This window comes from Lepus europaeus, chromosome 20, assembly GCF_033115175.1.
Source record: "Lepus europaeus isolate LE1 chromosome 20, mLepTim1.pri, whole genome shotgun sequence".
NCBI lineage: Eukaryota > Metazoa > Chordata > Mammalia > Lagomorpha > Leporidae > Lepus > Lepus europaeus.
In genome coordinates, this window is record NC_084846.1 from 68,688,618 (window position 1) to 68,756,325 (window position 67,708).

The window sequence follows — 67,708 nt, forward strand, 5'->3', positions numbered from 1 at the left end:
CAGTCTGTTTTGATTATAACTGCCCTGTGGTATGTCTTGAAATCTGATATTGTGATGCCCCCCAGCTTTGTTTTTGTTGTATAAGATTGCTTTAGCTATTTGAGGTCTCCTGTATTTCCATATGAATTTCAATATCATTTTTTATATCTGAGAATCATGTCATAGGTATTTTGATTGGTATAATATTGAATCGATAAATTGCTTCTAATAGTATGGAAAGTTTGATTATATTGATTCTTCCAATCCATGAACGTGGAAGATTTTTCCATTTTTTTGGTATCTTCTTCTATTTCTTTCCTTAATGGTTTGTAATTCTCATCATGACAATCTTTGATATCCTTGGTTAAATTTATTTTAAGGTATTTGACTTTTTTGTAACTCTTATGAATGTTAATGATCTTAGAAGTTCTTTATCAGCTGTGGCATTGTCCATGTATACAAAGGCTGTTGATTTTTGTGTGTTGATTTTATATCCTACTACATTACCAAATTCTTTGATGAATTCCATTAGTCTATTAGTGGAGGCTTTTGGATCCCCCTACATATAGAATTATGTCATCTACAAAAACAAAAGGATAGTTTGACTTCCTCCTTCCAATATTTTTGAATTTGCTGAGACTTGCTTTATGCCATAGCATGTTATCTACCCTAGAGAAAATTCCATGCACTGCTCAGAAGAGTGTGTATTCTGTAGCTGTAGGATGGAAAGTTCTGAAGGTATCTGTTGGGTCCATTTGGTCTACAGTGTCAATTAACTCTACTGTTTCTTTGCTGATTATTTTGTATGGTTGATCTGCCCATTGCTGAAAGTGGAATATTGAAGTCCCCCATTACTATTCTATTTGAGTCTATGTCTCATTTAGATCCATTAATAGTTCTTGTATATATCCAGGTGCCCTGTAATTAGGTGCATATACATTTATAATAGTTACATCTTCCTGTTGAATTGATCACTTAATCATTACATAGTGCCCTTCTTTGTCTTTTTTAATAGCTTTTGTGTTAAAGTCTGTTTTGTCTGATATTAGGATGGCTACACCAGCTCTTTTTTATTTCTGTTAGCTTGGAGTATCTTATTCCATCCTTTTACTTCCAGTCTGCGAGTATCTTTCTTGGTGAGATAGATGTGTTTTTGTTGTTGTTGTTGTTGTTTTTGTTGTTGTTTTTTTGTTTTTTTTTTTTTTTGACAGGCAGAGTGGACAGTGAGAGAGAGAGACAGAGAGAAAGGTCTTCCTTTTTGCCGTTGGTTCACTCTCCAATGGCCGCTGTGGCTGGCGCATCTCGCTGATCTGAAGCCAGGAGCCAGGTGCTTCTCCTGGTCTCCCATGCGGGTGCAGGGCCCAAGGACTTGGGCCATCCTCCACTGCCTTCCCAGGCCATAGCAGAGAGCTGGCCTGGAAGAGGGGCAACCAGGACAGAATCCGGCGCCCCAACCGGGACTAGAACCCGGTGTGCCAGTGCTGCAAGGTGGAGGATTAGCCTGTTAAGCCATAGCGCCGGCCAGATAGATGGGTTTTTAGTAGGCAGCAAATAGATGTGTTTTGTTTTTGAATCCATTTAGCCAGTCTGTATCTTTTAATTGGAGAGTTGAGGCCATTTACATTCAAGGTGACTATTGGTAAGTAACAACTTTGTCCTGCTTTATATATATATATATATATTCCTATTTTTTACTTTGGATTTCCTTTGTACTGTTATTGGGAGATTTTCTACCTTCACCTTCTTTTTAGTGATGACCATATTTCTGTGTTCTTGTGTGCAGCATATCCTTAAGCATCTTTTGCAGGGCTGGATGAGTGTTGACAAATTCTTTCAATTACTGTTTGTTATGGAAGATCTTTTTTTTTTTTTTTTGACAGGCAGAGTGGACAGTGAGAGAGAGAGAGAAAGGTCTTCCTTTACTGTTGGTTCACCGTCCAATGGCCACTGCAGCCAGTGCGCTGCAGCCAACACACTGCACTGATCTGAAGCCAGGAACCAGGTGCTTCTCTTGGTCTCCCATACGGGTGCAGGACTCAAGCACTTGGGCCATCCTCCACTGCACTCCCAGTCCACAGCAGAGAGCTGGCCTGGAAGAGGGGCAACCGGGACAGAATCCAGTGCCCTGACTGGGACTAGAACCTGGTGTGCTGGCGCCGCAGGTGGAGGATTAGCCTATTGAGCCATGGTGCCGGCCAGAAGGTCTTTATTTAACCTTCATTCATAAATGAGAGCTTTGCAGTGTATAGTATTCTGGGTCAATAGTTTTTTCCTCATAAGACTTGGAATATATCTTGCTGTTCTCCCTGGCCTGTAGGATTTCTGATGAGAAGTCCACTGTGAGTCTAATTGAAACACTCTGAAAGTAACTTGGAATTTCTCTCAAGTACATTTTGGAATTTTTTTCTTTATGTTTTACTGTGGAGAGTTTGACTACAATCTTCATGGTGAAGATCTTTTCTGGTCATGCCTATTAGAAGTTCTATGTGCTTCCTGTCCTTGGACGTCCCTGTCTTTCTCCAAATTATGGAAGTTTTCTGTAATTATTTCACTAAGAAGGCCTTCTAAGCCTTTGTTTCTATCCACACCTTCAGAAACTCCTAAGACCCGTATGTTGGGTCATTTGACATAATCCTATAGATCCCCAACAGTGTGTTTTAGTTTCTAATTTCTTCTTGTTGTTTTTGGTCTGACCCTAAAATTTCCTGTAATTTGCTCTAAGTTTGATGTTTTTTCTTTTACTTCACTATGATGTTAAGGCTTTCCACTGCATTTCTTATTTGTTCTACTGAATTCTTCATTTACAAGATTTCATTTTGATTTATCTTTAAGATCTCAATTTCATGGGAGAAACTTTCTTTCATGTCATGTATGGATTTCATTAGATCATGGATTTGCTTCTGATTACTTCTAAGTAATCCTACAATCAATTTTTTATCATTAATTTTTTTAACTTTTATTTAATGAATATAAATTTCCAATGTACAGCTTATGGATTACAATGGCCAGCAAAGTAATGAAAGTCAACAGGGTGCCTTCTCTCAGGTGGTTCACACCTCCCTTAGGATGTACCCCATGTGAAGAGATAGATAGGTCTGGGCCTCTTAACTTATTATCAAGCTACTTAATTGTAGCTTAGACAGCACCTTTCTTAGCTCCTCTAATAATGACTCTGTCCTTTGTTCTAGACCCTGTCTAGCACACTTGGGCCTCATTCCTTCGTAATCATAACCTCTACTCTACCACCAATGGCTCTACTCCCAACCTGTGTGTACTGATGGTCCTCTTCCCCACTTAATGCTGTATAATTGTTCAGACCTGGTGAATGTCACTCTTAGGATCATTGGTTACTATCCTCACCCTGTCTTTTATGACCTTGTCTAAATATGATCAGAGTCTGCGAACTTGGAAGGCTTCCATAACCTTGGCAACTCATGATGAGAGCCTAGGGTGGTTACTGGCGCCATAAACTAGAGTGTCAATTTGTTGGGTCAACAACAGGAGTCACTGTGCACTTGCTCCTCATGTGGGATCCCTGTCCTTAATGTGCTGTACATTGTGATTTAATGCTATAACTAGTACTCAAACAGTATGTTTCACTTTGTGTTTCTATGTGGGTGCAAACTGTTAAAATCTTTACTTAATATATACTAAATTGATCTTCTGTATATAAAGAAAATTGAAAATGAATCTTGATGTGAATGGAAGGGGAGAGGGAGCGGGAGAGGGGAGGGTTGCGGGTGGGAGGGAAGTTATGGGAGGGGAAAGCCATTGTAATCCATAAGCTGTACATTGGAAATTTATATTCATTAAATAAAAGTTAAAAAAAAAGACAGCACCTGTAGGATTTTACAAGTATTTAACCCTTTAGGCCTCTGGGGCTTTCTCTTTAAGTTAACTCTCATGTCTAGTAACACAAGATCATTAGACTTTTTAATTCTCAAACATTTATATTAATAGCATTTTCCATTATAGAAACTTAAAATTTAGTACCACGTCATATACTGACAGTACTTCTAATATAATCCAAATAGACTGATTAGTTGGTGTCTCTATAAGATGAGAGACATAGGTCCTTCGATTTTTTTCAGTTGGGCCCAAACTGGAAAAACCAAAGTCCAAGATTTACTGGAAATTTTAGAGTCCAGATTGTTTGAAACTTTGATTTTTTGAATGCCTGTCAAGAATGCCAAGAAGGCTCAAAATCCAAAATATCTGGTTGAAATAAGATTCCTTAAAATCATGACATATTACAGACCAAATTTGATCGTTGTTACAAGGTGATTATTCAAATATTTGAAAATAAGCACATATTTAAATAACCTATATCTCTTAATAAAAATTCAGCTATTTTTGAACAATTAGAATTTAACAGACATCAAGAGAACATAATAGATTACTTAACACATTGCTTTCAGTTCATCTAAAAGATCTAGAAAATCTGCAGCAAACCAGACCAAAAGCTAGCAGGAGAAGAGAAATAATTAAAATCAGAGAAGAAATCAACAGGATTGAATCCAAAAAAAAATTACAAAAAATCAGCCAAACGAGGAGCTGGTTTTTTGAAAAAATAAACAAAATTGACATGCCATTGACCCAATTAACTAAAAAAAGAAAAGACCCAAATCAATAAAATCAGAGATGAAAAAGGAAACATAACAACAGACACCACAGAAATAAAAAGAATCATCAGAAATTACTGAAAGGACTTGTATGCCAACAAACAGGGAAATCTATCAGAAATGGATAGATTCCTGGACACATACAACCTACCTAAATTGAACCAGGAAGACACAGAAAACCTAAACAGACCCATAACTGAGACAGAAATTGAAACAGTAATAATGGCCCTCCCAACAAAGAAAAGCCCAGGACCAGGTGGATTCACTGCTGAATTCTACCACACATTTAAAAAAGAATTAACTCCAATTCTCCTCAAACTATTCAGAGCAATCAAAAAAGAGGGAATCCTCCCAAGTTGTTTCTATGAAGCCAGCATCACCTTAATTCCTAAGCCAGAAAAAGATGCAGCATTGAAAGAGAATTACAGACCAATATCCCTGATGAACATAGATGCAAAAACCCTCAATAAAATTCTCGCCAATAAAATGCAACAACACATCAGAAAGATCATCCACCCAGACCAAGTGGGATTTATCCCTGGTATAGAGGGATGGTTCAACGTCCGCAAAACAATCAACGTAATACACTACATTAACAGGCTGCAGAAGAAAAACCATATGATTCTCTCAATAGATGCGGAGAAAGCATTTGATAAAATACAGCACCCTTTCATGATGAAAACCCTAAGCAAACTGGGTATAGAAAGAACATTCCTCAATACAATCAAAGCACTTTATGAAAAACCCACGGCCAGTATTCTATTGAATGGGGAAAAGTTAGAAGCATTTCCACTGAGATCTGGTACCAGACAGGGATGCCCACTCTCACCACTGCTATTCAATATAGTTCTGGAAGTCTTAGCAAGAGCTATTAGGCAAAAAAAAAAAAAGAAATTAAAGGGATACAAATTGGGAAGGAAGAACTATCCCTCTTTGCAGACGATATGATCCTTTATTTAGGGGACCAAAAGAACTCTACTAAGAGACTATTGGAACTCATAGAAGAGTTTGGCAAAGTAGCAGGACATAAAATCAATGCACAAAAATCAACAGCCTTTGTATACGCAGCCAATGACACGGCTGAGGAAGAACTTCTAAGATCAATCCCATTCACAATAGCTACAAAAACAATCAAATACCTTGGAATAAACTTAACCAAGGACATTAAAGATCTCTACGATGAAAACTACAAAACCTTAAAGAAAGAAATAGAAGAGGATATCAAAAAATGGAAAAATCTTCCATGCTCATGGATTGGAAGAATCAACATCATCAAAATGTCCATTCTCCCAAAAGCAATTTATAGATTCAACGCGATACCAATCAAAATACCAAAGGCATTCTTCTCAGGTCTGGAAAAAATGATGCTGAAATTCATATGGAGACACAGAAGACCTCGAATAGCCAAAGCAATCTTGTACGACAAAAACAAAGCCGGAGGCATCACAATACCAGATTTCAGGACATACTACAGGGCAGTTATTATCAAAAGAGCATGGTACTGGTACAGAAACAGATGGATAGACCAATGGAACAGAATAGAAACACCAGAAATCAATCCAAACATCTACAGCCAACTCATATTTGATCAAAGATCCAAAACTAATCCCTGGAATAAGGACAGTCTATTCAATAAATGGTGCTGGGAAAACTGGATTTCCACGTGCAGAAGCATGAAGCAAGACCCCTACCTTTCACCTTACACAAAAATTTGCTCAACATGGATTAAAGACTTAAATCTACGACCCGAAACCATCAAATTATTAGAGAGCATTGGAGAAACCCTGCAAGATAGAGGTACAGGCAAAGACTTCTTGGAAAAGACCCCAGGAGCACAGGCAGTCAAAACCAAAATTAACATTTGGGATTGCATCAAATTGAGAAGTTTCTGTACTGCAAAAGAAACAGTCCGGAGAGTGAAGAGGCAACCGACAAAATGGGAAAAAGTATTTGCAAACTACGCAACAGATAAAGGGTTGATTACCAGAATCTACAAAGAAATCAAGAAACTCCACAACATCAAAACAAACAATCCACTTAAGAGATGGGCCGAGGACCTCAACAGACATTTTTCAAAAGAGGAAATCCAAATGGCCAACAGACACATGAAAAAATGTTCAAGATCACTAGCAATCAGGGAAATGCAAATCAAAACCACAGTAGGTTTCACCTCACCCCGGTGAGAATGGCTCACATTCAGAAATCTACCAACAATAGATGCTGGAGAGGATATGGGGAAAAAGGGACACTAACCCACTGTTGGTGGGAATGCAAACTGGTTAAGCCACTATGGAAGTCAGTCTGGAGATTCCTCAGAAACCTGAACATAACCCTACCATTCAACCCAGCCATCCTACTCCTTGGAATTTACCCAAAGGAAATTAAATTGGTCATGTCGTTTCAAAATGTCTCTCAATTCATATTTATCAGATGGGTTTCTCAAAATTAGATTCAGGTGATGTATTTGGGAAAAGACCACAAAGCTAAGAGACTATTCTCATTGCACCATATCAAGACTCTTTGTAAGAATGGATTCAAATATATTTATTTCATACTTTGGGTTATAAGACAATATGTTTTAGCTAATTTTATCAAATTGTTCCAAATTTAACAAGTCTTAAGAAGAAATTTAAGAAGTCTTTCTATTGGGTCCTGTGTCCTTTTGATATGTCTCCATTATTGTTTGTTGCTGTTTTGAGCACTTCTTAATTTCTGGTACACAAGATGTTCTAGGTTCATGTGGTATATTTCCTGCTCCAGTCCCAATTTTTTTGCTCCTCAGTTCCTTGGGTACTTTTATTGAATAATTTCATTAGAAACTTTATGTTCTGAGGGACTGCTGGGTTCATTAGTACCATGTTACTTTTGCATCTGGGCTTTCTAGCTACAAACAAGGATATATACATATATGCCAAGTAATGTATGTATACATATCTTAAAGGATATATACATATATGCCAAGTCTTCTATGTATACATTTACTTACTTATAACCATCTTTACTCGTAAGAAGCTGTATCTGTACTAAGTTAAATATAAATGCATTGGAGGTCTCTAGTTTCTCTACTGCATAGATCATTCTAACTGTTCCCTTCACTTCTTTGTTATAATTTTCCACCCCAACATTGAGAAATCTGGTTCCTAGCTGTCTCACATCCATGTATTCAGTTATTCAATTTCACTATATGTATAGTGGTTTCAGAATCATTAACTCATACCCCCATATAAATAACTTTATCAGCTAGGGAACAGTATTATACATATAAGCATTTTTTAATCATGGAAATTCCAGTCATTTCAAAAGTTATGTAAGTCAGCAACTTCTCCCCCTACCCTATTTGGTGAGTTTGTTTCATACATTGGCAATAGAGTTAGATTCTTTTGTTTTATTATGCATTCCACCCTGGAATTTCCCAAGCTCCTAGTCATTTATTTATTTTTTTTAAACTTTTATTTAATGAATATAAATTTCCAGTGTACAGCTTATGGATTACAATGGCTTCCCCCCCCCCATAACTTCCCTCCCACCCACAACCCTCCCCTCTCCCGCTCCCTCTCCCCTTCCATTTGCATCAAGATTCACTTTCAATTCTCTTTATATACAAAAGATCAATTTAGTATAAAGATTTCAACAGTTTGCACCCACATAGAAACACAAAGTGAAACTTGTGTACATTAAGGTTCAGTCTTTATGCTGTAAAGTTCTCTGAGTTTTCAAAAACACATTTTATTAGGTATCTAACATTACAGTGTCCTATGGAATAGTTCTTCCACCTTAAAAAGCTTCTATGCTCTTATTTCAAATTTCTTACCCCTTTTGAAATCCTGGCAACCATTATTCTGTTTACAGAAAGTCTATATTGGATATTATGCAATATATAGCTATTCAGATTGATTTTTCTCACATATTAATATGCATCTAAGATTTATTCATATTGTTGTGTGAATCAATGCATCATTCTTTTTTTCCTGCTGAAGAACATGCTATTGTAGGGCTTTCTCACAGTTTGCTACCAATTCAGCTATTAAAAGATAGCTTAGTTGCGTATAGCTATCATGAACAGTTTCTGATAGCACTTTTGTATGCTGGTTTTGTGTGGACTTGTGTTTCCAAATAAGGTGGCTCAGTACCAAAGAGAGCAGTTGTTGACCCAGGTAGTAAGACAGTGTTTTGCTCTAAAATAAGCCATCAAACTGTATCACACAGTAGCTGTACCATTTTGCATTCTCAGAGGCAATGAATCAGTGTTACCATTGGCAGGTAGCCTAACCAGTGACTGATGTTTTGTGGGTTTTTTAAGGCATTTGAATAGGTATAGCGGTACTTAAGTTTTGCTTTAGTTTAATTTCCCAGATGACAAACGATGCCGAGTATCTCTTCATGTGCTTAGTTGCTATCTTATGTTCTCTTCGATGTAAGCTGTTCAGACCCCTCCCTAAATTTTAACTTGATTGTTTTATTATCATTGCAATGTCAGAGATCTCTTTATATTCTGGATATACGTCCTGTATTAAATATGTGTTTTTCAAATATTTTCAGTCTGCATCCTGTCTATCCATTTTCTTAGCAGTATCTTTCATAATATCTTTCTTTTCAATTGTTATAAAATATGACAACTGTTTTTTTCTTCCAATTGTGTTTTTGACATTGTTTTTAAAAATCCATTATAAAACCCAAGATCAGTGTTGATTTGATTTTCTGTGTTTTCTTATAGGAATTTTATAGTTTCCCATTTTGTATTTATGTTGATTTTCCCTTTTGAGAGGATTTTTGTGAGTGGTGTATTGTGTATGTCTAAGGTCATTAATCTGCATATGGAGTTTTAACTGTTAATGCAGCATTTGTTGAGAATGCTACTCTTGCTCCATTGAACTGTTTTTGTTCCTTTGTTTCTTCATACATTTTTAATCATTGAAGTAGAACATTCTAAAATCTCTTGAAGCAAGAATAACAGACATAGTATAGTTTTCTTATTTAAAAAAGTAGTTGTTTGATTCAACAGTGGGTTGGGCATTGAGTAAAAGAACATCCAACCTCTAAATAGTAGTTTTTTATTGTGTTGTCACTACCCCTTTCTTGACAACTTTCTTACCTGGCAGACACTAAACAAGGTACTGAAGAAAAAGTATAGAGCAAAATAACTCAAATTCTTCACAGAGAGAGTCTGTCTTGAAAAGCAGGAGATTGATAACCAATTACCAAACAGTATGGCAAGTTTTATAGAAGAAATAATGGGTGAAGGGAAACACAGAAAAGGTGCATTTTCTCAATATAGAGGACATAGAAAGGGTTTTCTGAAGGGACACTCAAATATTAACTTTATGTTGATTCAGAGTAATCCAGGAGGAAGCTGGAAGTGGGATGGATGGACTAGAAATGTTGGAGAGGGAAAGAAAGCATCCTCTCAAATCTCACAAAGCTCAAAGATCTTGGTTCTTAACCAAATGTGAAAAGGGAGCATAAAACTAAATGTGGGCCGGCGCCGTGGCTCACTAGGCTAATCCTCCGCCTGCGGCACCAGCACCCCGGGTTCTAGTCCCGGTTTGGGCGCCAGATTCTGTCCCAATTGCTCCTCTTCCAGTCCAGCTCTCTGCTGTGGTCCAGGAGTGCAGTGGAGGCTGGCCCAGGTCCTTGGGCCCTGCACCTGCATGGCAGACCAGGAGAAAGCACCTGGCTCCTGGCTTCGGACGATGCAACGCGCCGGCCATAGCAGCCACTTGCGGGGTGAACCAACAGAAAAAGGAAGACCTTTCTCTCTCTCTCTCTCTCTCTCTCTCTCACTCTCTCTCTCTCCCCCTATCTTTGTCAAAAAAAAACTAAATGTGTCATTTTAGAGGAAAAGTAAGAAAGTTGGGTAAGAATCTGATTGTGAAACACCCACCAGGCCATTGGAACAACTATTGAAGTGACTATGTTGAAAGAATGAAAATACCAATTTTTAATTTTGGAATACTCTTAATCCTGCATAGTAGGAAGGACATGGAAATAAAGAATCACATCCAAGAGCTATGTGGGAATCCAGGTAAGAGAAGACAGTAGTCTGATATTGAAGGTAAGAGTTGAAATTCAAATAGTAATAGCAGGATAAATCAATAGGACTTGCTAACTCAATGTAAATAGAGAAAGAAAAAAGGAGGAGGCAAGATGACTTGAAGCTCTCTTAAATACAGATGATTTTTAAAATAATGTCATCGCTAAATTAGCAAACAGCAAAATAAGCACTTATTTGGGCATAAGATCACAGGATAAGTCCTGGGCACATCAGTTTGGTGTGCCTGAGAAGTATCACAGGGGATATTTTCTATACTTAGATGGTCCTAGATTTTAGGAGAGTTTTTTTTTGTTAAATATATAGACTTTTGAGTTACCAATAATGTAATTGAAATTAAAGTAGCTTAGATTGTTTTTTGTTTGTTTGTTTGTTTTCTTTTTGACAGGCAGAGTGGATAGTGAGAGAGAGAGACAGAGAAAGGTCTTCCTTTTTGCCGTTGGTTCACCCTCCAATGGCCGCTGTGGCTGGCGCATCTCGCTGATCCGAAGCCAGGAGCCAGGTGCTTCTCCTGGTCTCCCATGCGGGTGCAGGGCCCAAGGACTTGGGCCATCCTCCACTGCCTTCCCAGGCCATAGCAGAGAGCTGGCCTGGAAGAGGGGCAACCAGGACAGAATCCGGCGCCCCAACCGGGACTAGAACCCGGTGTGCTGGCGCCGCAAGGCGGAGGATTTAAAGTAGCTTAGATTGTTAAGGACGGGGTAGAAAATGAAAAGAAGGTGGCTTAGGAGAGAATTGTTGGTAGTACTAGCATTGAATGGGGAGTAGAAAAAGAGCCATGCCAAAAGAGCTACCAAGGACAGCCAAGGAAGCAGGAGAGTAAATGGTTATAATGTTATGTTCAGAAAGCAAGAGAAAACAGCGTTAAGAAGCATGAGGTGTTCATAAATGTTAAATTATGTTGAGAGATAAAATTAGATGTGGCATTTAAAAATGTCCATTGGTTTTATTTTTAGTCACTTTGCTTTTAGTCACTTTGGTGAAATAAATTTCAGCCAATTTGTGTTGTCAGTCCAGACTGCCCTAAATTGCATTAACAAGTGAGTAAGAATGTATATATTTTGAGTGACATTTTTGTGTGCAACAAAGAGATGCTGTGCTGAAATGAATGAGCTGGTTGCACTGTTGCTAGCTGCATTTTATGGAAGTTATCGTGCACAAGAAATGGCAGAGACAGTCATCCTGGAATCATTCTAAATTGGCCAATGAGAATGACCTGGAGGGATGATATGACACGAACAGTCTGGGAAATCAGAAAAACTGAAAAGCAGACCGAAAGGAGTGTGCACCTGCTACAAGTCTGTCCTCATCTTTGTGTTGTCCTTCGTCTTTTCTCCTGCTCTCCTGTCTGGAATGCAGATGTGGCCATGCTGAGCCACCCTGAGCAGAATTTAATTCTTACTGATAAACCTGCCTTTTCTAAATACTTAATATAAATTCAACTCTGCAAGGAAGTGTGTATTTGGTCACAGAAAATTGGTTGAGCTTTTCCTCTGATAGTTTCTATTTAATATTTGCGGTGGCATTAGAACATATTTGCACATCACAAAAGGTGAGATCTTGAGGTTGAAAGTTTGAGGAAGTTAGCAAAAGTTTGAGATAGTTGAAAAGTTTGGAGAATCAAGTAGGAAAAATAATGGACTTATTATTACTGTGAAATAATGGCATTATAAGTACCATTGAGGGCGTAATTGAAGCTGGCAGAAAGGAATGTTTAATGTTATCAGTTGAATAGTAATGGCTTTGAATTTTTTAGCTGTTTAACCCTTCATTAAAAAAAAAAAAACTTCAGAAACCATAAATGTCCTGATCAGTAAATTATCAACAGAGAATGCCCATGTGAGCAGCGCCCAAGTCAAAAAACAGAACACAGCCAGCCCCTTTGAGCTTATTGCCTCTTTCCTGTATTGTCATCTAGCAGCACTCTAAGATTTTTAAAATCTCATTGAATGGCACAATACAGTATATACTTTCCTGTGTCTGACTGCTAGGAGATTTATGTTCTGTGTGTACAGCTATATCTGTTAATTTTCTTTAATGTTTGAGATTTCATTATTTGAATACACCACAATTTATTCATCTGTTCTACTATAGAGTGATATCAGGTTTATTTCCATTTGAGCTATTAAAGTAATTATTGTGAATTATGAAAGGTAGTCATTATGATATCCTTACATGAGTTCATTAGTGTATATGTAGGAAAATTCCTATTGCATTAGAGTTCATAGTATAAATGTATCTTACACTTCATAGATATGTCACATAGATATGTCAAACTGTGCCAATGTGCTAGTACTTATTTGGTTATATCCTCACCAAGTTCCTTGAGCATTCCTATATTTCTTCATATCCAGATGAATCCTTGGAAGGATCAATCTTTTAAATTTAGATATTTTGAGTTTACTAAAATGTCATCATGGTTTTTTATTTGTATTTGTTACTGTTAAAATGTTTAAGCATCTCTCCATATTTATTAACCTTTTAGATATTCTCTTTTGTGAACAGAATGTAAAGTATTTTCCCACTTTAAAAAATAATATTCCTTTTCTTATTGATCTGTGGAAATTATGTTCCAGACATGAATGTTTTGCTGGTTATATATAATCCAATTTTGTATTCCACACACTACCTTTCATTTTCACTTAGTTAACTGTTTCTTTAGGTAAATAAGACTTCCTAATTTTTAATATAGATTCCAATTTATCATTTTTTTCTTTTCTGGATGGTGTTTTCTTGTAGCCTGTTTAAGCACTCTTTCCCTTGACCAAAATCAATAGTATTTTCTCTTATAATTTAGAAACTTTAATGTTCTAAAGTTATACTTTACATCATAATCAACCTTGGTTTTTTTTCTGTGTAATGTAAGATACGCATATTTTCCTCTGTGCTCATGTGGACATCCAATGACCGGCTATCATTTAGAGAAAAGATTTTCCTTTGACTATTTACCTCAAATGTCATCTTTGCAATGTAGAAAAGTTCATATATGTACAGGAAGAATTCCAGATTTTCTATTTTAATATCTTTTACTCATCTTTAACCTCATATCTTCATACTGAATCTTGATATTTAGCAGATCAAGTTTTCATAATTACTGCAGAGTGTATGTTGAAATCTAAGCCTCGAAGTGATGATAGTTGGAACTTTGGGAAGTTGGGAAGCTTATGGGATTAGTGTCCTTGTGAAGGACACCCTAGAGACACCCCCCACCCCCACCCCGTCCCTTCCTCTGTGTGAGAAGATGGCATCTGCAAGTCAGGGAGGAACCTCACCAGACAGGAGCCTGCCAGTACCATGTTCTTGGACTCCCCAGCATCTAGTGCTGTGCAAAGTAGATTTCTTTTGTTTCTGAAGCCAACTATGTTGCTGTGCTGCAGCAACCCAGATGGATCAGCACCATGTCTCTTCCTTTTATATCCATTGCCATTCTTACTTTCAAAGATTTCCAGAATAAATCTAGAATTGCTTGTCAATTACTATGAAAATCCTTTTGAGATTTTGACTAGGTTGCAAAGATACATATATTCATTTGTTTTCCAGTCAATAATGATGGGGATAGCCTTATTTTATTTAAATTTCCTTTTATTTCTCCCAACATGTTTAGGGTTTTCCATAAAGAGATTTGTCATTTTTCATTACATGTATTCATGGGTGTTTAATTCTCTTGTAAGTTGTATCTTTTTTTAAACTACTTTAACATCAGCCTTTGTTGCTAGGATATGGAAATCAAGCTGATTGATATACTGACCTCATGTCCAACAATTTTTCAAAATGTACTTATAAATTTTAACAAGTTGTCTTTAGGCCTTGCATTTTCTACATATATAATCCTGTCAACTACAAATATTGACAGCCACACTTCCATCTTTTTGATCTTCAATGGCATGGGTTAACATTTCTTGGTACAATGCTAAATGATGATAAAAATTGTGGGCATCTTTATCTAACTCCCAAAGTCAGAGACACACATTTTGCCTTAAATGTGATATTTGACATTGGTACTTAACAGATATACCTCATGATATTGAGAAAGTTCTCTATTCTTTTTGTGCTAGACAGTTTTGTTATGATAATTATAAGTGGATGTTTAGTTTTGTTATATTTTCATTGATTTGTCAAGTGGCTCACTAAATAAGATTCAGGATTTGATGTGCTAGCATTGGAAGTTCAAAGTAAAAATGATGGTTACCAGAGACTGTGGAGAGTATGAGGGAAAGAGGGAAGAGGAAGAGTTGATTGACAAGTACTAAGTTAATTCTCAATAAGATAAACAAGTTCTAGTATTCCATTGCACAATACAGTGACTATATATAATAGCAACATACTGTATTTTTAAGGTTACAAAAAAGATTTTCAGATTTCATCATAGAGAATAAATATTGACTGACATAGATACATTCACCCTAAAGTGAACATTACACGTTGTATACATGTGCTGAAACATGACATAGTATCCTATAAATACGTGTGATTTTATTATCAACTAAAAGTTATAAATAAATAAGTTTGAAAGTAATTCTGGGCTGGTGCAGCGGCTCAATAGGCTAATCCTCCACCTGCGGTGCTGGCACACCGGGTTCTAGTCCTGGTCGGGGCCCCGGATTCTGTCCTGGTTGCCCCTCTTCCAGGCCAGCTCTCTGCTGTGGCCCAGGAGTGCAGTGGAGGATGGCCCAAGTCCTTGGGCCCTGCACCCGCATGGGAGACCAGGAGAAACACCTGGCTCCTGGCTTCGGATCAGCGTGGTGCGCTGGCCGCAGTACACTGGCTGCAGCAGCCATTGGAGGGTGAACCAACAGTAAAGGAAGACCTTTCTCTCTGTCTCTCTCTCTCTCTCAGTGTCCACTCTACCTGTCAAAAAAAAAAAAGAAAAGAAAAAAGGAATTTTATGAGTATATTTGAGTGCCGGCCCTGTGGCTTAGTCAGTAAAACTACTGCCTGCAGTGCTGGCATCTCATATGGGCACCAGTTTGAGTCCCAGCTGCTCCACTTCCAATCCAGCTCTCTGCTATGGCCTAGTTTAAACTAGACGGTGTAAGTCCTTGGGCCCCTGCACCCGGTGAGAGACCTGGCAGAGGCTCCTGACTCCTGGCTTTGGATCAGCCCAGCTCCAGCCATTGTGGCCATTTAGGGAGTAAACCAGCAGATGGAAGGCTTCTCTCTCTCTCTCTCCCTCTCTCTCTCCTCTCTCTGTCTCTGCCTTTATGTAACTCTGCCTTTCAAATAAATAAATATTTTTTTTAAAAAAAAAGAGTATATTTGGTTAGGTAACTAAAATTTGCATTTTAAAATGGCCTACATTCAATGAAATCCAAATATTCAGGAATATGGGAATGTGTCTGCAGTTTTGTGAAACTAATACATGTGAAGATGTCATAAAAGAAACTGGAATGACATTTGTGAAATAGCTAACCAATTCATGTCTTCATATTAGTTAAGTAAAGGACTGAAAGGGTTAAATGTTTTGGTAAGGGCAGGGTGTCTAAATTTACTATTTCCAATGTGCAATGGTGTTTGGAAATGACAAAGTTTATGATGAGAAGATGAAAGAATGTGGCTGAAGTATGTATGTTGTATATAAAAATCTCATACCTTAGATCCCAGAATTTGGAAAATATCATCCAACTGAAAGCAGAAGCAAATAAGGGGTGAAGACAGGTCATAGGTTAGAGATTAAGCAAAAAACCTTTAATAAATTAAGGGGAGAGTCTATAAATAAATAAGAAGATAAGCATGTCCTCATTTGAATATGTGAGATTCAAGTGCACACTTCAAAATGGAGAAATCAGATCTGGAAGTTCCCATGTTTTGTTATTTGGGGTGCAAGAACAATAGTGGTCTCCATAGATGAGAAGAGTTTGTAGGGATGTGTTTAGTCTGGAGAGAACTAGACTTCTATTGAAAGAGAGAGTGAAGAGTGCAGAGCTTGTTGACCTTGCAAGACAGAAGTCTCAGACACAGTGGAGAGAATCAATGGAGAATACCTGAAACAGCATAGGAATGATGTTCCTTGGAATAGAGGAGGCTGTTGCAGATCTTGCATGGGAAACAAGTGTATCCATCAACCAATAATTCAAATGGTTGAAGGATTGTAGAATGAATTCCAGGTGCAATGTTCCATCTAATCCCATATTTCTGTCGTTCTCCCCTGTTCCATCTCACCTTTGAACTTCATTGCTGGAGAGCGGCAAGATGGCGGAATAGGCAGGGAGCACACTATTAGTCCGGGGGGAGAGAAAGTTTAATATAAGTGGAGATACTGCAGGGTCAAGCAAGAGTAGGGGATGAAACAGCAGAGGAAACTCTTCTGGAACTAGTGATTCACAGTGGACCTGTGTGGAGAGCGTGGGAGCCCAAGTTCGGGACACCAGTGGCAGACTCAACACACCAGCACTGGAACGCGAGGTGAGCCGAACCTCAATAGCCCGAGATACCAGCGGGCAAGCGGAAAGAGGAGGCTAGAGGGAACGAGGCTTGAAACTCCGTGGGGAAAAGTTCACCAGGCTAACTAGAAGAGAGATAGGAAAAAAATTAAAAAGTGACCGATACAGACACAAGTTTCTCTCTCTCCGCTCACCTCTCAAAGGCGAGCAAGACAGAGCAGGCGCCATTTTGGACATACGTCATAAGCAGGGCGACCTCAGGTCTGCACCAGCCCTGAGCCTAGCAGAAAAACCTGACTCTGTGGGGAGGGGTGAAATAACAGGAGATTAGCATCTAACTTGGCAACCCAGTGGGAGACTGCAGGAGAATTGGAGCCCACACTGAGGGCAGCAGAGATTCCCTGTGTGGTCCTTGGGAAAGAGCTTCTGATCTCTGGCTCCTGTGGGTATATCATTTGCCTGCTAACTACCTCCAATTATGTTCAGCTGTGCGGAATTACTTCCCTTTTAAATCAAAAAAAGAAAGAGAGATTTACCACACCTAACCTGGGAGTGTCATCTTTGACACACCCTCAACCCTGAGGAACCAAACACAGCTCTCAGTCCACACTCATCCAAAGCCTCTAAGGCTCCACTGAAAGCAGACAGTCCACTTAATATAGAGCCATAGTGTAACAAGAAAAAACACCACAGTGAAGAAACCAAATATCTCCAACATGCCAAACAACAAACGCAAAAACCAAGCTAACAAGAACAAGGAAGACACTATGACGCCCCCAAATGAAAAAGACACCCCAATTCAAGATTATGAAGATGATGAGATCGAAGAAATGCAAGAAGCGGATCTCAAAAAATTGATAAGAACATTAAGAAGTTCTCAAAAACAAATTCTTGAACTACAGAAATCCTTCATGGACAAGATAGAAAATCTCTCTCGTGAAAGTGAAATATTAAGGAGGAATCAAAATGAAATGAAACAACTAGTGGAACAAGAAACTCTGATAGTGATGAGAAATCATAATGAAATGAAGAATTCAATAGATCAAATGACAAACACATTAGAGAGCCTTAAAAACAGAATGAGCGAAGCAGAAGAGAGAATATCAGACTTAGAAGACAGAGAACAGGAAAGGAAACAGGCAAACCAAAGAAAAGAAGAAGAAATTAGAAATCTAAAAAATATTGTTGGGAATCTACAGGATACTATTAAAAAACCCAACATTCGGGTTCTAGGAGTTCCTGAAGGCATGGAGAGGGAGAAAGGATTAGAAGGCATTTTCAGTGAGATACTAGCAGAAAATTTCCCAGATTTGGAGAAGGACAGAGGCATCTTAGTACAGGAAGCTTATAGAACCCCTAATAAACATGACCAAAAGAGATCCTCACCACGACATGTTGTAATCAAACTCACCACAGTGAAACATAAAGAAAAGATCCTAAAATGTGCAAGAGAGAAACGTCAGATTACTCTTAGAGGATCTCCAATTAGACTCACAGCAGACTTCTCATCAGAAACCCTACAAGCTAGAAGGGAATGGCGAGACATAGCCCAGGTACTAAGAGAGAAAAACTGCCAGCCCAGAATACTATATCCTGCAAAGCTCTCATTTGTGAATGAAGGTGAAATTAAGACTTTTCATAGCAAACAGAAACTGAAAGAATTTGTTGCCACTCAACCTGCCCTGCAGAAGATGCTTAAAGATGTCTTACACACAGAAACACAGAAACATGGTCACCAATATGAAAGAAGGTAAAGGAAGGAAACCTCACAGCAAAAGATCACAGGAAGCTCAATTTCTCTTTGACATAGAATTAAACTCTGATGCTCTGTTAAAGCAATGTGTTAAAGTAATCTATTATGTTCTCTTGTTGTCTGTTAAATTCTAATTGTTCAAAAACAGCTGAATTTTTATTAAGAGCTATGGGTTATTTAAATATGTGCTTATTTTCAAAAATTTGAATAATCACCTTGTAACAATGATCAAATTTGGTCTATGTTATGTCATGATTTGAAGAAATCTTATTTCAACCAGATATTTTGGATTTTGAGCCTTCTTGGCATTCTTGACAGGCATTCAAAAAATCAAAGTTTCAAACAATCTGGTCTCTAAAATTTCCAGTAAATCCTGGACTTTGGTTTTTCCAGTTTGGGCCCAACTGAAAAAATCGAAGGACCTATGTCTCTCATCTTATAGAGACACCAACTAATCAGTCTATTTGGATGATATTAGAAGGACTGTCAAGATGTGATGTGGTACCAGACTTTAAGTTTCTATAATGGAAAATGCTATTAATACAAATGTTTGAGAATTAAAAAGTCTAATGATCTTGTGTTACTAGACATGATAGTTATCTTAATGAGAAAGCCCCAGAGGCCTAAAGGGTTAAATACTTGTAAAATCCTACAGGTGCTTTCAAAAATACTGTGAAGAAAGCAAGTGCCTCTTGTTGGTTGATAAGTTTATAATTTTAAACATGGCGACTTAAAGTCTTTTGTCATCCACAGTTATATATGATGTGCTGCTCATAAAACTAAAGTGTTGTTGGTTCTGTGTTTAGCTGTCCTCCTATAGGTTCCTATGGACTTTTTCCAGCCACTTTTATTGTATTCAGTATTTTGGGATGGCTCTGTAAACAGATGAAGCCAATAATGTATTAACAGTACCAACTGAGAGAAAGTATGGTTAACTGAGGTTACTAAAAAGAAAAAGCAATTCAAATCAATTGGTAATCTACAAAAAGAGTTAAAGATTTTAAAAGCTATTATTAAAATTGCTATATTGGTCTATTATGCTATATTATATGAGTGTACATATTGTATGTCCACATGGGGAAATTTTATTAAGAGTTTTATTTTAAATGGCTTATAGATAAGATTGTCCATAAATTTAAGCTGCTAAAATCAATCAAAGATACATTTTAATTTGTGTGACCTGAATCTGTGTATCATATGTTTTAAACGTGTTGGTAGAAAGAAACTAAAAACATTTTAGATGGTTGTGCTTAAGTTTACTGGCTAAACAAACTATACCATGTTAGATATTTAAGAGGTGTTTTCAAATACATGATTCTTAAAATTTATAGAAGGCATTGGACCTTCTGGTAAATGTTTTCTTAAGTTGTTATCTAGTGGTTGAAACGGTTTGCTAAGAATTCATGTGATATTGCTATTGTCAGCAAGCGATCTAGGACTTGCTCCCTCATTTCTCTATTCTAAGCCCAACTTGTTCTTTCATTTCTCTATTCTCTTCAAGGTAGGAAACTAATTCTATTACGAAGGAATCTCTAGGATGCACAATTTAATCTTTAGACCTTATAAAAGAGATGGCTAACATTTTTCTGTAATAGCAGAGCCAAAGTAAGAACTTAAATAATAATCTCATAGCTAGATTCACTTCGCCATCAGCGAAGTATACAGTAAGTAGAAAAAACCTCCCTTTCAGACCAAAGGGAAAGAAAGTTTTAAAGTGAGAATATAATTTTCCTCATGGGCATTGTCTACCTTAGAAAAACTACTACAGAACATGCCTGTGACTATAGACTTGTAGTTCAGGCCACCGAAGATTAGAGATGGGACACGGGCACTCCCTTGACTTGCATCCTCTGGTCTGCTTTAACACAAACCAGGAGGAAAAGAAAGCTCGGCATCAGAAGCAATGGGTGGCAGGCCTATTAATGGCTGATCTGTACAGTGATCTGCCCTCAAGCAGACCCAACAGGCCAGTCCACTGCAGTGGCTTTCAATGTGGTAAGCCTGGGCTTCAGCAGAAGTCAGCTTGTGAAGAGCCCTGGCAGCTCTGCCAAGAGTTGGATCACTGGAAATGGACCTGCCCTGGAGTCGAAGGATGCCCAGGTCAGAGCCACAGATCTTATTGGCTCTAAGCTGAAAAGCCCTTCACTCAGCCCAACTTCCAAAGTGACCACTGCAGCTGAGGGGATGGCCAAGTAGGGTCAGCAACATTGCAGGCAGAACTGTAAATTTCTTGTTAGAAATGCCACCTGCCTTTACCTGGCCAGCTCTCTCCCAGGCCAGCCAAGTAATGAAAGTCAACAGAGTGCCTTCCCCTAGGAGGTTCACACCTCCCTTAGGATATACCCCATGTGAAGAGATAGATAGGTCTGGGCCTCTGAATTTACAAGGCCTAAAGCCCAACAGATTATTATCAAGCCCCTTCTGTCAGGTTCTATTTGCCTCTCAATCAGAAAACGTAATTGTAGCTTAGACAGCACCTTTCTTAGCTCCTCTAATAATGACTCTGTCCTTTGTTCTAGGCCCTGTCTAGTGTACTTGGGCCTCATTCCTTTGTAATCATAACCTCTACTCTACCACCAATGGCTCTACTCCCAACCTGTGTGTACTGATGGTCCTCTTCCCCACTTAATGCTGTATAATTGTTCAAACCTGGTAAATGCCACTCTTAGGATCATTGGTTACTATCCTCACCCTGTCTTTTATGACCTTGTCTAAATATGATCAGAGTCGGCAAACTTGGAAGGCTTCCATAGCCTTGGCAACTCATGACGACAGCCTAGGATGGTTACTGGCGCCATAAACTAGAGTGTCAATTTGTTGGGTCAACAACAGGAGCCACTGTGCAGTTGCTCCTCATGCGGGATCTCTGTCCTTAATGTGCTGTACATTGTGATTTAATGCTATAACTAGTACTCAAACAGTATGTTTCACTTTGTGTTTCTATGTGGGTGCAAACTGTTGAAATCTTTATACTAAATTGATCTTCTGTATATAAAGAGAATTGAAAATGAATCTTGATGCAAATGGAAGGGGAGAGGGAGCGGGAGAGGGGAGGGTTGCGGGTGGGAGGGATGTTATGGGAGGGGGAAGCCATTGTAATCCATAAGCTGTACACTGGAAATTTATATTCATTAAATAAAAGTTAAAAAAAAAAAGAACTTCATTGCTGCAGCACATTGTGCTCATTCACACACTCACACACACGCACACACACACACACACTGCTAAATGCAAAGTAGAAAGCACAATTTTCACAATCAAGCCTCCAAATATTGAACAAATACCAGGAAATTTGGAAGACTCTCTTTCTCTTTCTTCTTCTTAACTTGCAATACATTTTTTTAAAGTCTAGTTTCCTATACTCATGTTTCCTTAATATTAAGAATTTGTGCTCCTTCTTAGCAATCACCAGGACTAATTGATCATTCAGCCCAGCCTAAGAGGCTACTTCCACAGGACTCTGGGTCTCTCCAAGGAGACTCTGATCTGACTCCTACTCTCTGAATTTAAAACACTCTGACTTGGGATCAAATTTTTCCTTTGTACAACCTCAAATAACCTCATAACTAAATTCTGACCATTTAAAGGAGTCTTAAATGGTCTTTTCCTCATTCTTTGCAAGGTACTCCATCAGGATCTTTATCTTACTCTGAATCTGAGGGTTTCATATCCCTCTTTAACCAGGGTGCTACCATTTATCATCCAATGATGGATTTGTACCACTCATACAGATGGTAAGAAAACTGACCTGACTAGGACCATTTCAGTGGGGTCCCCATATTGTTAAGCAACCCAGAATTTTCATGACACCATCTTGAATCTTGGGATTCTCAGAAGTGAGGGAATATGCTATGTTCTAGGAATCTGAGACATTGAACCCTCCCTGCTATGCCCACCCTCAGTCCAGTGAAACTTTTTACCACACAAAATCATTTAACAGTCATTCAGTAACACATCTGGCTTAGTTTACTTGAGGGTGGGTGGGTGGCTGGGACCTCCACACAGCCTGGAGCCATAACAAGGCCCCTTGCCAGTGCAACTGAGCCAGAACACAGCTAAACCACACCCAAGGGGAATTCTTGGCTCGCCTGCACCTCCTTGTCCGTATCTCATAAGTGGTCTTGAGGCCCAAGTGCATTTTTCGTTGCAAGAAATATCCTCAGCTGTGCACTCAAGAGATGAATTCAGACTCAGGAAACGCAGTGAAAGCAAGATCAGGTGCTTGATGAGCAGGCACACCTGGAGCAGTCACTGCAGGAAACTTATATCCTAGCATGCTGGTCCCTCCCCCAGCTACTCAATGGCTGTACATTATCCGTGTACAATCTTCCCCTGGGGTCACCTAAGTTACAAAGTTACCTTCCTCCTTCCCCATCTGCACTTGAATTTCCTCTTGTGAGTTGCCTACTCCATAACATCCTGATTGCCTAGGAAGTTTTGCTACATCTGCAACTCATCTGACAGTAATTTTCCATTCTGTGTTGAAAATGGACCACCAGACATTTTCTTACATTCTTATTTTGTCTTATTATTTTGAACTAATTCTAGGTTTTTTACTCACATATCAGTTCTTACTTCCTCCAATTTCCCATGGTTTGTCTCTGAAGAATCTCAGAATGTTCCCAAACAATCCTCCTAAAAAGATCACATAGGTTTAATGAAAGTTTCCTTTTAATTCCATTTGAATTTCATTAAATCTCGGGTTTTCAAGACAAAAGTAGGGATAAATGAAGATAAAAAATATTAGTATTTATTGAGTACTTACTGTATACCTGACTCTGTGATAAGGCAGTTGCATGTATTACCTCACTTGTTTCCACCAAAGTCTGGAACAGAAGTTATTTATAGGAAACCTGATGAGATCTATGAGGTTAAGTCACTGGCTTAAGGATTTAGACATAATAAATACTGAGAAGAAACTTGAACTAGGTCTGGAGTACTCAAAAGTTACTTTTACTTGGGAAACATGAATACATAAAAATGTAGGCCCAGTTAAATGTTTATAAATCGATTTGTTTCTTGAAAGACTGTTAAAGCATTATTACTTACTTTCACTGAAATTATAAATATAAGCATAGAACCATGCACAATCTTGGAAATTATAAACCCTACCAAAAATTGCTGCTTCTCTTGCATCTTCATTTTCTTCCTTCAAATAATTATCTGTTGCATAAAAAACAGACATTGGTAGTATTTATTCATGTCTGATGAAACCCATGGAATTTTTAATGTAAAAGCACATATCAAAATTAATAAATATCACAGATCTGGAGCTCTAACTGCAGCAAGATTCTGAACCAGAAGAAATGTTTCTGAGCTGGTAGATTCAGCTGTAATATCCTCTGCTTTTCTCGTTCAGAGGTTCCTAGCTGAAGAACTTTTATTAGGAGATGAACACCAAAATATTCATATTAACGTTTTTGCTAATGAAGAAAACAGCAGACACCACTTATAATTGATCATGAGAGAAAACAACATGAATGTAAGGGTCCTAAGCTTTGTGGAGCACATCTGGGCAGAAAACATGAAGTCTCTCTTTGCATTCCTGGAGGTGGCTCAAGCCAGACATTTCAGTTTGAAATGACAGAGCCTGACCCCAGGAATAATTTGAGGCCTGACTTCCTGACTGTCGATTACAAAGTTAGAGCTCCACAGAATAAAAGTCAGACCTGAGTAATTCATATTTTAGTATGCAGAAAGGGAAATGATACATTGGTAAACATGTTCTTGTGACCACATGCTCTGTGTCCTGGGAAGCCAGGATCCAGACAGGCTATTTGCTCGCTGCTTTCTCAGTCTAACAGAAGATACAGCCAACTGCAAGAAGCTACATGAGACCTGCATGAAGAGATGGAAGGGAGATGTGAGGACTCCCTCAGAATCTGGAACCTCAAGTGTCTGGCCCTGTGGTGTCTATGAAGGAGTTTGGGTACAATTAATTGTGTTATAAATAGTCACTCTCTTGACAATTTGTAGAATGTGTTGTTCAAAGGCATGAACAACAGTCATGTCCTTGCCTTAAAACACTTTATCCCGTCCTGGGGGTGGTGGTGCTGCGGCATAGAGAGCTAATCCTCACAATCCCACACAGTCCTGAATGCTCCACTTCCTGCCCAGGGCCGTGTCACCTTTGAACAAATTTTCAAAGTGTAATGTGGAAGCCAATCTATTAAGAGTATATGGGTTCTCCCAAGTTCAAGAATGAAAAATGCCCCCCAAAGTCCCTTCTGAGAAAGGGATGATGCAGTCCACAACCACAGAGCTCTGGGAGCCCCTTTGCCTACAGATGTCATAAGAGAACAGGGTTTGAAGAGAAAGGCAAATTTGAATATGCAAAAATAAATCAATGCAGTGTAAAGGAGACACCAAAGGAAAACCGTGGAATGAACTCAAACAGGAGGAACTATGTCTGAGAAGGAGCATACTAATACCTGCCTTCCCAGTATTAGCTTTAGGGGGCACAGCAGTGATGGTGACACAGATGTTTAAGTTTTTAAAAAGCAAAATAATGACTAAAACCTGATTTGGAGAGTAATAAGACAGCCAAAGCAGAAATGGTAAGATTTTTGTTTTTGGAGTACTAGTTTATGGACAGGTTTTTATATTTTAGAATTGTTTTACATATCCATTTGAAAAGCAGAGAGAGAAGTTCCATAGCACTGGTACATTCTCCAAATGCTTGCAACAGCAAGAGCTGGGTCAGGCTGAAGCTGGGAGAGGGAACTCAGTCTACAGCTCTCACTTGGGCAGCAGAGATCCAACTGCTTGAGCCATCACCCACTGCCTCCCAGAATGCACATTAGCAGGGAGCTGGAGTTGGTCAGCCAGGATGCAGACATTCGGATATCAGATGCAGGCATCCTAATTGCTATGCCAAATTCCTGCCCCACCATAGGTATTTTTAAAGAAATTTGCAGTCATTTTTATGGATATGGACAAGTTGTTTTTCCTGGTCTTTTACCTCCAATCTTGTAGAGGAATGCAGTCTTCTTAAAAGGACTTATAAAAATAGTGACAGTCTCAGAACTGTATTGTCTGATGTACCAGATATTTACTTTTTATTAAATTTTGTTCCAACCATTAACAGTAGAGACATTTTATCTTTAATAGGACAAATTTTCTGTAGAAAACAATCCAAATGTGTTGATCAGCCCTACTTAAAGTCCTTGAAATGATCCAGTAGCTATTTAAGAACAAAGCTTGGTCTATATTTGAAAATCAAAAACAATGTAAATACCTATGAAGCACTCGTCATAAAAGAACAAAATGCCTTCCCTCCCTCCCTTTCTCTCATACCTTAAATGCCTATAACTTGTTGTTTGCACTGGCATGATGGTTGATCTGGCCTATTAAAGCTCTTTATCTTATACTTTTAAACTTATTTTAGTGTACTTTTACAGTCACAGTGATCGGCTTCAATTAACAGCAGCTGAAGTGTTTGCTGAATTGATTCAGAACCTTTCTTGCTTAAAATGGAAGTTCTCTTCTGTATACTGAGACCTGTTGTAGCAGCAAACGACCGTGGGGTTGGCTCTCCTCCAGACCTGTTATTCTCCTCCTGATGCCCAGTGCTGACAAGAAGCTAACCTTGCTATGGCCCTGCACCTGAGCCCGTGGGCCCAGAACTCAGGCTCCACACAGCCAGACTCTGGTGCTGCAGCGCCGCCAGGCACATGTGAAGTAGGGTAGAAGGATTGCCCTGGACTGTGTTCTCTGTGCTAGGACCACATTCCCCAGACAAAACAAGCATCCACAGATCTCTGCTTTCAGAATGACAAATCTCAAAACCTTTGTTGAACCCCAGAGTGACAGACAGAAAAGGGGTCTGAACGTGAGTATCCCCCACAAGTGTCTCCAACTCCCACATTCTGCTTCTACCCACAGGGAAAAACAAATAAACCCTCAAAAAATGCATAACGTTGTTATGAAATTACCACCGCTTCGTTTTCTGAATCTGAGTCTCCACCCAGCAGAAAAGGCTTAGAATTCCCACAGCCCTGAGAAAGGTGATTTCTCTGGCCAGTGAAGGCATCCACCAAGCACAAATTCTCCATCTGTAAAATGGAAACTCACAAAACTGCATGGGTTCCCTAGCAGCGCCGTGAAAACTCTCGTTTCCAAGCGGCACTGCAGCCCCCCGGCTCGCCTCTGTCTTCCGTGTGGACGTCAGGTGGCCTAGCCGTGTCACAGACTCGCTGGCCGGTGCTCGAATTCGTAGACACACGGAGTCCTGTGTTGCTCCGGCACTGAACAGACTAAAACATCGCAAACCCTCGCCAGCGAGGGAACCAGCTGGGTTCCAAATTCTAGCAGTTCCTACGTTTTTGTGCCGAAAATAAAATTCCCTACTCGAAAAATCCCGGGGAACGTTACATAATTATTGTGTTCTGCTCAACAGAAGCAAACAAAACAAAAACAAATCACGTAACGAAGGCCTTCATGATATTTACCCTGCGCCCCCAGCGCAGACACCTGCGGGGTGCAGACACCGATAAACCCACAAGCAGCCTGGTCGGGAGGGCGTTCCCTTCTGGAACATTCTCCCGGCGCCCCACTCGGCGCGCCATACCCAGCGGCCAGCTGGGGGTTCAGTGTCTGCGCTGGAGCCTGTCCTGCCCCGCGGACCGCACGCCGGGGGCACCGGCCCGGCTCCTGTCTGCTCGCGGCGGCGGCTCACAACGGGTTAAGCGGTGCTTGCCTCCAAGGCTGCGTTCGTCGTCCCATCCCAACCCTCCCCCGTCTCCAGTGCCCCTACTCGCTCCTCCCGTCTCGGGCTCCCTGTCCCCAGCAAAAGCTGCAATCTCCCTGCTGCCGCGTCCTCCTGGGCGCACGCGGGACCCGCCCAGGCCGGAAAGCTGCGCCGATGGAGACCCGAGCTGGAGGAACGCCGCCGCCCGGACTCTCGGGCGGGGACCCCTAGACGGAGCCGCAGGCGGGAGCCCGGCACGCACGGGGTTAAAGGCGCCGCGGCCGTCAGAGGAGCCGGGCCCCGCGCCGCGTGCGCTCCGGCCCGCCCTGCCCGCGCCGTGCCCGGCGCTCGGCTCCGGGGAGCGCAGCGGCGCGCGAGCCGGGAGGCGGCGGAGCGCGCAGCTGGCGTGGGGACCTCCCCGCGACGCAGCCGGGTCTGCAACCGGAGCCTTGGAGTCGAAGCCCAGCGGCGTGGAGCCCGCGAGCGCAGCCCTCTCTTCCCGCGCCTGGGCCCGCGACCGCGCGGCGGGATGTTCTCAGGGGCGCGCCCTGGGCGCTGAGACCGAGCCTGGCGTGCGGCTGCATTTCCCTCTTCCGGGGCACTCCGGCCGTTGGCTCCACCGATGTGACGCCCTCCCTGCGGAAGGATGGGGATCTTTCTGGCATATGTCGGATTCGTCGTCTTCTCTGTGTTCTGCGTGCAGCAGGGGCTTTCTTCCCAGGGTAAGCCCGTGCCCAGCGGCCGCTCTTGCCGCGTCCCTCACCGGGCGGGTGCGCCGGGTTCCTAGTAGGGGACAGGCGCTTGGGGTGTTACGCGTCGCGGTCCGTCTGGCATTTTCCTCCCAAGTTCATTAAAACGTGGGCAAGCGAGGCTGGAGGGGAAACCAAGCAGCGCCTGGCAGTGAGCAAGGCGGCTTCCTGGGCGAGCGCAGACACGGGCTTTTGTGCAGGTTGTATGAGCTGCTATCTGTGTGCGTGCACGGGGAGCCCTCGCCCGCACCCAGGCATCCCAGGGACCCTCCGCTGCTAGTGCTCCCTGCCCGCGCGGGCACGCTGGGCGAGGAGCGTCCCTCCCCGGGGTCCCGGAGTCTCCGTTGCCGAGTATTTATCTGAACCCCCACGGAAAGGCACAGCCGGCGCTGCAGGCAGCGGCCGCGGAAGCCACTTGTCCCGGACTTCACAGCCTGCAGTGGTCGCTCGGCACCGCCAGCGGCTTTCAGCTGCTGGAATGACCGCATTCCTTGTGCGATCAGAGGCCGAGCCCTGCTTCCGGCGGGGGCAGAGAAGTCCCTCTCGGATCGGAGTCCTTGGCGGCGCCCGTTTTTGTTGAGTATAATTCAGTTCCGATCCACTAGAGAGCATCTGTGGATTTCATAAGATTTGGGAAGGATGCACTCATGGTGTCCATCGTTAAAAAGTGAGGGAGTGCATCCGACCGAAATGATTCCTGCAGTCCCCAAGGGAGCACATTGACCGTGCGCTTCCCTCGCTCCAACCTTCCCAAGACCGCTTGGAGGGAACCCTGGGCCACTCACAGAGCGCCTGAGTCCACAGAAGCGCATTCCGCGTTGAAAAAAATACGTGCGGGAGGAAGGGAACCGCTTGATTTTGTGAGTGTCACCGGGCCCTTGAGTGTTGCCACCTGCAGTGTCAAGGTTGGAGGATGCCAGTGCAGGGAGGGGGGCCTGGGGGTGTGGTGGCTGTGTCCCCAGGATGTGGATTTCCAAGACTGGGGCTTTGTGAGAACAAGTACTAAGGTTATTTTCGAAGGGAAGAAATACATGCAGCTTAGGAGAGCAACTGCAGGCTGGGGCAGACGGAGCCCTGCCCGGACTATCAGGAATGCGTGCACCGACAGGGCGCCCGGGCTCGCTGAGCAGGCTGGAGTCACGGGTTGTTGAGCAACTTGGGGCCCTAGGTATGCTGCACCCCCAGACAGGCTGTCTACACCGCACCCCCCCCGAACCTGTTTGTAGGGTGCAGCGGCCCCACCGAGTATCTGGATCCGAGCATGGGCAGCCTGGCTGGGAGACGGTGGTCTCCATGCTTGTCACTGGATCTGAAGCAAAGGGGTTTGGGCCTGGTAGCAAAAATAAGGCAGGAGGTCGGGAGGCCAGGCCGGAGGGGTTGTCACGGAGGGGTTTGTTGCTGGCTTTCTTTTAAATCACGAAAAAACAGCGCGCTCTCAAGGGAAGAGGCCTGCGAGGGTGGCGCGGACGCGACAACGGGACGCGTCTCTGTTTTGCAGCGAAATTCACGGAGTTTCCGCGGAACGTGACGGCCAGCGAGGGGCAGAACGTGGAGATGTCGTGCGCCTTCCAGAGCGGCTCCGCCTCGCTCTACCTGGAGATCCAGTGGTGGTTCCTGCGGGGCCCCGGCGGCCAGGAGCCCGGCGCCGAGGCGGCCGGCGCGCAGGTAGCGGCCGAGGGACGCCCCCCACCCGCACTCCCCCGCCGGGTGTCCTGGGATGAGCGCCGCCCAGGACGCCAGCGGCTGAGCCCGATGTGCTCTGGCGACGCCAGACTGGAACCAGAGAGAAGTCCCGCGGGCACGAGTGGGAAGCGGGCCATGGCGCTCAGGGCCGCGGGCGCTCTGCGGTGGCGCTGCGTCCTAGGACGCTCCCCGTCTGCTTCCGGACGGCGGCGTGGGGCAGGGGGTCCTGTCGGAGGGGTCTCCCACCCCTACACCCGGCCAATCCTGTCACCACCGCCGCCCCTAGGGGCGGGGGGAGTGGGGGAGACGTGGGAGGGGTCGAGGGAGCGGAAAGGAGGGGGACCGGGAGAGGGCGATGGGGGCGCGGGGCCCCGCGGGAGGCCGTGGTCCTGGGCCCGGGGGGAGCAGCGCGCGCCGGGAACACGCGGACACTCGCGCCCCCGCCCGCCCTGGCGCCATCCCCGCGGTCGCGGTCACGCAGCGGGACGCACCCGGCCGTGCCGCGGCCCCGCAGCGCAGCCTCAGCAGCGGGCGGCGCGGGCACGAGGCGCCCCTCGCCCCTGAGCGGGCGCGTGCTTGTCCCGCAGGTGGAGCTCCTGCCCGACCGAGACCCGGACAGCGACGGCACCAAGATCAGCGTGAGTGTCCGGCGGGCCCCGGGGTCAGCGGGCACGCGTTTGGATTTGCAGTGTGCACACGCGCGGGGTGTCCTTACCCCGCTGGGTCACAGAGCTGGAAGCACGCGTAGTCCCCAAGTCGAGTTTCTGGTTTTAGTCAGGTGTATCAACAGACTCGACTTGCCTCAGGGAGGTCGCGAGACGCCGCCAACGTGAAGATCCCGCGGAGAAAGCGGGAAGCATCCGGGGATCTGGGGAGAAGGCGGGAAGCATCGGGGATCTGGGGAGAAGGCGGGAAGCATCCGGGGATCTGGGGAGAAGGTGGGAAGCATCCGGGGATGCGGGGTTGCGATGGCAGAAAGTGGCGGGACCTGAGCGCTCCCCAGAGGCTCGGGCCCCTTCCAAGTAGTGTGAATCCCAAAGCTGACGTCACCGCCCACCCCCATTGAAAACACCTGCACGCGCAGGTGGCCACTCCACCGGTTACTGCTTTTAATAATTGTGAAAGGAGGAAAGATTGAAAAACTAAGTGTACCTCACTGGAAGCCGCCTCGTTGCTTTAAGTCGACAATAGCGTCTAACGACATTACTGGACGGAAATCGCTGTCTGAGAAGAAGGGGGGATCCCCTAGGCATAAATACAATTCGAAGGTCTGTTTCTAGGAGTCTCAAAATCCCGTGGTTCTAGACGTAAAGGAAATTCACTCCGGCTCTGACAGCATGTCCGTGATACAGGTATAAGGTTATTTCACAACCAAGAGTGTAAAATTTGTACGCAAATTCTGGAATCGAAATGAGTAATCTCAATAGGGATGAAATGCCAAAGAAAAATAAAATATAGACCAGAAACTAATGTGTAGTTCATAAAATCAGTGACTTTTTAGAAAATTTTAGCTTCATATATTCTTGTGTCACAGAAACTGTTGGTTTCATATAATGCCAGAAAAGTTTATTGGCAAAGTCAGTTAACACTTTTTCTTAAGCCTTTCATGTCACATGCCCAGTCAGAATTAGGCCACCTGCTGACCACTGCAGCTGGTCACCCCGGCTCCATCACCCAGAGGCCCGCAGTGGTGAAGGCCTTGTCCATCCTGACATTCAGACACTTACCTACATGTCCTCACCCCATGCTGCCGATGGTGTTCATCTTCACCAGCAGTCTCCAAAATCTAGGGAGTGGAAAACCATTCTAGATCCAAACTCAGGCAGGAAACATTTGTTGTTTTGCTTCCCGTCTGTGTGGCTTTACGTGTTTATCCTAAGCCTGCAGTTATTAGAGTGCTGGGGAGCTTGGGTCACATCCTGATCCCCGCTCCACCCCTGGAGATGTAGACCTGATATTACTGCATTAACTACAAGAGAGCCTTGAAGGAACACCCAGGTAATCTTAATGTTCAAGCAGCGCTGACAATTACTGACCCAAACCACTGAGACTGTTTACCCAACTGTAAAATGAGATTATAAAGTTTACTTCATTTGGAGAATGCATTTGAAGCTATTAATTTTCCATTATTGTAGAGCATCCATACATTTTTTTGTATCCACACAAGTACATACTTATGGTTGTAGTCCACATGGAAACTTTTTGTATATATACCTCTGTATTATGTAAAAAAAAAAAAAAAGGTGAACAGTTCTCAAGTTTTCTTAATTATTTATGGTCATTTGAAAGTTAAGTGGACCATTAGCAGAATAAATAACATTCTGCCCCTTCACTTTTTTTCTCTTTCAAAACAAACCAACTCCTTAAATCTTGAATGTCTTATGAACTCCATCATTCTGTCAAACCCAGACAATAGATGATGTAATAGCAAATCTAACTATACCGACAAAGTACATATATATACATATGTAATATTTCAAATACTTTGTGGAGAATTAAATTAAAAAAATAAGTCTATTTTGATGCCAAAATTATGAAAGCTACATATTTTTTTACAATAAGTATCTCCACAGACTTTTTGAAGATGCCTCATTATGTATAATGCAGTCATATATAGTATCTAATACTATACATATTAGATAAATGGTCTTGCTATTCATCTGGTAGAAATTATTGAAAGAAATAAAAGCCTAAGAGTTGAAAATCAGACCCAACCCATGATTAATTGGTGCATTAGCACGAAGTCCCTGTAACAGCAGGAGTAGTTCTCATTTCCGGGGGTATTAATCTGTACCCTGGGTCCCATGACTATCAGCAAGACTGCAATCAAAGTTTGAGCAGAAAAATATTTAACATCCCAGTGTATTTTCACTGCATCTTTAGCAGTCATCCCAATGTGGGGGTAAAAGTACACTCTGAAACCACAATACCAGCAGGCTATTTGTGTGACCTCTGAAGTTCAGCAGGTCAGTTGATAACCAACAGTGGTCTTGCCAGGTTAGGATTCACCCATCAGAGTTCATCAGGCAGAAGCCAATCCTATGATGGCAGAATGACAGAGCTGCTGCTGGAACTTGAGACATGAGGACCACATGTCTGATGGCCTCTGGCACTGTTTGTGTTGAACTAACTAGTAATGATCCCTAGAGCCTATGAGCCAGTTCTAAGTAGAGGAATAAATGAGACCTTCAGACCTGACGTTAAGGAAGTGAAAAGCCCCCTTGTCTGTGGCTATAAGGCCACCAACCCCCTTTATTTTTCTAGCAGTAGCCAGCTCCGGATACAAAATGAAAACAAAGCCACTTGATGTAGCACTTTACTTTTTACCTGCAATTTTTCAGACAGTGAAAGTCCAAGGCAATGACATCTCCCACAAGCTTCAGATTTCCAAAGTGAGGAAAAAGGATGAAGGCTTGTATGAGTGCAGGGTGACGGACGCCAACTACGGGGAGCTTCAGGAACACAAGGCCCAGGCCTACCTGAAGGTCAATGCCAACAGCCATGCCCGGAGGATGCAGGCCTTTGAGGCCTCGCCCATGTGGCTACAAGACACGAAGCCCCGCAAAAACGCCTCTGCAGCAGCTCCCAGCAGCATGCACAGCTCTGCCACCCAGCGGGCACATGCCACCTCCAGCCCTCATGCAGTAGCCAGGATCCCCAAGCAAAGTCCACAATCAGGTATGGAAATCAACTCAGCCTTTTGCTTTCTCCCACACAGCCCCTCTCCAGGAAGGTCAAGTAGAGAGATTTGTATGTGACAGTTTGACAGTGGGAGTCCTGGTTGGTGGGAATGGTGAGGAGACAGGAGCCATGGCAAGCCTGAGACTGGCAGGCCCTACGAATGTGAATCTTCCCATTAGTCTCTGGCAGGGCTTCAAATCCAGAGGATCTGAGAGCTGGATTCTTTTTTTTGCCTGTGTTTACACATTATAAGAACAATAAATCATGTAATGTTGTTACATTATAAATGCACATTCATTTCCTGTACAGATTTATGTTTCAATAATGACCCAAATTGCAAAGCTCCCACTTAATCAAAATGTAAATGAATGAGACACACCGCACATCCACCTTTTCAGCCACACACAATGTTAAGCAGGACTGTTAGGGCTTTTGATTGTGGAGGAGAAACTTCAGCTGCCTGTGATGGAAGCGATGGTGGTGATGGAAGGAGGGAAGGAGGGCCGTGGAAGGCAGTAAGTGGTGCAGCGATAAGGCAGCTCCTGCAGATGCACCTCCAATGCCAATTTAGAAGCTTAGTCACACATTTCCTCAGTCAGCTGTGCAAGTTAAAGCTGTTCTGAATAGAATTAATTTATGCACTCAATCAACCAATGGAAACTCACTGAAGTTTTAACCTTGATGTAGGATAAAGGCTTCTTGGAATAAGAGCTCCCTCGGTAGTCCTAATTGTTTCAGATACTGGACATAATATCACAGGAAAAGGAGCACAAAAATACTTAACTCATCCTTCTTGATGTTTTTCCTTTTACATTTTATCACTGAAGCAATGGCTGGTAATAGGGAATTACATGACTAACACTACAGGTCTCATCAGCCACTTCATAAAAAAAACTTTGGTCGCTTTACCGGGATGTTTTCTGAGCTACATTTATATCAGAAATTATCCTGAGTATGCATCAAATACAATCATTCATCAAAAAAGAAGGCTACACACACATTTAAGTCCTTGCTTGTGAACAGTGGTTTTAAAATAATGTATGCCAGCATGTAGAAGCTTTGTGTCCTCAGGTACCTGACTATCAGATTGGTAGGGAGCTTGATTTAGGGTCCCTGCAAGTTTGCTATGCTCTTAAACACAGACGAGCAACAGTCCTAGCATGTCCTGGTCCTGACGATTTATGTCCAGCTGATGAACAGATAGCTTAGCATCTCTGAACCCCTTTGGCTTTGTCTTATTTTTCTCTTTATTGTCTCTGTTTCCCAAATTAAAGGACAAAACAAGCTTAGATAATAATGGTTTTCTTGTATATGAATGGTCTACACCCACATCTGTATCTTAGTTAAGATTTTGTCTCCCATATTTAATATGACTTTGTTAGCATTGTGATTGGTGCTCTCCTGACAGTTTTCAGATAGAAAGTACTGCTCGTCCCATCCAGCCACTCACCCTGCTATTAGGGACTCCTCACTTTTTTTCCATAATTGAGGGAGAAAGGAGAGAATAGGTACAGGCTTGTGGAACCCTGGGATCACGAGGAGCCTTTCTCACTGGAAATCCTTGCTCCCAGCAAAGCATAATCTGAAGTTCTCAAAATGTTTAACTTCCATTTTTTCTACAAATGAATACTGGAAAACATTTTCTATTTTTTTATCAACATTTTCCAATTTCAATTTCAGAAGCTGAGGTGGTCCAGCCTCCTGCACAATTTAGTTGTAAGTTTCTGGGCTTACATGACTGTGGTTCTGTAACACAGAACCTGGGATGGATATTTATGTGTGATATTCACTGCATACTCACATCCTGATCTGTAATTTTTTATGGCTCTTCAGATTACATTCAAAAAAGCTCATTTCAGTACCCATGTTTCATTTAATCATTCATTTGTTCCTTCCGTCACTTTAAGGAACTCATACAGCAGACACAGGCATACACAAGGAGATGACTCACTCCTTGTGCTCCAGGATTTTTTGTTAATTTCACTTATTACCCATCTTTCTTGTCTTACTCTGTTATAGGCAATACATGGTTGAGGTATCAGAGTTGACGTCTGGCTTTCATAGCCAGAAAGCATTGCCAGCATGGCCTTTGACCCAGAGGTGAGCCTCACCTGCAGGGTGTGAGGCACTGCAGAGTCAGCCTGTGTTGCGAAGCTGCTGATGTGGCCTTGCATTTTCATCATAGCATTTGTCCTAGCCAACTACTGTTTTAGACTGAACTACTCAACTCTTAATTCATACTGTTTTTCTATCAAAGAAGTTCTGTGTCTTTGTGAAGAGAAAGTACTAGCTGAAAATTTCTTTAGATAAAATCTCCAAATGGCTATACAGTTAACTTGATCAGTTTCCCTATAGAAGAAACTCACATGAAGAGGAAGATGAAGGGACATCTACAACCACACATGTGCCACAAGCATGGAACAGTTTTCCCTGTCATTGGCCATGGCCAGTCCAAGATACTTTTCCAGAAGTTAGCAAGCATGTGACAGATACCTCCTGTTTTAAACTGATGTTGTAAATTTTTTCATAAATTATAAATTCTTACATCTTGAAATTATTTCAGTTCTACCTCCATTTTGCAATAAACAGGACAAAATACCAAAGAAAAAAGGTAAATCAGGCAGATAAAGAAATCTTGGTTCTTGTCCTCTCTGTCTCATCTGCAGTTCTGTTAAGCTCTCTCCAGTGTCAGTCCCATGACCAAGGTCATCCCTATCAGACCTGTCTCCCCTCCCTTTTCCTCTTCGCACAATGCTCGGAGACAGAATGCCAATAAATAGGATGTGTGGGGACAGCAACACGTGGAATTATAAGCTGAAGAGGTATTCTGTGCAAGAGTGGTCAGAGAGGGTACCTTGGAAGAAGGAGTGTGAACAGTTGCGAGTGTTTGTACGAGCAAAAACAGTGAAGAGACCTTTGAGAGAAGAGCATGATGTTCAGTACAGTGGCATGTGAGAAGTCACTGGGCTGTGAGGGGAGGCTCAGTTCCCTCTCAGTCCCCAGTGTAAAGACTCCCAGTTCCCCTCGCTGCGCTAAAGCCATCTGGACCCAATCCCCCCTGTAGATCCCCAGTCTTCCAGAAGCCAGACATGTGCCCTGCAGACCACCTGTACAGTCCTTCATGTGTTGTCCCCACTGTCTGCCTTCTGCTGACCCCTCCCCTTCTTTCTCAGGCAGGGACACTGGGAGCACTGCCCTGCTCCATCCTGGCTGCCTGGATCTCCCAAGGAGGTGGACACACATGGATGTCCCCTACCCTCTATAAGGGGCAGTCAGTCCTCCCACCCTACCCTCCCTGGCCTCCTCCCCCTGCCAGTGGCACCACAGATGCCCTCTTGCACTTGCACACCCATGACTCATCCTTCAGCCTTTGGCCATTACTCCTGGATGCTACCTGTGTCTCCTCCACTGGCTCCCCATCTGCTGACCCAGCAGTACCCCCTCAGCTCCTTAATGTCATCCTCTTCCCATTCTCCGTCTCCTGGTCTTCTCATCTGTTTCATGGATTTGACTAGTAGCTTTCTGTTAGAAAATCTTCCATTCATGTTTCCACTTCGGATCTCTTTCTGGAGACCCAGATGCAGCCCACACACCTTGTGGCAGATTAGAGAAAGCTGCACACCTGCTGATGCTCCACTCATTGGGAGGGGAGCCTGTTTCCTCCCCCTGTTGGGCTAGCCTTGACCACTGTAGCCAGTAAGCCATGAAGAACTGAGAGTGTGCCAATCCCAGACCTAGACTTCAGGGAACCAAAGCCACCTGAGATGCTCCCTGGGAAAGCCCAACCAAGGCACCGTGCCTTGCAGCCAAGTAAGAATCCTGGACTCCCAGCTACCCAGTGACTCTCCTGTAGCAAGCATCTGCAGCAGTAGTGTGCTCACCAGAGCCCCACACACTCAAAGCTGGGGGTGCTGACCAGTGGTCCTCTTAAGGTGCAGAGTTCAGGGCAGGTTGTTTCAGAGCAGGAAATAGCAGACCACGTTGCTGTCTCAATTGTCCCACCAAAAAGCACTGTGTCCCCGTGTCCCCAAACTGATTGCCTCATCCCAGTCCCAGCTCTGAAGGAAACCTTGAGCATATTCTTATCTCCTCCATTGCTGCTGAGTTAGGCATTGAGTCCCCATCATCCTCCTCTCCCAAAAACGTCGTGACAAATGGCAGCTTTATGTCCACCAGCGCCAGCATTGTTCTCAGCACAGGCCACTGGCTTTCCTCGCTGTTCTGCCCCCTCCTACCTCCCGTGTCAGCGCTAATTCAGAGAAATTATCACAACTATTCCAAGGCACTGCCACAGTGTTGGGTCTGATTTCCAGCCCGATTTCTTCTGAATCCCTAATTCTGATGCTCAGTCTTCCTACCTGCTGTTTAGTGTTTCCAGGTGCTTTCTGCAAATGCTATTTTCTTTTGCTTGCATGAGTTGCCCCTCCCCGCCCAACCCCACTGTCTGAGTTCTGACTCGAAGGCACAGCTCTCTCCTATTCTCTGAGTCAGACTTGGCTGTGACCTCCCACGTGGCTCCTGCAGCAGCAGTGGCTGACCCTTCCTTGCAGTCTTGTTATGCTTTCCATTTTGGGATTGGCTGCCTTTCCTGCACCAAGCCCTGCCTTCTGGGAAAAACCCAAGCTCTGGCAGGGAGGGACAGCTGGTCACCCTCGTTCCGGGCTGCATCTTAGTCCTCCAGGTGCCCAGAACAGATGGAGTTTGTGTTTGGGATTGACACAAAGAGAGAGAGAGACAATGTGCCTTTGTTTTATATCCCTTTCCTTATAATTATGTAAGCAGATCATTTTCCCAGTTCTGAAACTGACCAAAACCCTCTAACAATATTTCCCAAAGTGTGGGGGCCAAATGCTCATTCATATTCCAAGGCTCCACCCAACACCAGTCTGAGTGTAGAGCCAGAAGTAGGTGTGTTTACGTTTGGCAAAGTAAGAGTAATTAGCTTTAACAGTTTTTGTGGGTGAGAACATGTTTAGCCATTGGCTGTGAGATGTTTCGGCATGCACCGTACAGACCTGTTGTGTTGCCAGTTCTTGTTTAGAGACCCTCTTGCTGTTATTTTTCTGGTGTTGGTGGGCTTTTGCAAAGCTGTTCTCACATGTGTGATCAACTGCTGATGTCTGCAGGTGAGCTGGCCCTGCTGTGTGTGGGGTCCCTGACCGCTGACCAGGAAAAGTGGTCTCTGAACGCTGCAGCACCAACACTGCCTTTTCACCAGGCTGTGTCTGAGTGTCAAGAAGCACCTGCCGTTCCCACTTGGGAAGTCAGGCAAACACAGCTTTCCAGAGTGGAAGGTTCAGCAGAGGAGTCTGGGAGCAGGTTTCAGGGATGTTAGGAGGAGGGAGATGAAGGCAGATTGATTCAGGCCTTAGTGTTGACATTGGTTTAAATGATCCAGCTTGGCTGCTCCTACAGGTTAAATTAATGGGATCATTGCTAGTCTGTCAGTTAAGAGGCGCTGTGTAAATCACGTGTCTGTGAATAAGATGAAAAACAGATTTGAGGCCATGGTTTGGACAATCCAGGTCAAGGAATCTGCTAGAGCCAGGTTTGAACTGGAATTTTTTAGATTAAGAGTTTATTCTGGTTAATTACCTGCAAAGCGTATTTAGCGTTACTCATGGAAATGCAGTCACTAGCTGGGCCTTTAAACCAAGGCCTATCTGTAGGCTGGGAAGGCTTTTCCTTCCCTGGTGGCCGTGACAAGATTCCCCTGTGACTGCATTTGAGGGATCACCTTTGTTTGAGGGCACAAGAAGCAGAATTCGCTGTGTCTTTACCTCATGTTTCCAGGGATTTCATGGTTCATGGGATTACAGGAGCAGCCATGGAGTGGCTTCCCGAGGTTCCTGCAAAGACTCCACTCCGTGGGTCAAAGTAACCCTAACCCTAGACAAGAGCAGGTGCTCCTCCCCTCACTTTCCCCATGGGTACTGGAGCACGGATACCTTTGTCTCATACGAAAGGTGGCACAGGTGAAGTGCAGAGTTGCTGCCCAGGCCTCTCCCGTGGGTGCCAGTACAGGTGAGAGCGCCCAGAAGCTGAGCAAGGGGATGGCGTCCCTGCTCTGCGCCATCACTCAGAACTCTGTGTGTCTCTTTCCTCATGTCTCAGATGGCAGCCAAAGTTCAGTCCTCATGGAGTTTGGAATAGAATCATTTACATTTCAGTCTTGGACTTAGTAAGCTCTTAACCAGTAGTTCCTGTATTAGTGTGACTATCGTTGCATCTACTTCTGTATTAGTATCATCAATGAAATGATGAAAATAAATTATCTGTACCATGTGATCCACAAAGCACATATTTTGCTGATTGGGTTGTGGAGGTGATGAGTTAAGAAGAAAAACTGGGTCTTTATTCTTACCTTAGGTCTTGTTTATAACTTGTCATTAGTTGAAGTAAATTTCTCTCTGTGTAACCATAACATGTTAGCCACCTGCTCTTTTGCCCAAGATCCTTGTTGTAAAACAGGTAAAATTCCTAAGAATGTTTAAGAATTTAAACTGTATGACCTAAACAAACAATATGTATTTGAAAGTCATTGTCATTCAAGCTCACTATGCTAATTAAATTTAGCTTTCCAAATAGATCCTCTGAATTTTTAAAGTCACAGAGCAATTAGAGATACATCAGAAACATAAATGTGAGGATATTTGTAAAAGCCTCAGAGAGAATGAAATGGGAGCAGGAACCAGTGATAAAGATGTCATTTATGAGGCTGGAGAGCTACACAGTTGCTTCCAGACTCACCCTGGACAGTGGGAACTGTGCATGAGCGGTTCTGAGTCACTCTGGTCCTCAGTGCCCTGGTTTATGAAGCTGGTCTGCAAACGCCCATCCCACGGGGATCCTCAGGTTGCAGAGTAAACCTGCGCGGGATGAACCTATGATGTGAAAGCACACTATTCAGTAACCACAATTTAAGAGGATACTCAGTATAAATAGAGATTAAAGAAAATATCAAGAAGACTGGAAAAAGCTAAAAAATCTGATTAATTAAAAAATAGAAAAGGATTTATTTAATTAATAAATACCAAAAGGAAAATCACAGTGTATAATTTATACCCAAATAAGCTCTGATTAAAATTAAAAAGCTAGGGCCGGTGCTATGGCATAGCCTATAAAGAAGTTCCTGGCTCCTGGCTTCAGATCAGCGCAGCTCCGGCCATTGCGGCCATCTGAAGTGATGGCCAGTGGATAGGAGTGAACCAGTGGATAGGAGACCTCTATCTCTCTCTCTGCCTCTGCCTCTCTGTAACTCTGCCTTTCAAATGAAATAAATAAATCTTTTTTAAAAATTAAATTAAAAAGCTAAGCCAAAAAGAAATCAAATATAGGAAGATTAGCATAAAATCAGAGGTCTGAGGCTTCGAAGGTTTAATGTTACACAATAATTTACAAAGGCAGGTGACATTTTACTATAAATAATCTAACATATCATTTAAATCACATGTAACCAAAAAGTGAAGCAACCAACAAGGAAATATTTGGGTCTGATACTTAGGAAAGTAAGTAAAATTATCAGCATTTACATTATGATTATGATTGTGTAGTGTGCTGCAACCCCCTGGAGATGCCAGAAGTGGGCCTGGGATCTGAGTGGTGACCAGGCACATGTGCAGCCTATATGCACTCTGCATTGCAGCAGTGTCCACACAGAAAATGCCAGGGCATCATAGAGGCTCCTCGATAATTGCAATCACGAAGAATGTAAAATACATAGGCTTTCGACATAAAAATGACAGCAGCAAACAAGTAGTGTAAGATGAGAACTTACTGAGAGAACTTAGTAAACATGCTATGTGCTTAGGTGGCCATTCTCAGTATTGTAATTATGATGGGTTTTTCAGAAGCATTTATAGAATTGATAGGTCTCAGTCAAAATCTCTACTCATTTTTCTCTTGTTTGACACATGTCATTTAGGCAAAGAATTTTTTTAATTTTTATTATCTTTTTAAATGATTATTTGTTTTCATCTAGTTGGAATGCAGAGAAAGCGAGAAAAAGAATTAAAGACAGGGATCTTTGATCTGCTGGTTTACTTCCTGGCCAGCGCTGGACCAGGTGGAAGCCAGGAGCTGGGAGCTCCATCTTGGTCTCCCATGTGAGTGCAAGAGCCCAAGTCTTGGACTTCTTCTGCTTTCTCTCAGGATGCACTAACAGGAAGCTAGATCAAAAGCAGAGGATCCAGGGCTGTGAACCTTCAGCATCAGCTTAACCTGCTGTGCCACAATGCCAGCCCTGCAAATACTGTTTTCTTTTTTAAGACTTAATTATTTGAAAGGCAGAGTTACAGAGAGGTAGAGGCGGGGGGGGGGGGGGTGTCTTCCATCCACTGGTTCACTCCTGAGATGGATGCAATGGCTGGATCTGCCTGGATCCAAAGGCAGGAACCAAGAGCTTTCTCTGGGTCTCCCACGCCAGTGCAGGAGCCCAATCACTTGGGCTATCTTCCACTGCTTTCCCAGGCGATAACAGAGAGCTGGATGGGAAGTGGAGCAGCCAGGACTCGAGCCCTTATGGGATGCTGGCACTGCAGGCGGCAGCTTTACCCCCTACACCACAGTGCCGGCCCCAGCAAATAATTTTTAAGTCAATGGGTATCAGCCAGGTTGCAGTGACTCTGTGTGTGTTACCACCTGTGCTGTGAATCCACTCTTTCCTTCCCAGAGAGCTGTGGCAGGAAAGGTCAGCCACATGGCCTTGGCTGGCCCATGTGTCCCTGAAATTGCTCTTCTGGGAGGGGGTTCCCAGGAGATCTGCAGTCAGACTCGCCAACAGCCTTGCTCGTCACAGTTTTTGTGTACCTAGAGATGTGCTAATGAAGAGCGTAGAGAAGTTGCCTAATGAATGTGTTAAAACACAGTGAATGTTAAGCAGCTTCTGGACTCATGTTTTCAAAGAAAGTTTCTTGACTTTAGAAAAAACTCAATACATAACATGAAAAATATAGAATACAAAGTCTTTAAAAGCGGAAATATGTGCCCTATAAAACTTGTGCAATGAAAATCAAAATGTACAGCAGAGGTCAAGAAAAGTAATGTTTTTTTAAATTTCCTGGTTATTTTATTTTTATTTCTAACACTTGCACAATGACACTTAATTTGTTATAAAAAAAAAAAGTTAAAATCTCCCAGATTCCAAAATGACAGGCATCTCATGAGTAAGAATGTAGCAAATGTGTGAAATAAATTCAACAAACAAAAGGAAGCCAAGTAAAAATAATGGCTTTGTGGGCTATAGAGATTGTGGCAAAATATATACGCATGTGTGTACACATGAACATGTGTGCATATACACACATACTACCCATGTGTAATACACGTGAGCAAATGAAGTGCTGCTGTAAAAAAGAAGTACTCAGAAGTTTCTAGGGATACCAGAAAGAAAAGATTTGGGCTCCTGGTCACTGGAGGACCAGTTTTTGAGAAACAAGAATTGATACAAGAAAATCGGTTTTATTCAAGAGGCTGGCAGCCTTGCACAAAAGTGCAGACTCTCAAGTGGGTTAGCTGGGTCTCAGGAGGCCTGGAGGTCAGTGCCTGAAGCTGCCTGCCAGTGTCCCTGTGCTCCAGCGTGGCTCTGCAGCTGGAAGGGGTCCTCCCTTTGGCTTTGGGCAGATTCCTTCCTTACTCGAGGTCCTGCTCTCTTAGCTGCCCTCCTGTGGCCAGTCCCTGAATTCCTAAGCGAACCTCATTGATCCATTTGGACACTGACTACTCAGAGTCAGCAATTAGCTATTGATAAGCAGAATACAAAAAGAGGAAAAAATGTATTCTCTTTAGTTGTGGTTACACTATAGTATTGAAATTAGGAACTTTATATATTATTGCAACTTGCTTCCTGTGAGCTGAGCAAATGATCGGACCACCAAACTAGTCTTTGTTCTTCTAAGCAAGATTCTAGGCAATATTGAATTTCTATGGATTAAAGCAGTTAGGTACGTATAAGGCCCACAAATGGAATACCACGCAGTCATCAATCCTCTCAGTGGTATGAGTCATATAAGCTCCTTCAGAGGTCACAGACATGTGCCAGACATCCTGGTTGAGGATAGGGAAACCAGCATGTGGGAAGACTTGGAGATGATGATTTTAACACTTACCATGGCTACCTGGAAAAGGACTGTAGGACGCAGAATCCTGTGGGTATAAAATAGCCCCAGTGTAGGAGAAATTGTTGCTTGAGTTAAAGCAGATTGTAAAAGGTGGGAGTTAATGATTTTCATTCCTTGAAGCTAACAACTCTAGAGCTACTGAGAAAATAAAAAAGAAGAAAGGTGAAATTTAGACATTTTATTATGTTCAGTATCACAGATGCTTTCGTGACAGTTAAATAATGCAGACCCTCCAGATTTCAAAAAACAAAGGCATCAGTTGCTATGACGTGAGAGATCTTTTATGAGACCAATTTGCTTTATTTGGGTGTCTGACATTATGAACACACCCATAAAGCAGCATCTTTTATAGCCCTTCATAAAAATGTTATTTCTGATTAGACAAATGTATATGCTATGAAGAAAATTTTCATTCACTCTATTTCAAACTACTAAAAATAATAGAGTTTTAAAGAAATAAATTGTGTCTTTGTAATGTTAATGTCATTACAGCACCTAGCACGTTTTAGCATGTAATTAGAATTAAATAAATATTCAGGGATTAAGAAATTGTGTTTTGGCTTACGTGCAGTGTGGAACCCTTGTGAGGATTATGCCACTGCTAAGAATATGCATCAGTTCTTATGTAACTTGGTCAGGCTGTAAGAAAACAGACTCAGAAGACCTGTGTAACAATGGCCAGATGAGAACACAGCGCCTGGCCATGTCTCGTTGGGCCCTGACAGCAGCTGTGGTGGTAGCTTGCTGCGGTGGAATCTGATTGACTGTCCTGACACCAGCTGATTTCTGTCCTTTTATTTTTAGTCTTAATAAATAGGATATGGATACCAAAAAGCCTGCTTTAAATATCTCTAATTATGTAATTCTGACATCTGGAAAACAATTTCTGTTTTAAAGATAATTTGTAAAACATTCTAATAATTCAAAAAATACAAACTTGAAAAATTACATGTAAAATCTAAAGACATTTCCCTTTGGTTCAAACAAGTGTGTCCCCTGGAACATAAAACAGTATTATTGTATATCCAGCTGGCATTGGGTCCTCAAATAATTAGTTCCTCAAAACCACATGTTGTTGTACCAGATATTTTAATTGAGGCACATTCTTTGTAACGTATGACGGCTTCTTTACTCTTCACTTCAGAAGATGGGTGGAATTGAAAGCGCATCCTCACAGCTGTGTTTCTTTCCTTCTCCCTATTTTTTCTGAGTTCCTCAGATGCCATTCCTAAAAGTATGGCCTGTTTTTCCTCCTGTGATGAGAGATTCTTCTCTGATAGCATTGGAGATGAGGGTCTATCATAACAGGCCAAAAAAAGTGTGAGAAGAGAGATTCTTTATTTCATAAGTTAGTGAGCTATTGCTCCCACACTCAGCCAAACAAGACCCTCCTTCCCCATTGCAAAGATTATGAAAATGCATTTTTCTGGCCTCTCACCTTAGTGGTCAGTTGTCCACTCTGACTTCCTTAGGGCAATGTTTTCTGGCTATCCTGGGACAGGGGCTTTGGGTGCACAGTACCAGCAGGTAAGCCACTATACATGATGCCAGCTCATCCTACTTCATTCCTTAACCCAAATGCCCTTGTCGAATTCAGCATCACCTACCATTATCAGCGCAACAAAGCCACCTGTGTGGAATACCTAATATGGAATTTGTAGTCATTCAACTAAAGTTTAAATTAATGTGTATGTTTGCATTGTAAATAAAAAGTTAGCTAATTAAGAATGAAAGCATAATGCAGGAAGCATATGTAAAATCTGTGACTAGATAGTTTTAAGCACTTTTGCAGTGTTTCTTTGCCTAACTGTGATGGAGATTATATAGCATTCTTATTCTGCACTAAAGCAGTGTGTGTGGAATTACATATACAGATGTGAATGTGATGTTGCAACTTCATTCTTGAAACAGTTTATTTTTCTGGTGATTTCTATTCTCCCTTCCATTTTGTCAGAGCTCTTATATTTCCATATATTGTAATAGGCAGAACTGGGGAAATATAGAGTTTTCAGCATGAGGAATGCAGATGAGATGGTGGCAAGTTAATGTGTAGCATCAGATGAAACGGAACGCCTCTCAGCTGCTCGCCGCCTGCTGACTGTCCATTCTCAGCGAACATTCCCTGCCTGAGATGTAATTTTATAGCCTCCAGGGGTCAAGGTCAGAGGCACAGACATGTTGCTGCTGTCACAGTCATCCTGCCTGCATGTGATCAGTCCTCGTGTACGGACACCTTAGCAGAGAGCAGCCGCATTGCTGCCACGTGCCTGGTTTTCAGTGTCCAGAAGGTGAATGTCCTGGCGGTGAGCCAGAGTCTGGAGCACTCTGACCAACGGGGTATGGCCAGGAGGCCTGCCATGGGGATCTCCCGTGGTGGGTCCTGCACCGCCCTGCCGCACCCAGAAGCCTCGTGACTCAGCAGAGCAGTGCACTGGTTGAGGAGGGGAGTTTTACCCAGCTGCCACCAACTTGCCAGGGATAGTGAAAACAGACGGCTTAGGTGTTACATCAAAATGAAGCACGTTTCTTTTAAAAAATGGATTTCTGGAAGAAGTCGACACTGTCCCTTAAGAATTCTCAAGAGAAGACATTCTTTTCAAGAAATGATAGGAGAAAACCACCCTGTCTTATGACCTTTCCCCTCAGGCAGTGGTTTGAGATATGCAGACCTGCATAAGAATTGCATTAAAAGGCAACTCAGATTTTCTCACTCAGCTACTTTGGTCTCTCAGAGCTGGCATCTGTCATGGAAAAGAAGTGTGCCCGAGGGTCCTGTCCGGGGAGCGGTGATGGACAGTCGACTTTCTGTGAGCTGGACCTCTGCACACACAGCTGCTGCTTTTGCTCTGGGGGGCTTTCCACTTTCAGATCATCCTTAATGCTCCCTTCCGCAAAGCAGAGGTCTGCAGGGATACCATGGAGCATAGGGGAGGGAACTCAGCTCGCTCTCCACTGGATACGCAAGAAGAGGAGGAGGAGAAAGGCCCATCTTGAGGATGGAAGCTGTGAATGGGGACCCTGCCCCGTAGCTAAACAACTGAGAGCTGTGATTGTGCAGGAATCCTGCCCGTCAGACGATGGTCAAAGCTGAGAGCGGGCAAAATCCATGTGTGATACAATTTTGAGGTCATTGCCTCGATTTCCACTTAGTTAGACGGGCTTTCCCCAGTAGCCTCAAGCCCTGGTTGTCATCCCCTCCCTGTCACTCACTAATGAAGGCACTTGGACAATCCACTTAACTTTTCTTGGTTCTGGGCTCTCAAGTTTAAATCAAAAACTTGTAAAACAAAGTTCTCAGAGACACATCAAAGCATTGGTAGAGCCACACGTCACTGAACTATTCAAGTGAATTCAGGGGAACCTTTAAGCTCTAAACGTCTCTAATGGGATAAGTTCAAAATACTGTTACATCCTAAGACAATACTGCATAACAAACAAAGCAAGCTTTACAGTTAAGGTTTTGGTAAACCAAGAGGGGTGATATTTTCCTACCCAGTACACCTTGGAGTTGGGGGAAGTTGTCTGCAGTTGGTCACATCTGGTACATTCTTTCTGGATAGGCCGACACAGTCCACCTAGCAGCTTCATGCATTGGTGCGGTGCTGCTGCCTCAGGGAGCTGAAAGGCCCCTGCTCTCCGATGGCCTCACTGCTGCTGGTGCCTTGTTTTTATGTATTGGCTTTGCCCACCCCCAATTCTTCACATAGCCCCGGTGTCATTCCGTCTCACCACATGCATTTTCCTGGTCTGTGGATCCATACACAGGCTATTGAGAGGATGAACCAAGATCATGGACAAAAGGTCCCTACTGTGTATTGCCTGGTGCATGGCAGACCCCCATGTTTTCTGTGTTCTGGAGATTAATGGGAGCAAGAGATGCAAACATCTGTAATGAATCCAGAAGGCCTTCTTCCAGCCTCGTGATCCTGGGCACAGGAAGAAGGGGCGTGCACAAGGGGCTTTGCTTCATTTAGGCCAAGCAGAGGGCCCTGGAGCAGGGACCAGGGAGACACCTGGCTGCTGCACTGGGAGACGATGCAACTGGAACACTGCTGGCCTGGCTGCTGATGATGCTGCGCTGGCTACAACTGTGCTTGGATCGCTTTCAGTTTTGCTTTTTCTTCTTAAGGAGATGGATGGAATATTTATTATTCTCTGAAGTAATAGTGATGGTGAAGACAGCATCTTTGGGGCTTTCCTGTCTTTCCTGTTGGCCACAGTCTGTTGAAAAGGGTGACATGAGCTCTCCGTCTTGCAGGAAGAGTGAAAGGGGTGAAGGAGGGACTGCATCCTCTAGAGAGAATTTTATCCCGTGGCCTTTACCAAGTTCAGGACAGCCTCCTCCTTGCATGCATGGTGCCCACTCCCAGCAGGCACCTCTGATCTCAGGTACACAAACAAAAGGCAGCATTACTTGTAGAGCTTCAGGATGTCCCACCATGCTCTGCACCCAGGGGAGGTCCCTGGTCCTATGGCTCTGCTTCCAGCTGGGTGTGGAACCTGCAGGCTTCCTGCCAGGATGTAGAAGACAGAATCCCAACCTCACTTCTTGTGTGCTTATATACTGAGGTCAAAGTTTAAAACTCCTGGCTTTGTTTTGGAGAGTAATGGGGGGAAATGGCTAGAATTTTCCCTGCTTGCTTTTAATGAGCTATTGGTGTACTAATATGAAACAAGATGAATACCATGAATTACAAGCAGTATAGGCCATGGGAGAGGCAAAGACAAAACCTTGCTGAGGCTCCGAGCCAGGGCTGAGGGGCATCTGGTGAGAATAGACAAGACAATGCGGCTACACCTGGGGCTGCATTAGGGGCATCAAGGCACAGAGTTCAAGAAACCAAATAAAATGGATGATCCCCAACACTCTGATATGAAAACATAATAATACACAAACAGCTATTATGCTCATGTTAGTGAGTTGTGTATCTGATGGAGTCTAAAATCTCTGCAGCTTTAGCATTTTCTTTATAATGCACACATCCCCAGTTCATAATACACATGTGAACCACGCTTTAACTTGCACATGCTGGATGCAGGATGGGAGAAAGTGGGTCAGAATGAAGCAGCTGTCCTCAGTGGGGCACTTGGACAATGGCGATGGCGTCATCAGGCCTGAGCCACAGAGGCTTGAGTGACAGGGAAAGGCCAGCATGCAGCATGGCACAGTGTCAGCAACCCTGAACCAATCTGCAAGGTCCCCATTGAAAGGGAAGCCATTATTTCACCAAATATTTTTCAAAGAGTACATGGTTTCATTGTTAGCTTTTTTTAAAGCCTTTCTTTAACACCAGGTATATTTTGTATCAAATCAAGTATTACTAACTACTTAGGGAGCCTGATAATAACTTTTTTATATCTAATGAATCCCTGTCCAAGAATATCTCCACAAGATAACAATATGTGCTTAACTTTGGAAAGCTGCGATGCTCGTGTGGTCCGTAGGTTGCATGTATCGTCCTGGCATGGTCTCTGAACCTGGAGCTGTTGACCTGAAGCAGGCTGTGCCTTCCTCACCTGGCCCTTCTTCATGCAGGCACTCACCCCAGAGCCACTCCCAGTCGCCACTGGGCTCCTGGGGAGACACTAAATACCCTCCTACAGGTGGGCTATACACCTTCCAAAATGGCAAACCAATGGCAACACTGAGGCACCCTGATAGGAAACCAGTGATTCAGGCTCATATTAGATGCCTCAGATAGCAATATTTTGTTTTAATGCAGGATCAGTATCTTATATTTATTCTGTAGTGGCTTTTGGGGAGTGAGGGCCTCTGCTACCTTTGTTTCTTTTGCATTATGGAGCTACCTGTGTTTCAGTGGAGGCCTGGAAAGGTTGGCTTTCCCCACTGTTAGCTCTTCAAACCCCTCCAACCTTTCTCCAACAAATAAATAGAGAGAAATGCTTGGAACCCCATAATATATCTGTTTCTTTACTAATAAAGGTATTTAATATGTCAATTTTGGCTAGAAGTTTACTGGACATGTAGTTACTTCCCTTCAATAGTCTTGGGAAGAACTTTCAGTTCTAACAGCAGTAACTGTTCATCAGAGTTCGAAGATCACTGAGAAAGATCCTTCTCTGAAGCAAATGCCATGGGCAGCGTTCACCCTCACTTACAAAGACACACACACACACACACACACACACATCTCCCCATCTCTGGTGGGTTTTGTTGTGTGAATGTAGCAGGAAACCAATACAGGAACAACTAAGTGACCCACAAGGAATTAGCGAGGGAAAAGGTTTGGATTTGTGCCTCTCAATGTTCCCAGCCGTGGGATGGCAATGATTGCAAACAGGCAAAAACCCCAGCGACTCCCGGGACTGAAATACTTTGTATGTGTTGTTGTTTGCAGTGCATGCCAAGACACTCATGAGCACCAGAGCCAAGCTGGCGAGCTAATTAAATTATAAATGTATGTATTTAAACAGCCTAATAAGGAGCATTGGAAATCTTCAAGATGAGCGAATATCTTATAACTTCTTCCGCAGGTGCGAGGATAGCTACAAGCCATGGACTTTCTGTCCTGCTTCTTGTTTGTGGCTTTGTGAAGGGTGCTTTGCTTTAATCTAAAGTGCTGACTTTTTTCCAATATCACTTTCTCTTCTTAAAGCAAAGAGCAAATCGCCTGTAAAATCTACGGAGCGGACAGCAAAGTTGACCCTAAACTCCAAGCACCACTCTGCACCCACTGTACTCTAATATCCTACCCAAGGAGCGCCTGCTTCCGGAGCATAAACGAAGAGGCTATCACATGCTTTGTTGATGATATTTTCTTTGGCAAATCACCTGATCTTTTATTTCAAGAGAATTAGTGTGAAGTGATAGGATGTTTTCTAATAGCAAGATCTATTTTTTTTCCTTTTCTTTCGGCAACTGAAAGTCATCATTTCACTGACTGCTCAGGGGTTGGCCAGAACATCATCGGAATAAACATTCACACTGTGGATACCATTGGTTTCCTACTAAAAGGCCCATTGTCTACAAGAAACAAACAGATCAAAATGCTACAGAGCATAAACTACTGTCAGCTAAAGCCCCCAGATGGGGACAAGAACAAAATCACCAACACTACACGTCAACAAGGAGAACATTAAAGAATATTAAATGAAAGATTTTTTGTTTTCCCCTTTTTTCTTGGAATTTTTCTTCTTTTTCATGATTGCAGTTCGTGTTCAGTGGTGGCAAGCACTGATTATGGCCAATCCCTGTCAATCCTGGGAGGTTTCTATATAAATACATTTTAAGTGTTCTATATTTCAACGTGTTTTCATTCATTTTGCAATTCCTGTATATGCAAACCTGACAAATTCTGTAAATTGCTTACAGTATGTGTGATATAGCTTCAAAATAGATACACTATGAACCTCATGCAAGCTGATTTTCATCATTATATAAAAATATATACATATGGATATCTACATGTTCAGCCATCCGCCAACTTTTTTTGGCAAAGCATTTGTTCTTCACTTATAATTCATGCACTATGTGAGTTTCATAATGCATTGTTTCACTTCCATGGTTTGACAGCTGCAGATGGAAAATGCATATTCAAAATTGTGTCAGTCTCTGATAAATGAATTAAGTTTTTCTGTGTGTGTGCTACACTGGAATTTGCTGTGTTCTTTTATTATGTGTGGTGTTCGTTGAGAAGTGCGGGTCTTCTGGCTGTAGAATGTATACTCTCTGGCTTTGACAGCTCTCCCTGCATTATTATCATCGCTGCTGTCAAAAGGAATGTTGTTTCCAGAAAATTTTCACTGGAGGCAGAGGTGGGCAAAGCCCCCACGATTCCCGGCTTCATGGAAGAACACCTCGTGCCATGCTTCCAAATGCTGCTTCCTTAGATCTTTGTGAACTTTCGTTGCGTTGTCATGCTGTTATTTGCTGCTAATTATATGTTAATATCGCCTAACTAAAAATTAAAATTTGGTTGTTGGCTAAATATAATAGGTAAAAGGCAACTGGAAATCTCTGACTCTAAAGAAGATAATGTGTGCAGCTTTCACTAGTTAAAGGAATTTTAATTCTAAATATTCCAATTTTATTGGCTGTATGATAATTTGGACCTTTTTCAGAACCTGTTTGTTTTCTCCTCTGGCAAGGGACACAGAACCGTTCACGTGTTTCATGTACACTGTGCATAGACATGGATTAAGAAAGAAATGACCTCAGTTTTCCTTCCAGAGAGATTCTTCCATTTTCCTTCATTACAAAACCAGAAAGTCATCTGTGGAAATCATCTGCTGCATGCTGAGGTCTAACCTGAAGCTGAAGGCAGTGAATTCCTCTGCTTTCAAAGGTAAATGCATTTTCTGTGGCCCAGTTACAAGCAAGCAATGTGTATATTTCATGATATTCTTGACATTACTTTCTGAGAAATACTGTTCACGCTTAATCTTTTATTGTTATGTTTTGTGTTGATTTATGATTTCAGTCTAATGAGAAAAATAAAGGTTTTGATTGCGCTATTTTATTAACTTAGAAATGTATTTTCTTTCAAATATTAATATTTTAAATGAATAAAATAATGGAAGAACATATATATATGTAGATATATATCATCTATTAAAGTCTATCAGGTCTTTAAAGATTACATACATTAAAGCCTAAATTAATACACAGATTCAATCAAATTCAATCAAGCTGGGAAAATCCTCCAGGTAATGTATTTTTACATGAGATGGGTTGGTTCTAGAGCTCTTCAGACTTGTGCCTGTATCTCCACTGTATTCACAGTTTTAATAAAGATCACATGCTAGTTTGGGAAAAGTTCTTGTGCGACTCATTGTATCAGTGTCCAAGGTGATGAGGACCCATTTGTCATTGTGCTACTAGCTTGCTGGCCACAGTGGCACACTGTCTATTTACATGAAGTTCAGAAACTTGATTTGGAACTTTAAATACTGAAACAAAAATCATAATGAATTGAGATGTTTTAGTGGTTTTTACCTTACACTGTATCTCTCTCGGACTTTATATGACTGGAAATGAAAAAGACTGAAAAGTAACAGATCTGACATTCTTACTCATGTTTCCAAGGTCCTGTAAAGTCATTTCTGAAAGAATCCTAAAAAGTTGAAATTTCTTATTGAATTCAAGTCAGATATTTTTGTTCTTTCTTAAAGACTGTCAGATTACTTATAAAACAATGCAAATGAAAGCATCAGAAGACAAAGTGGCAAAGCTACATAAAGCAGAAGCTTGTAAATAAACTGATAAAATTTATGAACTCACTAAAATTACCATCAGTCCTGTGTACCCCTAAACAGCACAGCACAACATGATTCTCTACAAACCCTGCAGCATCTTAGGTAGGGACTTGAGCACCCTGTCTGGGCAGAGTGGATACCACAGATGGCTACTGCACATGCTTGCTCATGAACATTTGTTTTACAGAGTGCCCCTTCACACCCAGTGATTCTGGAAGTGATTTGTTTAAGACTTGATGACCAAAGAGACGAGCACTGAGATGATTCTGAGCACCTAAGAAGCCCTGATTATTGTAAATCTGAGCTGGTTGGCCATAAAGTTCTTGAAAACAAGGCATATTTTGGGAAATACATTAGCCTCTCCCCACACATGTATATTTGGCAAAGAAAATACATTTTGAGTCCAGAAAAATTTTCCCTTGAAATTTTGTTAAATAAAGCATGAAATATTAGATATGCAGTGGTGCTTACTGAATTTTTAGAATTAATGCTAGTATAATTTTTTAAAGATTTATTTACTTATTTGAAAGGCAGAGTTAGAGAGATATCTTCCATCCAGTGGTTCATTCCCCAGATGGCCGCAGCAGCCAGGGTTGGGCCAGGCCAAAGGTAGGAGCCAGGAGCTTCTTCCTGGTCTCCCATGGGAGTGCAGGGGCCTAAGCACTTTAGCAATCCTCCACTGCTTTTCTCAGGCTATTAGCAGGGAGCTGGATAGGGAGTGGAGCAGCCAGGATACAAGCCGGCACCTATGTAGGGTGTTCATGTTGCAGGTGGTGGTTTTACCCACTATACCACAATGTTGGCCCCTGATGCTAGCATAATTTTTGTTTGTTTTTTGTTTTGTTTTGTTTTATTAGACAGGCAGAGTTAGTGAGAGAGACAGAGAAAAGGTCTTCCTTCCATTGGTTCACCCCCCAAATGGCTGCTACAGCCGGCGCACTGTGCTGATCTGAATCCAGGAGCCAGGTGCTTCCTCCTGGTCTCCCATGGGGGTGCAAGGGCCGAAGCACTTGGGCCATCCTCCACTGCCTTCCTGGGACACAGAAGAGAGCTGGACTGGAAGAGGAGCAACCGGGACTAGAACCCAGTGCCCATATGGGATGCCGGCGTTGCAGGCAGAGGATTAACCAAGTGAGCCATGGCCCCTGATGCTAGCATAATTTTGCAAAAGATACACAAATACCATTTAAATAAGTGATCATGATATTGGTCCTACATTAAAATTAATGTTGGTTTTATAAGGAAGTAAATGCAATCTGTGTGACTGTGTAGACTTGGACTTGGTTAATAGAGCTACAAAATATGTGTTAATGTAATTTCCAGTGTTGCACCCAGTGATCTCATGCCTGCTTGCGTATGGAGGGAGGAAGGAGGCATTTCAAAGCAATAAAAGCAGAAGACCTGGTAGCATGACATAAAGGCGTGTGACCAGGAGGGCAGGCGGCTGCTGTGAGAGGATGTTTCAGAAGCCCATCAAGGGAGGGCACAGCATGTGCAAAAACCCTGAAGCGAGGTGCACTTCCTAGGACTGGAATGCAAGTCTGCAAGTGAGGGGCAGTGGCCTGAATTAGGATCAAGCCAGGGGATTCCAGGCAGGGCTGAGCTAGAGCTCCTGAAACTCCAGTGTGAGTGATTATTCGGAACCGGGACATAGGCCCTCTCTGGAGCTGACCTCTTTGAGTGTGGTTTAACTCGTCAGCAAAATCCTTTGGGAAACTATGGGACCTTCCAGGTGGTTTGTGCTTCTGTATGGACACTGCAGGACCTTGGGCAGCCCCAGCAACTGTAACAGCATTGTAACCTTAGTTTACAACTGAGGAACAGAAAGAAAAGTTGAAAGATAACTGGGACTGTTTTGAGTGTTTTGAACAATAATTACAAATGTGATTTGAAATAAAAGCCTGAATATAGAAATTGAAAGGGCAGGCAAAGGGGCTGGCATTGTGGCATAGCAGGTAAAGCCACCACCTGCAGTGCATCCCAGATGAGTGCCAGTTCAAGTCCCAGCTGCTCTACTTCTGATCCAGCTCTCTGCTATTGCCTGAGAAGGCAGAAGATGGCCCCTGTATTCACATGGAAGACCCAGAAGAAGCTCCTGGCTCCTGGCTTCAGATCAACCCAGCTCCAGCTGTTGTGGCCACTTGGGGAGTGAGCCAGCAGATGGATGACCTATCTCTATCTCTCCATCTCTCTCTCTCCCTCTGTAACTCTGTCTTTCAAATAAATAAATTAAAAAAAGAAAGGAAGGGCAGGAGGCAGGTGGAAAGAAAAGAGACGAGACTTCCCAACATTTAATTGTCAAAACACTGCATCAAAAAAGGTGAACAGAGGGAGACCAGTGTTCAGATGCAGAGGATAGAGGTGCCACCTGCAGTGCCAGCCTCCCTTTTGGGCACCAGGTTGTGTCCTGGTTACTTCACTTCTGGCCCAGATCCCTGCTAATGCACTTGGGAAAGTAACAGAGGATGGCCCAAGTATTTGGGCCCCTGCACCCATGTGGGAGACCCAGAGGAAGCTCCAGGCTCCTAGCTTCAGGCTGGCCCAGCCCTGGACATTATAGCCATTTGGGGAATGAACCAGAGGATGGAAGATATATATATATATATATATATCTTTCTCTCTCTAAGTCTGCCTTTCAAATAAATATTAAAAAAAAAAAAAACTCGGGGCAGGGGGAGTCTCTGCAATGTGTACACCACCCCACCCACTACATACACAGTGGTTGTCAACAAATCCAAATGTGAAATCTTAGCATTCTACACAATGCAAGTCCCACAAAAAGTACAGTGTTTTCAGAAGATTGTGGTAAAAGTATTCCATGTTATGTTAAGTGATGTTTTGTTGTTTAAAATTCTGAGGTGGGTGTGGCTCCTGGGAAGAGGGGTTCCTGTTCTTGGAAGCTATGCTCACAGTTGGAACTCTGGGTGAGTGTCCTGTCATATTTCACCACATATAAAATAACAGAAGTTTCACAAAACAGTCACTACCTTCATTTTGCATGTGTATTACATTCACACATTTAACAAAATATTAAGTTGGCTTTACTACCCACAATTTTGAAAAAAGCACGGGTGTATTTTATCTCAAACTAAATGCAAATGAAAACATACTTAAATGAGAATATATAATATAAAATAATATTTTTAACAGAGTTCAGATCATACGAATCTTTTAAAAGTGAAGAGGTCAGAGCTGACCCAAAGAAGAAAGATTGCATTCCTTGTCCTTTGGTGACATGGCCAGGACTCCTGTTGTGGTGTGGAGCAGTGGGGCTGTCTTTCAAGTCTGGTCCTAGTGTTTGGTTTTAGCTGTGTTTATATTTTCTGGCTTACCTTCATCTGAATCCCCTTCCTGTTTTCAGATATTCCTGGCCCCTAGTCAGAATCAGTGAGCTGTTCAAAGCTCTCAGAAATGCATTGCACAGTAGCAACTGATGTGTAAGTCCTTTCCATGGCTGCCCCCAGATACCTAGAGAAGCTGGGGGAGATGTGGAAGTGGAGTTCTCTGATGCCCGTCAGGCGCTTTGGCGTGGCAGGTGGAGTGTGGCATCACTGGAGGAAAATGGAGACATCTCCCTGGAAGTCAGGCTCTGCTGGCACATCCTTATCAGAAAACTCCTGAATTTCCTGAAAGAATCAGAGCCACCACAGGGAGGTCACACAGCACCAAACCCACGCACCTGGAACAGTCACTGAAGGGGTCGCAGGTTCTGAGAGCAGGATTTCACAGGGGATTGTTTGGAGGGTCTCACAGAAGAGAAACACCAACCTTCACAGTGCTGCCAGGGAGCAGTGTAGAGCCCCTCTCCTGGGATGCCCTAGCTTGTACACTGTCTGCCAAAATCCACCATAGGCCCAAAGTTGCCATTATGTCCACCTGTAATTATTTCCTCAGCTCCTGAAAACAGTTGAAATTTATACTTTTGGAGGTGGAAGACTTGAGTTTCCAGTCCTGCCAGGTGATGGCTGCAGGTCCACAAGAAGTCTTGGAGTTTCTCTGTATCAAAAAGAAGTAGAGAGGAGGAAGAAGAAAAACAGTATCTTCCTGGAGAAAGGAAGGAACAGTGGTACTATCAGAGCCATGGATGAGTATTTACCTCTTTCTTTGCCAGTGTGGATGGCAGCTGAGTCTTGAGCTGGGACAGCCAAAAGTGCACCAGGTACAGTGAGTAGCTGAAGCTGCTGGCCCAGGTGGGGGATAGTGACTGGAGCCAAAAACCAGAATAACTTGAAGTTTCCCATTTATTGCAATTAGAATCTTAGAAGGGACATTTTTTCACCTGGAAGGATAAAAGTACTCTTATCATCTTACCTCGAAGTGTCACTGATTCTCCAAGGTCTGAGCCATTATTGAGTCTGTTCCTCGTGCTGGGCCACCCTGGGATGAGACTTGGAGGTCAAGAAGAAATAGCATTTCAGGGATCTTAATAAATGCTCCACAGGGTGGAAGACAAACTCTCGAAGAACTATGGGACCCTGCATGGTTCATACATCTCTGAACACTCAGAGAAATTGTGATGCCAGTCTTCACAAGCTGGTGCAGTGACTGAAGACACAGGGCAGACTCCCACCTTGTGAGTAGCGCTACCTTGCTAGAGACTCTGACAGTGTGGGTAAAGGACAAACCCAGGCTCATCTAACTCAGGAATGTAGGTGCAAAATTCATGCACAGAACAGTGGCAAAATAAACCCAGCAATATTTATGACATAGAGTAAATGCTTATTCCAATAATACAAAAGTGGAAAAACCAACAATGAAATTTTCAACAATCTTCAAGTGGATTTCCCCAGAAACAATCACAGATGAGAATTTGAGTCAATCCATTTATTTGGGAAGTTTGCAACTGGCATCTAATCCTTCAGGGAGCCTCACCTCTATGAGTATAATGAACTCTGGCCTCATGGTGAACCCCAGGGGAAACAGCAGAAGATCGCTCCAGTGTCTGCTACTCACATGGGAGACCTGGATGAGGTCATTGGCTACTGATTCAGCCTAGCCCAGCCCTGGCTCTTGCAGCCACTTGGGAAGGAAACCAGCAGATAGAAGATCTTTGCTTCTCTGTCTTATCCTCCTCTCTCTTTTACTCTGCAAAAGGAAGGAAGGAAAGGAGGGAGGGAGGGAGGGAGGGAGGAAGGAAGGAAGGAAGGAAGGAAGGAAGGAAGGAAGGAAGGAAGGAAGGAAGGAAGGAAGGGGAGAGAATAGAAAAATTGAATCCATGTCTGAAGCATTCTAGAAAATTCCTTCCAGCAGTGAAAATGTGTGATGCCTCATCTACATACCACTATGAATGAACCACAAGTCCCACAGTTCTATCTGAATTCTGGAGACTGCACTTGCTACAGGCAGGCTAGTGCTCTGACTCACTGAGCAAACTGGAGGATAAGGCCTTGGATTGCTCAAAGCCATGCTAGACACTGCCCTGCAGATCCAGGGCAGCTCCCTGCATCTGTAATTTCGATTGTTTTCCGTGGGGCCTTCTGAACCTCTTGAGAGGAACGCCCCTGGGAGGGACACCAGGTTTCTGCAGGAGAGGCATCTCTGCCGAGGCAAGGAACTCACTCTGAAGAAGCAGAGGGAGTGGAGACTAAATGGACATGAGGCCATCAGGCAACATCCTGAGGCCTGGCATTCTCAGCAGATTCAGGACTCTGACAACATCTCACCACAGGATGGAGGCAAGGGAGTACCCAAGGGTCACTGAAGGTGCAAGTACCTTTCACCAGAAGATCGTACTCTCCATTCCCCCACTCCTGCCATGCCATCAGGCCTCAGCCAATCACTGGAGATTGCCTGTCAGTTTGTCTTCCATGAAGGGAAATGTAAACCTGACTTACAGAGGACTTTGCAACCAGAAAATTCCCTTTAAGATATTTGGAGGAGGGGGTCTTGTGTTAAAGGTGTAGTGGGTATAGCTGCCATCTGCAAAGCTGGCATCCAATATGGGTGCTGGTTCGAGTCCCAGCTGCCCCATTTCCAATCCAGCTCCCTGCTAATGATCTGGAAAAGCAACAAAGGATGGCCTGAGAGCCTGGGCCCCTGCCACCCATGTAGAAGACCTGGAAGAAGCACATGATTCCTGGCTTTGGTCTGGTCCAGCCCTGGCTGTTGTGGCCATCTGGGGAGTGAGTCAGTGGATGGAAGATCTTCCTGTGTCTGTAGCTGTGGCTTTTAATAAATAAATATATTTTTTACAATATCTAGAGGACATTTCAAATGTGACTTCTATTTAACAGCAGATCCTCAACATATAGTGGCAGATCACATAGTGATGTAGGAATCTAGTTGTCACCCTCGGATCCATGTCCCATAACTGAGGCTAATGGGGAGCACAACAAAGAAGGGCGAGCAGAAAGGAAAGTTTGTTAAGTGAAAAGAGAACACTGCTGTCAGTGCTGAGAAGGGTTTCTGAGCGGGAATTCATCAGGGGAGGTTGCCTTGGGCATCCATATTCCTGGGCTAGGGGAGGCTGTGCAGGGTTTAGCAAATTTTTCAGTCACCAATGACCTCCTCGTTGCTGGGGAGGCAGTATCCGGAGCTGGGTGTGTCCAGATATAAGCACATCCTGCTTTGTTGTTAGCTTCTCTATCTCTCTTGTTTTTGAGAATCGAGGCTTTGTGATCCAGGGGTGTCGTTCTGTACGTCAAGCTTGCATCTCCCTCTGCGTGTTAAGCTGGAATCACTCAGGCCCTCCTTCCCTGGCTATGGAGAGAGCCCACCGCAAAGAATGTTGTGCAGCTAGCAATGTGGGAGCCAGAACAGGTGACTACTGTCAGCAAGACAGCCATGAGCCAGAGGCCTGTGAGGGGTAAGCCCAGCCATTAACCCGAGCATATGTGTTAATTTAAGTTAAAATAAGTAAGGCAGTATAGCCAACAAATATTGAATAAAGTTTAAAACTCTTAAGAAACAGGAAAACACTTTGTAAACTTCAGTTTGGAACATACTTCCTCAATAAGGCAAATGAAGTCTGTCCTAAACTGACAATTGACCACACTGTTGATATTAAGCACTAAATTCCTTCATTGAGCTTATGAACAAAACAGGTTCTCCATTGACCAGGTTCTCCAGCCCGTGCAAAAGGCAGAAGAAAGAAAAAACTAGAAAGAGTAGCATCATCTTAATATGAAGATAATAGTTATCTTCCAAAAAGCACAACAGGATAAACTGATGCATTTCAGGGGTAGTATTTGATGTAATAGAAGAGATTTAGTATGAATATATAGAAACCACACTTTCCTATTAGTTAGAAAAACATAACATAAAAAAATAGCAGAAAAAGAAATGCAAACCCAGGAGATGAGGCCCAATGAGAACTCACACACTCATGCAAACATGATTGATAATATAAAAAGTATGTGAGATACAAGTGAAGAAAGCCTATCTGTGTACATTGACACTGAGGGCACAATAGTTTTATCACCCTGCTGCAGAACAAGTCTATGCACAGATAACAGTCCTTCACAAAATCATGTGTTGTCATGTGTGCCTGGATAGTTGGGATTTTTCTTGGAATTTTCACAATTTTAAACTTGACCTTGGAGAAGAAATGAAAATAGCCTAAGAAAATTATTAAAGACAAATGAAAGGAGAAAATAATCCCCCAGATAATGGAAGTACAATAATTCAAATAGTGTGGTACAGGCACAAAAATTGACAGAAAGATAAATGATGCACCATGAATGGTTCAGGAAATACTTTAGTGTTCATAAATAATGCATAGTAAGAGTGATGTTGTGAAGGCAAAGACATTTGGCTCATTTTCAAAGTAAGGTGTTCAGCTGTGAGTAGAGAATTATTAACTAGCCAGTGTAGCAGCTTGCAAATGTGTGGAAAGACACAAGTAGCTAGCCAGCAAAACAGCTAGGTTACAACCACAAAGTACATGCACCTGGAAAGTCCTGAAGCAAACAGGGTGTCGAGCAAATGGAAAATTAGGCGTGGTTAATTTAGCAAAACTAAAACAGATGGAGATAGGCAGTGTCTGGGAAGATTGTAACACCACAGTACTCAGCCAATGAGGAAATGAGGGAGGGACCTGCTACCTAGGGAATAAATAGTGTGGTGTAAATTGTCCAAGGTGTGCCTGCCTACCTACCATCCAGGTCCCTGCTAATGTACCTGGGAAAGCAGCAGAAGATGGCCCAAGAGCTTGGGCCCCTGCACCCACATGGGGGACCCAGAAGAAGCTCCTGGCTCCTGGCTTTGGTTCAGCTTTGACTGTTGCAGTCATTTAGAGGTGAATCAGCAGATAACGGAGATTCTCTCTCTCTGCATTAATTAATAAATCTTTTAAAAATAAAAAGTCGGAAAACTGGTGAAGAAAATACCCAGCACAAAGCACTGCAAGTAACTGCATAGAAATATAAAATTTCTGTGTGTAAAAAAGTTCAGAAAGCAACAACTTGCAAATACAACAGTTAAAAGCCTAAGCACACAGGTAACTGGGTTATACCCTCCATATTCAGGGAGATCACAAATACAAAATGGAGACATGGCACAGGTGAAAAAATTGACTGGAAGTACAAACAACTTTAGACAAATGAAAAATTTTTAAAACAGGAGAAAAGAATAAAGCAAGTGATAAACAGGAACTTGAAACTATGATAGTACACTATTTATAAACCTATGCAAATATATTTGGAATTTTAATTTTTTCCTCCACTCAGTATCTGTTAGCATGTGTTTCACAGGTGATCTCTGGTGTTCATCTTGGTGGAGAAAATGTCTGAAGACAGAATTTTACCTCCGGGTTGAGATAGATGCATTTATTATGTTTTATTCCTTAAAGATAAAAATTGCTGTGGTATTTCTCTTCAGTTGAATGATCTGTTCAACCTTTGAATACCAGCCATCCTGCCATTTTTATTGCTGTGAGATAATCATGGCAGTTTTTTGAACCTTTTGTAGTGTTTTAGTTTCAACATGTTCCCAAAATTTTATGTGTTTGGAACTTAATCCCCAAATTCATGTACTGATAGTACTTGGAAGTGTGGCCTTTGGGAGGTGACTGGTCCCCGGGGCTCTGTGGTGGATTAGTGGGTTACTGAGAGAGTGGTTCTGTTGTGAAGTGTGAGCTCTGTCTGGCAAGCTTACTCCACCATGTCAGGTTGCATCACAAGGCTGCACCAGGAGCTGGCACAAAGCTATTGGACTCCCCAGCCTCCAGAACCATAAACTCAATAAACTTCTGTTCATTATTATCTTTCTTTCTTTCTTTCTCTTTCTTTCTTTCTTTCTTTCTTTCTTTTCATATATTTTAAAGGCAGAGAGACACAGAGTCAGAGGCAAACAGAGATCTTTCATCCACTGATTCCTTCTGCAAAACCCTGGACTAGACCAAAGCTACGAGGCAGGAACTCAATCTGGGACTCCCACATGTGTGGCAGGGATCTAAGTACTTGAGCCATCCTGCTGCTTCTCAGGGTGTTATTAGCTGGAAGCAGAGTAGCCAGGGGTCATGCCAGCCCCTCAACATGGAATACATCTCAAGCAGCATTGTTTAATGAGAGAGAAACCAGAAGTCTGGAACTCCATGCAGGTCTCCCACAGGGGTGGCAGGGGCAAAAGCACATGCGCTATATTTACTGCTGTAGCAGGTGCATCAGCAGGGAGCTGGATTGGAAGAGGAGCAGCTGGGAGCTGAGTCAGCACTTTGATATGGGATGTCCCTAAGCTGCATGTTAACTGCTGCACAAAACACCACCCTATTCTTAATTAATCATCCTGTGCCAAGTATTCAGTAGCAGCAGAAAGGGCACTAGGATGAGCAGGGTACGAGGCTACAAGAATCTCTGTAACCATGCTGCAAAGCCAGTTAGCACCTGTGTAACAATGGACAACTCGAAGGTATTCCCCCAAGTTTCCAAAGTGATCTCCCACTCTTTGGCACAACATAAGTGAAATTAATGTATTGCCTGGGGCCGGCGCCGTGGCGCTATAGGTTAATCCTCCGCCTGTGGCGCAGGCATCCCATATGAGTGCCCGTTCTAGTCCCAGCAGCTTCTCCTCCAATCCAGCTCTCTTCTGTGGCCTGGGAGGGCAGTGGAGGATGGCCCAAGTCCTTGGGGCCCTGTACCCTCATGGGAGACCAAGAAGAAGCACCTGGCTCATGGCTTCAGATCAGCACAGCCCCAGCCTTTGCAGCCACCTGGGGAGTGAACCGGTGGACGGAAGACTTTTCTCTCTGTCCTCCCTCTCACTGTCTGTAACTCTCTCTTTCAAATAAATAAATAAAAATCTTTTTTAAAAAAAGAAATTAATGTATTTCGTATTGTCATTCTTAATGACAAGTGCACCTCGTGGAGACCTCCATTTTGGTGTCATTAACACGAGGCTCATCTTCTGATAGGGTGGATAAATCTACCAGTGATGAAGCATAAAACAAATGATTAAAAAAAAAAGGGTGATTTGGGTCCACACAATGCTGAAGAAGAACAAAGGTGGGGAACAAACTCTATCTGACTTCAAGGCTTGATACAAAGACATTGTGACATTGGTGGGACAGACACTTAGGTCAATGGAACAGATAAAGGACTCAGAAATAGATGTAGTGGGGCCGGCTCTGTGGGTAGCGGGTAAAGCCATCACCTGCAGTGCCAGCATTCCATATGGATGCCGGTTCAAGTCCTGGCTGCTCCACTTCTTTTTTTTCTTTTATTTCATAAATGTGAATTTACAAAGTGCAACTTTTGTATTGTTGTGGCTTCCCCCCCAACCTCCCTCCCTCCCGCGGCCCTCCCCTCTCCCTCTCCCATCCCGCCCTTTATCGAGTTTCATTTTCAATTACCTTCATATACTGAAGATCAACTTAGTGTATACTAAGCAAGGATTTCAACAGGCTGCATTCACACAACCACACAAGGCATAGGGTATTGTTCGATTAGTAGTGTTTTAAAGTTTCATAGTAAAACACATTAAGGACAGAGATCCTACATGGGGAGCATGTACCCAGTGACTCCCGTTGTTGATTTAACAATTGGCACTCTTATTTATGACGTCAGCAATTACCCGAGACTCTTGCTATGAGCTGTCTAGGCTATGGAAGTCCCTTGAGTTCACCGACTCTGAACTTGTTTAGTCAAGGCCGTATCACAGTGGAGGTTCCTTCCTCCCTTCAGAGAAAGGCGTCTCTCTCCTTGATGGCCTGTTCCTTCTGCTGGGGTCTTGTTCACCAGGGTCTTTCATTTAGATTGTTTTTTGCCATCGTGTCATGGCTTTCCATGCCTGTGAGACTCTCATGGACCTTTTAGCCAGATCCGAATGTCCCAAGGGTTGATTCTGAGGCAGGAGTGCTGTTTTGGGCATTTGCCATTCTATGAGTCTGCTGTGTGTCCTGCTTCCCCCGCAGGATCATACTCTCCCTTTTAATTCTATCCTTCATTATTTGCTTACACTGGTCTTATTTGTGAAATCTCTGACACATACCCTATCTTTTTGATCTGTTGTGTATTTATACTTTTCACTTTACCAAGTGCGCTGGCATTGGTACCTGTCTCCTTGGTAAAATTGATCTGAAATCCCCTGGCACATTTCTAGTTCCACCATTGGAGGTAAGTCCGAGTGAACATGTGCCAACCTACATATCTTCTCCCTCTCTTATTCCCACTCCTATGTTTAACATAGATCACTTTTCTGTTAATTTTAAACACCTAAGAATGATTGTGCATTGATTACAGAGTTCAACCAGTGGTCTTATGTAGAACAAACAGAGCAACAACGACAACAACAAAAATACTAAAAGGAATAAAATAGTAAGTTGTTCCTCAACAGTCTAGACAAGGGCTGATCCTGTCATTGTCTCTCATAGTGTCCATTTCACTTAGCAACAACAACAACAACAACAAAAATACTAAAGAAATAAAATAGTAAGTTGTTCCTCAACAGTCAAGACAAGGGCTGATCTTGTCATTGTCTCTCATAGTGTCCATTTCACTTCAATGGGTATCATTTTAGATGCTCGTTTAGTTGCCATCGATCAGGAAGAACATATGATATTTGTCCCTTTTGGACTGGCTTATTTCACTCAGCATGATATTTAAGCACCCATGTGGGAGACCCGGAAGAAGCTCCTGGCTCCTGGCTTCAGATTGGTGTTGCAGCCATCTGGGAGTGAACCAGCAGATGGAAGACCTCTCTCTCTCTCTCTCTCTCTCTCTCTCTCTCTCTCTCTCTCTCTCTCTCCCTCCCTCCCTCCCCCCCCCTTCTGCTTCTCTGTAACTCTGCCTTTCAAATAAATAAATAAATCTTTTAAAAAAAGAAAAGGAATGGTTGTACAAAATTATACTCAACTGATCTCTGAGATAAGACAGCCTCTGGTACAGATGGTGCTGGAACATCTGCACATCACCGTCAAAAAAATAAGAACATGGACACTGACTTTAACTCTCAAAAAAAAAATAATTCAAACAAATCTAACTGTAAGATGTAAATGCAAAACACAAAGCTATAAAATTCCCCAAGAAAACATAGGGAGAAATCTAGATCACTTTGAATTTGACAGTAATAGTTTTTAATTTGAAAGGCAGAACAGAGACAGAGAGGTTCATTTGGTTCATTCCTCAAATGGCTGCAGTGGCCAGGGCTGAGCCAGGCCAAAGCCAGGATCCCAGAACTCCATCTGGGTTTCCTCTATGGGCAGCAGGGCCCAAGTACGTGGGCCATCTTCGGCTGCATTCTCAGGAGTATTAGCAGAGAGCTAGAGGAAGTGGGGCAGCCAATACTCCAGCCAGTGCTTATCTGGGATGCCCATGGCTTAACCCACTGTGCCATGTGACAACCCTGACAGCAACTTTTTTGATGCAACACTATAGGCACACTGAAGGAAAGAAAAATTAATAAATTAGACTTCATTTTATTGAAGTCTTTAATGAAAGACACTTTAAGAGAATGCAAAGACAAGTCACAGGTCCTCCAGCAGGTCAGTAGACAAATAAACAGTGTGTCTTCAGACAAAGGGATGCTGTTCCTTATTTAAAAAGAGAGCCATAGTGCCGTGAAGACATGGGAGAAACCTAGATGCATGTTAATAAGTGAAAGAAGCCAATATAAAGTAGACACATGCTATGTGACTCCAACCACATGACACGGTGAAAAAGACAAAACCATGGAAATGAAAAAAAAAAAAAAAAAGAACTGAGTGCCAAGGATTGCGGGAGAGAAGGATGAAAGACTGGAGCACAGGTCCGAGTGCGGTGAATCCACCCCTGCCCCATGAGACCCTGACAGGGATATGCACGTCGTTGTTCAAGAGTTGGAGCCTATGCACACCTCCAAGAGAGATCCCCGTTGTGAGGGTGGATTTTGGGGGTGGCAGTGATGTTACAGAAGATGTTGTTTCAATGCCTGTGCCGCTTAGGTGAGGGATGTTGATAGTGGGGGCAGCTGTACGTGTTTGGGGGCAAAGGATGTGTAGTAACTCTCTGCTCCTGTCACTCAGTTGTTGCTGTGAACCTAAAACTGCTTTGAAATACAGAGCCTATTTTTAATTTTTTTTTCCTTTTTTTCCCCCAGAAACCTTTTACATAAGGAATACAAACTTCACATATTTTATAATTACAACTTTAAGAACATGGTGATTCTTCCTACCATACATGCTCTCCCACCCATTCTCCCACCCCTCTTCCTCTTCCATTTCCTATTCTCATTCTTATTTTTTACTAAGATGTCTTTTCAATTAACTTTATACACATATGATTAATTCTATGTTAAGTAAAGAGTTCAACAAATATTATGGAGGAAAAAAAAAAAAACTTCCTCAACAGTTGAGACAAGAGCTATTCAAAGTCATTGCTTCTCAAAGTGTCAATTTCACTTCTATGGCTTACCTTTTAGGTACTCTATTAGTTGTCACAGGTCAGGAAGAACATATGGTATTTGTCCTTTTAGGACTGGCTTATTTCATTAAGTATGATGTTTTCCTGTTTCATCCATTTTGTTACAAATGACAGAATTTCATTTTTTTTACCACTGTGTAGTATTCCATGGTGTATATATCCCATAATTTCTTTATCCAGTCTTCAGTTGATAGGTATTTGGGTTGATTCCATATCTTAGCTATTGTGAATTAAGCTGCAATAAACATGGGAGTATAGGTAACTCTTTCATATGCTGATTTCATTTCCGTTGGGTAAATTCCAAGGGGTGGGATGGCAGGGTCATATACAAAGCCTATTTTTTAAATGAGCTATCAAGTCACAGAAAGACATGGAAGAAGCTTAAGTGCATTTTGCATAATGAAAGACAACCTTCTGTGTGGGTACATACTGTATGAGTTCAACTGTACAACATTCTGGGAAAGTGAGACCACAGGAACAGTAAAAGGATGGATGGTTGCCAGGTGTACATTGAGCTGGGAGAGCTAAAGAGGTGAAGTGTGGAATTCCCATGTAGTGAGACTGTTGTATGTGCTGCTGCAACCGTGGGTGTGTGGCACTAGCATTCATCAAAATTCATGGAACTGTACAAGCAGAGTGAACCCTGGGCTTTAATTACTCCTAATGCATCAGTGTCCATGTGTCAGTTGTTACAAATGTACATTAGTGCAAGACATTAATAACAGGTGAAAACTGAGTCACAGAGATCGAGAGTATGTCAGAGCTCTGTAAAATCTGCCTGATTTTCTGTAAACCTAAGTCTTCTCCAAAAATAGAGCTTATTGATTTTATTCAAAGATGACGCAAGTGTTTTAAAATATGGCAACACACTTTATTGTGTTTCAAGGGGAAAATGCATGCAGACACTTCCACTAAGTTTGATTGAGGTCAAGGGTTTTGATGAGGCTAAAAGAGTCA

General features: G+C 42.8%; 1 protein-coding gene across 1 annotated transcript; it reads left to right on the top strand.

Moving 5' to 3' along the window:
* The first annotated feature begins 28,118 nt into the window (after positions 1-28,118).
* On the top strand, positions 28,119-50,409 carry VSTM2A (V-set and transmembrane domain containing 2A). The gene is made up of 5 exons (XM_062179275.1): positions 28,119-28,194; positions 29,720-29,886; positions 30,492-30,542; positions 33,246-33,582; positions 50,321-50,409. Exons 1-5 carry the CDS (start codon positions 28,119-28,121, stop codon positions 50,407-50,409), a joined length of 720 nt encoding a protein of 239 aa, XP_062035259.1.
* The last annotated feature ends 17,299 nt before the right edge of the window (positions 50,410-67,708 follow it).

Bases quoted from the DNA above. Each gene is read 5' to 3' on its own strand.
- VSTM2A (XM_062179275.1), top strand. From the start codon at position 28,119: ATGGGGATCTTTCTGGCATATGTCGGATTCGTCGTCTTCTCTGTGTTC. The intron at 28,195-29,719 runs GTAAGCCCGTGC...TCTGTTTTGCAG, and splicing joins GCAGGGGCTTTCTTCCCAGG to CGAAATTCACGGAGTTTCCG. The intron at 30,543-33,245 runs GTGAGTGTCCGG...GCAATTTTTCAG, and splicing joins GCGACGGCACCAAGATCAGC to ACAGTGAAAGTCCAAGGCAA.